This window comes from Wolffia australiana, chromosome 1 (assembly GCF_029677425.1).
Source record: "Wolffia australiana isolate 7733 chromosome 1, ASM2967742v1".
In the NCBI taxonomy this organism is placed as follows: Eukaryota; Viridiplantae; Streptophyta; class Magnoliopsida; order Alismatales; family Araceae; genus Wolffia; species Wolffia australiana.
The window spans coordinates 28,404,509-28,476,597 of record NC_135835.1 but is presented as its reverse complement, the minus strand read 5'-3'; the positions used below and the strand labels follow the sequence as shown (position 1 = coordinate 28,476,597).

Sequence of the window (72,089 nt, the reverse complement as noted above, 5' to 3'; positions counted from 1 at the left end):
GTATCTGTGACCATTGGTGATGCATAGTCTCCATATCTTTAGAAGCCTGCTCAAGTTCATGCTTCTTGCAAGATTGAGCTTAGACCAGAGCCATTGGAACCGAGCTTTGGCTTGGGATTTCGTTGCCTTATTTTGTATCTAATCCTCAGATGGATCAAATTTGATTTACTAATAGAGTGAAACCTTGGGTAACAGGACAAGCTTAACAATAGTCAAAGACACATCTGAATGAATTTTGTTCTAGTAAATGCGTCGACAACAGATTGGTTTTAGGATGTTGTCGTCAAACCTCATATCAGAAGTTTGCCTTCTTCATGTCAGCTCAGGCTCCGCGACGCGATTGTGGATTTGCTTGAGGTTTATCTTCTGGATGGTCATCCATCATGTCCCCTTCATCACAACTAGAGCTCCCTTACAAGATTTCAAAACTTTGTCAGCGGCGTTAAAAGTGCAGCCATGCACCTCTAAAACGCAGAGGAAATCAAATTCTAACATGCCTTTGGCACATGTTGCAAATTTCCAAATACTATAATTTATCCATCAAACATCTGAATCTTCACTATTCCAATGCCGACCACCCCACAAGGAGCACTATTCTCCATAGAAGTCACTCCTGAAGTACTCGAATACGAGTCAAACTAGTCAGCGTGAGGACATAAATTATAAGAGCAAATAGAATCTTGAATCGACGAGTCTACTAATTCATCAGCCACGACCAAGCTATAGTAGACTTCTCCATCACTACCCTCATCAATCCTGGTGATATTAGCAGTACTCATCTCACCAACATTCATTTTCCCATTCTTTAACTATGTAATCTCTCCTCAAATGTCCTTTCTTACAACATTTATGACATGTTATATTATTCAACCAATTAGTCCGAGACTTGGACTGATGGTTCTTCTGTGTCAACTTCCCCTTCTCCTTCTGCCTTCCATGTTTCTCTCGTTCTTCATGTAGAGTGCCTCGCCATGAGTATCTTCAGCTCCTTTCTTCCACTGATAATACTCCATCAAGGTTGTAATAACCTCCTCAATACCTGGTGCTTTGCTTCCATGCAACAAGATTGTCACAAGGTGATCGTGCGACTCGGGAAGAGAAACAAGCAGAAATATCACTTTGTTCTCATTAGAGAACACCTCTCCTATCTTCATCAAAGGTGTAGTCAACTAATTAAAACAACCAATATTAACAGATAAATCAACACTTTCAACTAAACATAGACAAAACAATCTTCTCTTCAATGCCAACTTGCTCATCATTGACTTTGATGCAAAGCACTTCACCAACTTATTCCGAATCCCTATGGGATCCTCATCACTAAGAACATGATAAAGAGCACTATTAGACAAACATGAACAAAAGGTGCTCGCGGCCTTTAAGTCATACTTGTGCCAATAATATGCCGTAACATCATCATGCTTCAGCTTGTCCAAGGTCAATGTCAAATCTTGTTGGATTAACAGATCATACACCCGCTGCTAGCACAAGTTAAAGTTCAATGAGCTATCTAGCATCCCAACATCAAAACAAGATAAAGACGACGCTGTATCAAATACGAGTAAAGTAGCCAAGTAGCTTTGATGTTGAAAGAAAACCCAAAATGCTATGGTAGAAATGCAGAAAATAACAACTCGAACAAGATCAATATGACAGTGTATAGAGATAGATAAAAGAATCTTCTTACGTCACCAACGTGACATCAACATCCAAGGCTCTTGGTGCAGGGCACTAGCTTGTCGAATGGTGGAGAGAAACTCCTCGAACTCCTGAGCCAAGTGAGTAATCACTAGGAGTGATGAAGACAAAAAACAAGGGAGAGATAGAGGAGAAGAGAGCAAGAGAAAAGAAGAACAAACAAGGAAAAACACCCTTGACGGCTGTAGTTCGGATCGGGGTTTAACATTAAGTGAAACCCATTTAAATAAGAGAGAAATGGGCGGCAAAAATGGGGCATTTCCTCACAAAACGACAAGAAGAGAGGGGGTGCACCTGAATTCCTGCGCGCCCCTCTCTGTGAGGGAGTTTGACTTGTCAAGCCCTTCCCTCTCCTGCATTCCCACCGTGGGAGGCTGACAAATTCCAAATATAAAGCACTTGGCTCACCATGTCGGCGACGCGTACCTTGGCCTCCGCCACCTGGCTAGGTCTTTGGCCGTCGTCACCTCTGCCACCAAATCAGTGCACCAGGCCGGTGTGCTTCTTGTCAAAAAGAATATACTCACCATCTTGATCCACCAACTTCAGTTTCTTCATCAAAGAATTATGAGTGGAAAATGACAATCTCACATTCAGCCTTGCATGATAATATTTACCATATAGGGAAGGATGATGATAATGTTAGGACTGATTTAAGTGAAAATAAAAGGGTTCCTCATGTCATGTTGATGTTGACTCCTGACTTTAACATTCTCACAGGACTCATGAAACTTTGATGATGGTGCCAACACCAGGGGCATTAGGATCAATATATCATCATGTGCACCTGAGAAAAGAGAAAACTTTCAAGTCATGACTGATGGAATATGTTTGAGTTGTTTAATTTCATGAAATTTTAATTTATTTTATTTTTATCAAATAATATTTATAATTTTGTGAGTCACTCAGAGAGCTATAGTGATGAGTGATGTTGTCTCCATTGAGGTCTACACTTTAGAGTATATATAGGGTTGGATTTCAGTAAAGTGTTAGAATATGTTGATAATACGATAATAGGGATAAAGGAAGTGTTATTTATGTGCTAAATTGGAATAAGAAAGAAAGTAATAATGAAAGCTACAGTGATTCAATATCTTTTTTGTATTGTAATTTGGGAAAATGTATAGATTAATATGTTATTTCTATGTAGAAAATAACTTCATTAAATGTAGAAGGGAAATAGTAGAAATAATATTCTGAAGAAAAAACTATTTATGATTTTTGAGATAGGGGAAGATGATAAGGTTTGAAAGAAGAATTAGTTGTAAATATTATAAGAAAGATATATATTTAGGTATATGGTAGATTGTTTTTTTAATAAGATGGAAGACACATTAAATCTAGAGTAATAAGTTTAATCAGAGGAATAAGTTTAGTAAATTTGTTGATAAAATTAAAAATTTAGGTTTTATTATGTGGTTGGTATTTTTGCTTTTAACAAATAATATTATCTAAAACTGATGTTGAAGCAATTAAATCTACCAAGTAAGTGATGAATAAGGGTCCTCTTTGTAAGAAACAGTTATTAGTGATTCAACCGTTAAAATATGAGACAGTGAAATGAGGGAATAAAAAAGGTGGGAATGTGATAATAGTTATTTAATGAGATTACCACAAATATTAGTATGATTGCTAAATATTTGAATGTAAACAAAGTGAGTGAAAATGAAATAGAGTGAGAAGGCAATCACAGTTTGTGATGATGGAGTGGAAGTGATGATGTTAATTAAATGGAATAACGAACTAGTGATATGGATCTAACACAATAGATGTGTTGGAGAGAAATCAATGCAACGCAAGAGTGCTTACCATAGGACCCCATGTTTGGCCAGGAACATTGAAACCTTTTCATGCAGGCCAGCCTTTCCTCTTCTTTGTTGATTTTCTCAACTCGTTGATGTCACCAAGGAGGACCTGATGGAAGAACTGAAGCCAGAAGAAATTTTTACAATGATAGGGATATATGTTATTGTTCCAGAGTGTATGGATAAATAAAGGAGATAAATGCAGAGTTGCATTTGAAATTTTAGCTTGATCAGCCTTCTGAATCATCAGATATCAAGCCCTGAACTTGGAAAAATCCTTACTTAAGATTTTACAAAAATATTAATATCTCCTCATTCTCATCGCGACCATCACATCTTATGTAAGGTTTATCCCTCAATTGTCACAAAGATTTTTCAATCATTGGATAAGATTTTATGCCATCATTTATTATCCTCGTTTTCCAGAGTGCCACCTATACTTGCATACCAATGATCAGAAACAGATAAAAAATAGGGCATGACTGATCATCTCAGAAATCACTGATTAGTTTCCATTCAATCAAAGAGGATAAAAAAGTGTGGCAAGATGAACAATAAATCCCAAAAACCTTCATCAAATTAAATATAGAACAAAATATCGAATTAAATTTAAATTAAGTTTCAGTCCAAAATAATATAAAAACATGTATTTTGACTTAGAAAATTATAAATTCTTGAAATTAATGTCAAGAAAATCATAAAAGTTATATTCTAGCTCAAGAAAATCCCAAAAAATACCTTTAAGTCCAGGAAATTTTACATCATTAAAAACAATTAATCATGTTTAAATTGATAACAAACATATAGAATCAATTTAATGAAAGTTAACGTGTAGATATGGACATATTAACCTACATAATATGGGCTTTATCATTGGCCATTCATGCTATTAAAATTGGTCATGGCGCGTACACAAAGCATTAATGATTATCTTGTTTAGGGTTTATGTATGCATGTTGTTTAGATGTCAATTAAGTATGGACATGCTGTTTACATGTCTCGTGGACATAGACAAAACTTTTGACTTTTTTCATCAGAAAAATCTAGTACTGCAATAATTTTCTCAGTTATCACACTCATAAAACTTGTTTCTAATAGGTTAATATGATGATATTTACATATTTATTTGCATTAAGTTAGTAATGTATGTGTATTATCAAGTTAAAAATAATAAGATTCCATGCTAGAAGGACGTTATAAATTATGTGAATGTTTAAGTATTTGGCTGATTTCTTATTCTGTGAGAAAAAATAATTTTGATTCAGAATATGATTTTCATGTATTTATCATCATTATATTCATAAATTTATAACTTTTATAAGTAAAATTTTATATAAGATTTTATGCAATGTATTATTGCTTTAATTTCCGTTGCACAATGTGTCGCCATTTAATTTGTCAAATTTAAACCAATAAATTGTTCATGATAATGATTGACATCAAGCAATGATTTGACCTCTTTAATGATTGATGTAATCCAACCAGTGAAATGATACCATTATGGCATCACGATTAGTGATGCGTTAATGCCATTAATTACATGTGCTTTTTCATCTGATTTTAAACCCAGTGATGACATGGCCCAATAAAAATGTAATATTACAATGCTGGGACTGAGAAAAATCAGAAAATTTTAGTATACTACTACGTCTTTTGACCAGTAAAAAATGTGGTGTCTACCTGACATGTTAGGAGACACATGGTGCCACGTGTGTATGTATCCCAATTATGTACATGTGACACCAATGTGCCCTTCACTAGTCGCAGGTTTTCAATGCATATGAACGTGGCGCGCGATGATGTTCCACCACCTCACACTCACCCTTGGTTAATATTATTATTGTGTCAAGATATAAAAATATTTTTTTGTCTTTTCTTAAAATGACACATGGCACAATGCTAGCTGTTGATTCAGAATTTAATTAATGCATTTAATGCCAAAAAACAAAATTCCTAAAAGCAACGTGGCAGCACGGGCAAGGATGGGAGAGACAAAAAAGTTTGGATTAACTCAACAGATGAATTTTCCATCTTCAGGCCTTCATATCCAATGGTCCAGAAGGTAGATCAAGATGAAATTTGGAGGTTCATTTTAAATAATAGTAGCCTAAAATAACCATATCAATTAGTTCTCTCCCATTAGCCTTGGCCAAAAAATGAACCCCATCGACATCAAATAAGATTGATGTACACCCATCCCACCATGGCAAACATCATGGCGTCCTTCTTCCACACATGAAATGCTTCATGAACCTCTTTGGTTCGGCACGCTTTGCATAGCATCTAAAGGTTGTGCTTCACACAAGACCAACATCACCTCTACACAAGATTGGTGTAAGACTAGATCGGGCGTCATAGCCCAACCTTGTATGTAGGCTATACTTAACATAGGTACATTCTGATGCCAGTGTGGTACATTTTCCACACACAACGCCACAAGAGCAAGTGTGCGGGTTGGGCTTGCATGCAACTCAAGGTTGGCCACTCCCCTGTTTTAAAGTGCGCTGAAGTTGGTTCTTAGTAACACAAACTATTAATAGGTTGATGTGATCATATTTACATGTTTATTCACATTAAATTCATTATATGTGAATATTTTTAAGCCTAAAATGATTTAATCCATTTGTAGAATGATGTTTTGAACTTTGTAAAATTTGAGGTATTTTAGGGATTTTTATGGCGTCATATTATGAAAGAAAATATTTTTTAAATAAGATTATTTCAGCATTTACTTATAAAGATATGATTTTTCTAAGTCAAAAAATATATTTGTTTATATTTTATGTGTTTATATTTAATGTTGTATGAACTATAATCGATTTTGGGGGTTTTATTTCCCCTGCACCATGTTTCATCGTTCAATTCATTAAATAGTGACCAACCAATAATTGGCATTAAGAATTGGTGTCAATCAATCACTAAAGGCAAAAAAGTTATGGCATCATGGTTAGCTATGCCATAATTATATTTACTACCAACAAATTTTCTCTTTTATTCTTTTAATTCCAGGACAAAAAGTGGACGAGCCAAAAAAAGGGAATCTTTTTTGTAATAAATGCCTTTAAGCTTTATCTTTGTCTTTTTTAGGAGGTGACACATGGCTCAAGGGGACTTGTTGATTATGGATGACGTGGGCCAATGTCAACCATGATGAAAATATATTTGCTCAGAAAGCCAATCACACATTCCATGTTCATTAATACAACTTATTCATTAGTGCACATGTGATGCTTATAATGAATTCCATGAATACACGATCTGACTTAGTGAATTATGATGAGATCGTAATATGGAGATCATTAGTCTTTAAGCATGTGTTCGAAATATTCCTATTCAAAGGATATATGAGGAAGACATCAAAATATCCGTATAGAATAGCACTATCTAACCTCATTCATATTATGACTATGGTCGTTCCCATAGCCATTACTGTGTGGACACTACGGATAGATAGTGGGTACTCTTTAGTAGAAAGAGTTCACTGAATTGATCCGTACGAGTCCCTGAATGGTATTATTCTGAACTTTCAATCAGGTTGATTCACGCCATGGTTGTGTAAGTGGTCCTTTGACCTGAGACACCAAAGATACCTTGTGGGCGGATGTGTCCTTAATCATGGGATTCTAAATAGTCTTAGTTCAGGTGCATCAAGAAGTTTGCGAAGATGATTGCTGGTCATGATGGAATAGTCAACCCTCGGTATAAGAGTTGTAAGCTCAAGGAAGACTATGCGATGAAGTCCTTGGCCGAGGCAGTGAAATATCGAGAGAAGATTTCTCACATGATTTCAAACGTATCAATACTAACTCAGATGTCTGATTCAGGTTTGACAATTGACCATACCCTAAGTTGTCCTAAGAGCATCAAGTGGATGAGGGACTATACATACGCGGCAACTGATGATGAACAGGTTCCATGAGTGAGTGGATACATACTTCTTTGTATATTCTATAGCACAAGGTTTAGCTTGGAAACCCACATGTTGGAGACTCAACCTATTTAAAGATTAAGCTTTAAGGGCATTTTCAGCACAATGCTTCCATGTGTGTTTGATGAATTTTCAAAGTGATGCATGCCTCAATATAGGTTGTGATCAAAGCATAATAGACCCTCAGTCAAGTACTTGACTAATTGTATGTGAAGATAAAATAGGAGCCTTATATATATTAAAAGGCTACTAAGTTTGACCATACGCTAAACAAGTCAAATCATGTATTTAGGACTTGTAGTTTTTATGACCTGAAGATAAACATAGTTTTTAACATCATTCGGATATTTGTATGAATTTTTCTACATTTGATTTGTTGAATAACTTATCCAAAATCCTATTTACTACCTTCCAGTATTTAAGGCTGAATTTCCTGATGATTTAATGAAAATGAATTACATGAATATATTATTATCCAATGGTGATATCTTTATTGAAATGATGTGGTAAACATACATAAAAGTTATAGATTATTTTTAAAACTCAAATCATTGTCATGACGGCTAGTTTTTCCTCTTAACTCTTGAAAGGTGTTTTGAACTGATGGCAAAATTGTTAATACAAAAAAAATCAAAATTAAAATGATTATTATTTTACATTGCTTAATTATAACCAACTCATATGAATGTTAGAGTTTTGAAATATTACCATTATGCCTTTTCATATTTTTAAGTCCAAATATACTGATTTGGGCCCTAATTTCAAACCCCCTTCTCCTTGCACTTCAAAAATTATAGTCCAAAACCATGTAAGATCTCTCAATTCCTGGAGCAATTTTCAAGCTGTTTTTGAGCATTCTTTGAGGAGATGATTTTTTTCTAACATCAATCCAAGTCCATATAAATTAGAATCCTGGTTTTGGTGCACGGTATTTCAAGATTCAAAGAAAAGAAGGCTGGGATCCAAACTTCACACATCCTCAATTTTGTGATAAGTTTATAATTTCTAGCATATTTTTTATACTTATTTTAAGATTTTGTATAACATCTGAATTGTTTCTAACATCCATAAGAAACAAAAAAAAATTGAATCACATCATTTTATTGAAGATGGAAAGAGTTACAGGGGTTCAACGTTGGACACAGAGGAATCGAGTTGTAGACTAATGATGTTGAGAGATTGATCGGTTAGGCACATCATCCCCTCCAGACACATACTCCCGAATATCATTAAGGATTAGCCTAAGCTATCTAAGACATTAAATGTGCACCCATTTCTCCTACCTCATTTAATAGGTAGAAAAATCCTAGGATAATTACAAATAGAAATATGATATAAATAGAGACCTAATTCCCCCCCCCCCCTTAGGTTATTCATTGGCTACCTCAACTAACACTATCGATTGGGTCAAATTGATCTGATGTTAACTAATCTATATGAAGATATAGTTAATTAAGTTAGAAGGCCAATAGAGATTATTTGGATGCTTGAGTTTTTAACTAGAGTGAAACATGGGCCTAGAGGGGCACACACAAATGGTCTTTTGGACGTTAGAAGATATACTTAAGTTTTGGGGGTTTTTGTGAAAAATACCCACTTAGATTGATAGGGCAATGCCCTGAACATAATTCACTTAGGGTAGAATTTTTCATGGGACTTCCTCGTCTTCTCCCTTCCCCCCCCACCTCCTCTCCACTCCTGCTGCTATCGGGAGGACATAATAATGACGACGGAGTGTGAACAAGGCTAGTCAACGAGGAGGAGATCCAAGGTGCGAAGGACCGCGTGGATACATCTAGAGGCTGCACACTTGAGCAGCTCAACTTGTCTCATTCTGGGATCCATGAAGTCACAGATGTGCTCCATGCACAAGTTCTTCGTTTAATGATTTTGTCAATGTCGTTAGTTTCTGTCATGAGGTTTTTGCTGTGTGGAATCCTTGTCTTCATCTAAATCTAGGCCTCTATAAACCAACAAACCAATAATTTCATTTAATGCCATGACGAATGAAAAACCATAAAATGACATGACAGCATTGACGAGGACAAAGAGACAGAAATCTTTGGATTAAATCAACAATTAGGAATCGTCCAACTGAAGGGCTTGATACCTCATCATCCAAAAGGCTGATTGAGCTAAAACTTTTTGGATTGGTTTTTATGTCCGTTATCCATCCGTGTGGTGTGTATCTATAAATTGCGCGCTCTATCTTTGAAAAAAAATCTTTAAACTCAGTTCTTCATAGAGAGGAAGATGGAAAGAGACTAAGGTTTTGAAGGTCCAGCAAGGGTGTTCTTGGTGTCTTGTAGAAGGTCAACTGAGAAGTAGGAAGGCTGATTTGTATCAAGAAAATCTCTTGATATTGACAAAATTTAAGGATGTAAGGTTAGTGTCTTGCCAGACAATGATCCATCTTCAATACATTCACTTAGGCAGACCATATCCACTTTATCATCACTACCCACCATCATTCATCACAACCTAGTGTCATTTACCACTTGTGTCAAATATCATCTATGACCTACATTATGTATCATATATGCCGTCATGATCGCGTCACATGCTTCCCTCTCTATTCACTTAATAAACCCTAAATCACTCTCTTCCTCCATCTCATTCTTCACTCATCCTCTATGATGGCGCACGCCATCAAGGATCGTCGACGATATCGTCTGCGCCGCCCGCCACCGTCGTCGAAGATCAGGTGATGATGCTCGATTATCCTATCTTCATTTTCATCATTTTGTCTATCATGTTTTGTGTTTTGTCATCTCGTCATTGTGGTTTCGGCGCGTCCATGACACATCCCTACCTCCTTCGTCATTGTCACGGGGAGGGGTCCTAAGCCATTTTTGGACCTCCTCCCTTGTGCCCTTGTTTCTTGTTTTCTTTTCTTCTTTTTATTTATAATTTCCTCTTTAATCTTGTAATGAGGGGGCCCATTATGTAAGGGCCCTTAATGGACCCTCTCTTTCCCCCCCTTGTTGACCCAATTGGGGGCCCATTGACCTCTCCCCTTTATAAGGGAAGAGGGGGCGCCCTAAACGTTCAGACCAGGAACAAGTGGAAATTTCATCGTTGAATTCTCTCTTCGTCTCCCTCCCTCTTTAGAGAAGAAGACAGAGGTGGGAGGATCTGAGGAGGTTGAAGAAGTTAGGAGAGGGGTTTTGCCTGGCCGCAGGTCACCCTTATCTCTTAATCGTTTAGGGTGTATTCTGATCGGACCGCTGAAGAATGTTGGTTCCTTGAGCAAGCAACAATCGTACACAACTGTCGATGAGCCAAGCATCGAATTGGGAAACTCTCCAACCTGCAGATGGATTTTCCCCTTAAATTTCGTGGAAGGGGCATCCAATCGTCCTATTGGGACAAGTAAATTGACATCAAGCAGGCCACGGTGATTTGCGATATCGGACATTCATTCTGTTGGATCGAGTGGACCTGCTGGTGTGTAAAAGGTGCCCGATTAGTCCTTTTCGGTTTTCCTTCTTGCAACCTTGATGGAAACCCAGTTGATCAAACGGTGACCTGCGCACGGGAACGCTGAACAGGCTGAAGATTCAACCGTTTTCTCATTCTGATATTCACCCTCCCGTGGTCCAGAGTCCTCACTTGAGGCAGGTCAATTGCTGTTCGAGAGGAACAGGATGGATATCGACATCGAGGATCTCTGAATTGCCTCATCCCAGCGTCCATACCCACGGCTGTGGCTGACACTGGACACAGTGGTTGTGGTTGCCCTCTCTGGGACGACAGTCTAGGTGACGTGGATCTCGTGCGAGGCTCTCCACCCACCGGGTGTTCGACCCTACCTCCTTGGAACTAATACAATACCAGCCAACTCATCTAATCGCGCAGGGGAATTACTATCTACATGAATGTTGTTCCTCAGAGCCATGTGAACTCGACCGATCACCCGCCCCACGACACCCGCCATCTCAGCAACTGGGATTTCTACCTCGAAGGGAATTCCCCATTGCTCCCGCTCGTCACAGCCACCCATTCCTTTGTTGATAGTGCGTCACCCCAGGAACCGTCGACCAGAGTTGGTGGAAGGCTTGAGCCAAGGTCGCCGCGTCTAACTCCTCCTCTCTCCTCCGACCTTTTTACGTATAGGTCCAGCACTATCGTTGCTCGTCAAGCCGCCGTTTGCTCTCCGGCGTCTCTCCGCTCCACCCTCTCTGAATCGCCTCCGATGTCGACGAAATTCTGCACCACGAGTCACACAGACGAGGTAAGCCATCCTCTCCAGACGCTCATTTATTTACCTTTTGCAGTATACTTTTGTCTCGACTCCATCGCTCTCGGGCTAGGTAGGTGAGAGAGACAAATTGAGAGAAAACTATGACTCTGTGAGTGTCTTATCTGTACAGACGAGTACGTCCATTATGTGCAAGCCCTACCGATAGAATCCGTTTGGCCGTAAATGCCTTTGTCGCTCCGACGAGATACGAGAGGCCACCGTCGCTGCCACCCAGCGACCCCGTCCTAGCTTGGAGCTCGGTGCCTCCCTCGAGTCGGGGCCTGCACGTACGACACGTAGGGCATTCACTCATCTTCGCATCGTAGTTACATCGACCCGTTAGGGTTATCCGTCGGACGATGACACTGTCGACGTTCGATACTACCATCCTTTATCGGCGCTGAACCATCATATTAGGTGTCAACCGGACGATGTCCTAGACAACGTCCGACATCACTCTAATTCCATAACCTTCCTCACTACGTCTCGTCCCTTCATCTTCGTCATGTACCATCTTCAAACCCTCTTATCCTTTAATAAAACCTAGTTTAAATACTAACCCTAATTTAGATATTTCGTCTTATAATTCCCGCTTCTTCATCCTCTTTTCTTATCATCACTTTTTCAATCTTCCTCAATCCCACTCTCTCATTTTCACTAGCTTTGTTCACGTTCCACTGTCTACCATTCGTGGTATTATACATCTTATTATCATTAATTAGTTATAATCCCCATCTCATCTTACGTTCTTGATCTTCTCACTACCTCTTACCCTACAAGTGATCTTTCTCGTTGTCCTAAAATCACCACACTAAGAGAGTTCTTTCCTCAAGATCTGTTCCCTGTGGAGACGACCCATACGCGTCCACTCTCTAGTACATTCATGTGACATTGGTTTTAAATTTTATTAATTAAACTCAAATCAACAATGACATAATTTACCCTGATTTTGTGTTTATCACTAATACACCCACGCAGATACCGGAATATTTTACCATGTGGGATGTCGCACTAGAGCACACTAAGAGGGATGGTCTGATCATGGGCATTGGGCAGTTGTGTAATCAGTGCACAATGGAGTTATAATGTTTTAACCACCCTTTGTACAATTCACTTAGCATATCTCCTCCCACCTCTACGGCCAGGAGGTGGAGAAATGTGTAGTTTTGATAAGGTATTCATAAAAATCTGGATATTAAATAAATAACTCACGTGAATGATTGAGCTAGAGGCTTACTTAGGGGTCAAGGTTGGGTTTCGAAACCCATAAATGTACAAATGTTCTTTGAGTTTTTCCGACACCAGCTGGCCCTCCTGTGCCGGACACCCGCACCGAACAGTGCTCCTCGGGGGAACAGGTTTGGTAGTGGGTGGTTTGGACTTTCGCCCCCCACCGCACTACTCACCGCCCAAGGGCTTCGGGGTGGTCGAGAATTGGCCACATCGGCCAGCCGATCATCAACGTTGATGCCACACAATGGAGGTGCCAATCCCTAATTGCAAAGAGTTAAATACATAAAAAAATGGAGACATACACAGGCAGAAGAATAATTAAATGTCAACAAGAGGAGGATCCATAGTCTATTGTGGGGTCAGAAGAGAAGAAAAGCAGCGCCACGTGTGAGGTGAGGGACCTACCACGGTGTCAAATTGTTTATTTGTGGTTGATACAGTCTTCTCCCTACCGGCGCTGGCGGTGAAGTCGCAGAGACTTCTCTCTTCCTCCGAACCATGGCGACGCGGCGAGATCTCCGCCGGCTGGCCGATGGGCTCGGTCTCGTTCTACGCGAGGCCGCGCGTGGCTCGCGCCCGGCCGCCGCCGCTCGAACCGGCGAGAGCGGCGTCGGGTCCGCCGTCGCAGAAGTCGTAAAGATTGCATTTTTGAGCGCCACGGACGTCGCCGGGCTCACCAAAGGCCGAATTAGGGCAATTCCCGACGTGGGTCAGCCTCGTTCTTCCGTGGTTTTCTTCTCCTCCGACGAACATTCATCCCTCGGCTCGGCGGAATCCGTCTCAATTTCCGAGCCGGCGCCTTCGCCGTCCGGTCAGGAAGCCGAGCAGTCCACCGCCGGCTCGCCGTCGGATTTCCCTGAAATTATTGCTGCTGTTGAAAGCGACGGCGGAGATGAACCGGCGCCGGCGGTTGTGGAGGTCGGCAGACGTGATCCGGTGGAGGCTGCGGCTGGGCCGGTTGCTCAGCCGAGAGCGCGGCGTCGCCCTCGCGAGAAGAGAGTTCCGTCCACTCCTTTTGGAAGAGCAATTGGGTATGTTTAAATCTATTCTAATTTGATGCTATTCGTGTGTTTGTAGAAATTTTCGTTAATGGTCAGTTTTAGAACTTGATCGAGTGAATTCCGGATAGAACTTCTGCAAGATTGAGGTGCTTTTATGTAGAGTGATTTCAAATTCTTCCATTGAAGAAAGATGACGGTTATGAGGACGTACTCTTCTAGACTATCTGGGTTGGTTGATTTCTTCTGGTTCTTGGTGGGAAAAAGACACTTGGATGAATCAGTTTTCTTCTTGTGTTCTATGAATGTCAGATGACCGCGTTTGAGCGTCTTGTAAACATGAAACCTGCTTGGTGATGCATCTTTGATTCTCTCTTCTTTTGTCTTTGATTCTCTCTTCTTATTGGCGATCAACCGCTGGATTCGGTGTCAATCATGATGATGGGGATGAATGGTGATGACTTGTCATTATTACTGTGATCCGATTTCCAAGAGCCATCATCATCATCGTCATCATCACCATCCTCCATCAGTTGATGACTAATCGTCATCATGGTTATCATCCGGTCCCCAAGAGCTATTATTGTCATCATCATCCGTCAGTTTTTGGACATTCAATGATGCCCAGTCCTCGTCTTTGTGATCCAGTTTTCAAGGGACTTCATCAGCAACGTCATTTTCATCCATTTATTTCCTAGGTAAGATAGAGCAATTAAACACGTCGATGGCATTATCATTGTCATATATTTGTTGATAATGAGTTTTGTCATCGCCAATGTCATTCATCCAAGTACACATGGACGATGAAAGTTATGAGAATTCTTACTAATTGAATGAGAAGTCTTCTGCACAATCTACTGGTTTCTGAGTGTCTATTTAATCTGACCTGAAAAGCTTCATGGCAAAGTCCTTGCTTGTTGCTGGAATTAATTTCGCCGTTCCCTTCTCTCAAAAACTACCAAACAAAATAAAACATTTGTTTTTAAGTGTCCTTATTTGTTTTGTTTCTTCTTCGAATTCCTATTTAATTGGCATTGTTTCCTATGTTTTCTATGTTTCTATGTTGAAAGGTTTGCTGGTTTGGGAGCCGGTCTTGCCTGGGGAACACTACAAGAATCTGCAAAGAGGCTTATGTATGGTACTGATCAGAATGGCACTAATCAGTCAGCAGTCTCGCCATTTCTGTCCGAACAGAATGCAGAGCGTTTGGCTCTGGCACTTTGCAGGATGCGTGGCGCGGCATTGAAGCTGGGGCAGATGCTCAGCATCCAAGATGAGTCTCTTGTTCCTGCACCGGTAATATAAATCTCTGCATTTTTTTCTCTGTTTAAGTTTTTTCTCAGTTTTTGTGCCATTGAACCTATATTTTGGTTTTTAAGAATGCCCAGGAGGATCTCCCTGCCAATTTAACAACGTATCGTATGGCCTCCTTCGAGGAGGGCCACATCTATGTTAAGATCTCGTTGCGGTATGATCGTGTATGAGTAAAGAGAGAGGGATATAGAGAGAAAACTAGAAGAACAATGGTAATGGGCCTGGATTGGCACCTGAATGCACTCTGGGAGGATCTCCAAGTCCATTTAACAACTTCTAGTCCGTCCTCCTTAGGGGTGGGCTTCATCTATTTAAATGGATACTGCACTGAATAAAGGATGACTAAAATACCTTTAATAAGGTTGGGTATCTTAACGACTTCCCTGTTATTTATTCCTTCTTGCCAATTCTGATTTCCAATAGCACTTTAGATTTTTATCAATCGATAATAGATACTATGACCCAAAAACTGACCTGGTTGAAAACTATCTGCCTTTTGAACTGTTTTCGGTATATCAATGTGGTAGAACCTCTAGACCCCAAGATCCAAAATTTTCCGACTCCAATAAACAGCCCGCAATCCAAAAGATAAGTTCTGACAGAAGATAGGGGACAAGTGGGATACAGAAAGAGAGCGAGAAACAGAGCATCATCAGGCCTAAGAGTTGTCCTACTCCAGTTCTCCATGTATCTGATAACTGTGAGGTCAGGAAGGGATAGGATTAGGGTTAGAGTTGGAGGAAAGGGTCCAGGGAAGAAAAAGATAAGAGAAGAGTTAACTATGTTTTGGCATCTGCTCAAAAACCATCCCCCAAACCCCATTGGTTCCTGCACAGTCAACCTCAGGACCTGTCACTAAATGGGCCTGAGTCTGAGTCTTGACTTGGGCCCTTCTTCTTCGTTTACGTTTTAATCTTGGTGTTAACACAATGGAGGCAGGGAAACTTATGTTTTTTCAACGAAATACTGCAGATTTTGGCTGCTTTGGATATTGTCCGGCAGGGTGCCGACGTGATGCCAAGACGCCAGCTTGACAGTGTTCTAAAAGCCGAGTTGGGCCCCGACTGGTCTTCAAAGCTGATAAGTTTTGACTACCAACCATTAGCTGCAGCAAGTATTGGCCAGGTTCATTTTTGTTCTTGTGTCTTTTGTGCCAAAAGTGCTTCTTAAAGAAAGACATATTTCACATTCATTTTATAATGTTTTTTTGAAGAACATTCATTTTTTGCATAACTTCACTGTTTTCCTTTCAAATTCATTTTACCAATTTGAAAGCAAAACAGTGAAATTTATTCTAATATTTCGTTAGCAAGGTTTTTTTCTTTATAGCATCATGATTTCTGTTGGAAGGCAGCATTGACTTAACTTCTTTTTTTTGGTCATCAAAAGGCGTCTGTCCATTCATGTCAACATTTTAACTTTTTTTGAAGAAACTTATGAATATTTAATCTTGAAAAGATATCAAGTGATTTATCTGACCATCAAATTTAAAAAGGCTTTTTTTCGGTTTTACCTTCAGGATCTCTGTTTGGAGGCACCTTTGACTTATCTCATTGTGCGTTTAGTCATAAGAGCGCATCTTAAATCTGAATAGATTCCCGATTAATGCTTAATTTTTCTTAGGAAAAAACTAATCCTATTTGGGGAAGAAGTTTTTTTCTTTTTGTTAAACAATGAAGATTTTATGCTCGGGGGTGCCTTTGGCTTATGATAGAAAATGGCATCCATCTGACTAGTGACGGCTGTTTCTTCTGTGTTTTGGAAATGTATTTGAAAGATTTATTCCACACACGGTGATTAAATATGAAGTCACTTATGGTAAATGAATTTGCACAATTTGGTCTTCAGGTTCATCCAGCGGTCATGAAGGATGGTTTAAAAGTAGCTGTGAAAATTCAATACCCGGGTGTTGCAAACAGCATTGAGAGCGATATCGAAAATGTGAGACTACTTTTGGAGTACACCAACTTAATTCCCGAAGGTCTTTTCCTTGACAGAGCCATCAAGGTATGCCAAAACTTAAACTTGTCTTTCTTGTTGTGAAATAATTGTACCTTTTTCATCTGTACTCTACTTTTCTGAGCTAAACCTAGGTATGATCATCCCATTACATGAAATCCTAGCTACGTTATTCAGGAGTGATTTTTTTTATAGGTTGCCAAAGAGGAGTTAGCAAGGGAATGCGATTACGAGTTAGAAGCGGAGAATCAGCGGCGATTTCGAGAACTGCTGTCTGGGGACGAGGGTTTTTATGTTCCCCGCGTGGTGGATGCTTTCTCTAGTGGGAAAGTACTGACGACTGAACTCGTCTCTGGTAATTGTTGGATTGTCCTTGCATACGGCTTAGCCTAGGTTGGACAGATAGATGATTATGATGATGATAATGAAGATGATTATGGCGATAGCGGATCTTCAAAGCTGGATGATGATGATGAAGACTCTAGGAAATTTGTTATCATCCTGTTGTTACCATGTGTCAATGAACTCATCTCTGAAAAAGCTAGCCTCTACTGTTGATGGATGACAATATTGGTGCAATGGGTTTCTATGTTTTGTCATCATCATCATCATCCCAGGGTGGTGGACGCTTTCTCCAGCAATATGTCATAGCGTAGGGTTAGAAGAAAATGATGAATTGGTCTAGATCATCATCGTTCTGAAATTTCATTTGTGTCATCTGTGTTTTGCTTCAATGAATAACGTTGACTCCAATAAATGATGGATGATGATGACGATGACCCTTGGATCAGTGAATTGTGAGCGAAAATTTCGTCAATGTCATGGTCACCATCCAGTCATCATCCACTTGCCATCCTGGCAAATCTTCTCTGTCAGATCATCCAGCATATGGATCGTCATCTGTGCCTAGATTGAACAAATGGGACAAATGATTCATCAACTGATGGATGATGACGGCCATGACCGTGATGACCTGTGGAAACCAGATGATGATGATGATGATGATCATGTCCATGACCATGATGACTCTCAGAAACCAGATGATGATCATCATGATCATGACCATGACCATGACGACTCTTGGATACGAAGCCCCATCACTGTAGCTCTGTAGTTGTTGATATTCAGAGTTAGGATCATGACTAATCTCTCTGGATCTATGGTGGATCATCTCTCCAGGGGTGCCCATCGATCAGGTGGCACTGCTGGATCAGCATGTTCGCAACCATGTTGGCACAAAATTGCTCGAGCTTACTCTCAAAGAACTTTTTGTCTTCCGGTTCATGCAGGCATGTTCATCAAGAAACTTCAGTAATTTAGTCACAATACTTTCTTGCTCTCTCTCTCTCTCTCTCCACATATCAGCTGTTCATCATAGAGAGCATGATAGAAATTTTACTATAATCAGACGGACCCCAACTGGAGCAATTTCTTGTACGATGAGGGTGCCGGTATGATCAACCTCATCGACTTTGGGGCTGCCCGCGACTATCCAAAACCCTTTGTTGACGACTATCTCCGAATGGTAAGTATCCTGATTATGTTTTTCATAAAAATCATTTTTCAAGGCTGATTATATATTTGCATGATATCATCTTTAAGATATGATTTTCATGATAGAAAAAAAAGATTCAGGTGATTTTACTTTTATATGATATCATAAAAAAATCTGATCTGAAAGAGGGGATCATCTTCATTGTTTGGTAACACCAAGTCATTTTTATTCTTAAAAAGAATTCATCAAAAGAAAGTCCTGACTTATCTTCTAATAGAAAAACGTTCATGTTTTTAGGATCTTTGTGGATTTACCCTTAACATTATGAAGTATTGATTATTATGAAAAATTGAAGGAATGGAATGGCCATATTTTTTAGCATCTTTTTTAACACTGTCAAACGCTGACAATATATCTCATTATGATAAAAACTTCAAGTCCTCATTATCTTCCAAAGGGAAAAAAATGTTTGACTCCATATTTTTATGTATATTTAAGGATCTATTCATATTATCATCAAGTCCCGATAATCTACATAATGAGACAAAGAACTTCAAAACCAGAATTAAGGATTTGTTTTCAAAACATCACGTGCTATGATTATTTTACTATGAGAAAATTTAAACTCCTGATTTTAATCCTCATCTATAGAAAATGATTTTGAAGTCTTGACTGTAATCCTCATTTATGGAAAATAAGCATGTCTTGATTTAATCCTGATGCCTGGAATATTTCTTCATAATAACCAAGTGCTCGTTATCTTTAAAAAATGATACAATATGGATGTTATGAATACATTCCTATTTTTATGGATGTATTCATAACATCATCAAGTCCAGATGCTCTTGAGAACGAGAAAAAAGAAGTTAAAATTCGGATACTATGGGTCGTCACGAAATTTCTCGTAACACCATCAAGTATTGATTATCTTTCCAAAAGAAAAAAAGAATCAAACTTCAGAACCGGGGTTTGAGCGAAGGTTTTCCAACTGCACAGGTGATGGCGTGCGCGGAAAGAGACGAGAAGGCGGTGATAGAGATGTCGCGGCGGCTAGGGTTCTTGACGGGGATGGAGTCGGAGGTGATGCTGGAAGCGCACACTCAGGCGGCGTTCATCGTGGGGCTGCCGTTCGCGGCCAGCGGAGGGTACGATTTCCGCAATTCGAAGATCACGCAGAATATAACCGCGTTGGGAACGACGATGCTGAAGCACCGGCTGACGCCGCCGCCGGACGAGGCTTACAGCCTTCACCGCAAGCTCTCCGGCGCCTTCCTCGCTTGCATCAAGATCGGCGCCGTCGTCCCTTGCCGGGATTTGCTCTTGCAAGTCTACCGCGCTTACTCCTTCTCCGACGACAACGAGGAGATGGTTTCTTCCGCAGCTGGTCTCTCCTGACCGTTATATTCATATTCTTATTTTAACCGTTTGGGTTAATAAGATGTGCCTTAATTTTCTTTAGCTTATTACTTGTTTTTAATCATAAAATGACATTGAATAACTTGGGTTGTTGAAAGAAAGAAAGAAAGATGACATTTCCAATCATTGCAAAAATAGTCAACCTTTCAGTGTATAACAGGCCAAGTAGACATCTGAATGATAATTACAACGTGAGTATCTTTTTCTGGCAGTGGTTTTTTTTTTCCGCAAAAAAATATGGTGCCCGGGTACGGCCAACCCCTCGGGTTATGCCCGTAGACGGATGCAGGCTTGCCGTGCACATCACCCAGAGAGATTTTATTTATTAAATGTGGTGTTCAACAATGTTTATAGGCATCGAGCCGGCATACATGTCCTAATTTGTCCAATCATTGCAAAAATAGTCAACCATTCATTGTATAACAGGCCCAATAATTTATTTCTTGGACTAAAACGGATGACGTTTTTGATTGGACGGGACTGATTACTAAACGGACTTCCATTTCCTTATCCATCCACGGAATTTTGTTTTGTCTATTTCACCATTGGCCATTGTTTTCACAAGTCTGTCATTGTTATCGGTTCCGTTATTTGTCCGTTACAGAAAACAGAATAAATAACAGACAAATGGATGACGAAGTAGATAGAGAGAGAGAGAGAGGGGGAGGGGAGCAATAGAGAGAGAGAGGAGAGGGAACAGTCGAGAGAGAGGGGAAGAGGGAGTGATCGAGAGAGAGAGAGAGAGAAAGAGCGAGGGAGAAAGAGAGCGAACGATAGAGAGAGAGGGAGAGTGAGAAGGAGAGGGAGAGGAAGAGGGAGTGATCGAGAGAGAGAGAGAGAGGAAGAGGGAGTGATAAAGAGAGAAAGAGAGAGGAAGAGGGAGTGATAAAGAGAGAAAGAGAGAGGGAGGGATCGAGATCGAGATCGAGAGAGGGAGAGAGAGAGAGAGAGAGAGAGAGAGAGAGAGAGAGAGAGAGAGAGAGAGAGAGAGAGAGAGAGAGAGGAAGGGGAGTGATCGATCGAGAGTGAGAGAGGAAGAGGGAGCGATCAAGAGAGAGAGAGACAAGGAGATGAAGAAATGTTTCTGTCACCAAAACGTCATCTGTCCGTTTTTTGTCATCTGTTCATCATTTTCTTCATCCATCATCAGTCACCGACTAAAAGCTCTCCGTTCAGTCATCTGTCTGTCGGTCTGGGCGATGACGGATGACGTTTTCTTAAGGATGGACGACGAAACCTCATCCATCATACAGCTCAATAAATAAACCTCATTGAAGTGATACTTACCAAAGTGTAGGATGCATATTCAGCTCCACTCAAGGTGAATTTCATTTTCTAGCAATGGTTATCCATAAACATATAAACCTATGCTTTTACTAGTTTTTGCATTTGATTTTGTTGTGCCATTTATTCATAAATAACCTGCATTTTCAATCATTTGTTATAGTTTGTCAGGAGGATCGTTCCAGCCAATTAAACAACAATGGCTGTTGTGGCTGCTGACAAGGAGGGCTGATGTGGCTTGGTGGATACATCAATTAAGAGTAGACCACAGCTACAATTTAATCGCACTTGTTGATCCTACGCTTTATATGATCGGATGACCAGGGGAAGATCTGTCCATTTCCATGCTACAGTGTCGACCCTATTGACTGGGCAGAAGATTCGGGTGATGAGGAGAGACCACAGGTCATCTAGCTGTCCTTGAATGATCCCTATGATAGGACCACAAGATTGACGGCTAGGGGAGATACTTTCTACGCCTCAAAATTGTCTATCCTCCCCACCAATTTCATAGTCTTCTGACCTACATCAAAGGGGACGATGGGATACCTGCCCAAAGGTTGTCCGACCCAATTGGAGAGGCCGACAGCTCCCAGGAGGCTGATTTGGCTCACGACGGTGCCGTTATCATTCCAGATCATATGAGAGCTATGCCAACATAGTTGCGGATGGTTGAGGCGCACTCCAAAGCCAAGGTGAGGGGAACAGTGTCCCCAACCTCATCCAACCAAATCAGGGCATTTTTGGTTCCATTCTGCCATTTTTGAGTAGAACCTTTACATCCTATTATAGTCTGTAGTTGTGATTTTACCTAAATCTTTTTGTGAATCTCATTTTTCTAGATTGGCCTATTTGAACTCCTTATGGGCAGTGACAAAGTCACCCTATTACTCCCTTATTTTGCTTATAAAAGTTGCAATAAATTATTTATTAATAATATAGATCATATAACCACATTATCTTACTACATTATATTCCATAAGTGTATATTAATAGATATAATTACATATAATTAGTTTTATTAATCCTACTATCTCCCTCTCCCTAACTACCTAATTAATCAGAGCTCTCTAAAACCAAGTAAAATATATTCAGCCCCCTATTTCTATTAGTCTAAAGCTCTTATCATATATATTACTATACATTTCTATCTAATCAATATACCTAAAATTAAAAAATGAATTTTCTTATCCATGTCTATAATCACTTCTCATAACTTGTACATTTATGACTGAAAACTTTTCTTATTGTTAGTACTATTGTGTTTCCTTTTCTTCTTCATTATTTTAAATAACAAATACCATATTCATTGCCTACCTAAGTTCTTATTCACTGACTATGTAGTATATTGGTTACCTATTTTACATAACACAGAGTATTAATCAAATGAAATAACTTTATTATCTGTCTCTTTTCCATTTTTCCATTCTTCCTTTCCCCTCTTAGCGCAACTCCAATCTAGATGCGACCGTGCCGGCATAGCGATGACAATGGATTGTGAACAAAGCGCGTTAATGCAAATGAGAACATTCAAGGTGCAACAATTACGTGTAAACGTCAAGGCTACACATGTGATCAGCTTAACACATCTTAAGAGTATCCAAGAAAACATGAATGTGATTTGATCAAGGCTTTTGTTGGTGTAGTTTTGATTGTGATCCATGTATTCTCCTGCAAGAATTTCATTATTACGTCCCGATAAAGACCATCAAATCCACAAGAGCTCTTCATCAAAACTCAAGAACGATATATTTAAAAAAGTCACAAGCACTCATATGTGTTGTGATGAAAAGATAAAGTAATTTCAATTATTCAAATAAAATTATAAATGGACAGGTCTAAGAACAGGAGGTTCTATAATTGAAGAATGTAAAAAACTAAAACCTAAACTAGATCTCTGTTTTACTAATATCATAAGATATAATTAAAAATGTAAAAGTATATTGCAACTATATGAAAATGGGCGAAGGTTGTACAGTAATATTCCAATTGTTTCTCTAGTTGTAAAAAAAATGTCATCAAATAGAGATTACCTTCCTGAATTATAAATGACACGCGAAATATGGTGATGACACATCTAATTCCAGTCGACAGGCATAGATCCATTTTTACTGGTGGTCCTGATATGATGTATGCTTCAATCGAGGTAGATAAAAGGTATTCAATTTTATATTTTTATGGTATACATATATGAATCTTACGCACCAAACTTTATCCAATATATATATATGTATAAAGAAGGGTTATTACTATGAAACAGCATGAACTTTCAAATTTGTCAGCCAGGCAGCATAAACTTTCTGACATGTTCAAAAAATAGCACGCACCAATAAGAAGACGCCAAGTGGCGTCTTCTTATTTTTTGCCAGCGATGGTCAACTGCTGACGTGGCTTCCACCGTGGTAGCCAGGTGGACTCCACGGTGGCATCCACATCTCCGGCTGCCGCCGCCACCGCCCGTCTCCGGCCGCCGCCGCCGCCGCCCGTCTCCCGCCGCCGCCGCCGCGCGTCTCCGGCTGCCTTCGCCGCGTGTCTCCGGCCGCCGCCGCCGTCCGTCTCTGGCCGCCGCCGCCACCCGTCTCCGGCCGCCGCTGCCGCCTGTCTCCGGCCGCCGCCGTCGCCGCGCGTCTCTATCTCTCTCTCTATCTCTCTCTCTCTCTCTATCTCTCTATCTCTCTATCTCTCTCTCTATCTATCTATCTATCTATCTCACTCTCTCTATCTATCTATCTATCTATCCATCTCTCTTTCTATCTCTCTCTCTCTCTGTATCTTTCTCTCCATGCTACATATTACATGTACCATCCATCTCTCTCTCTTACCCTCTATCGTTATCGATATCGATATTCCCCACTATCAATATTTGATATCGATATCAATATCCAAAAATCGATTTCCGGGAATATCGATATCGATATTGAATATTGATAGTGGGGAATATCGATAACAATAACGGTAGAGGGTAAGAGAGAGAGATGGATGGTACATGTAACATGTAACATGGAGAGAGAGATACAGAGAGAGAGAGAGGAGTGAGCAAACAGAGTGTGTGAGAGAGGAGCGAGAGTGAGAGAGGAGAGAGAGTGTGTGAGAGAGAAGAGAGAGTGTGTAAGAGAGGAGAGAGAGTTGAAAGTGAGTGAGAGAGAAGTGAGAATAGAGAGTGTATGTGAAAGAGAGAGTGGGAGAGAGAGAAATCCGTCGATATCAAGTAATATCGATATCCATATCCAAAAATCGATTTCAGGGAATATCGATAACGATATCGAATACTGATAGTGGGGAATATCGATATCGATAACGGTAGAGGGTAAGAGAGAGAGAGATGGATGGTACATGTAACACGTCATATGGAGAGAGAGATACAGAGAGAGAGATAGAGAGAGAGATAGAAAGAGAGATGGATAGATAGATAGATAGAGAGAGTGAGATAGATAGATAGAGAGATAGAGAGAGAGAGAGATAGAGAGAGAGATAGAGACGGGCGGCGGCGGCGGCGGTCGGAGATGGGTGGCGACGGCGGCTGGAGATGGGTGGCGACGGCGGCTGGAGATGGGCGGCGGCGGCGGCTGGAGACGCGCGGTGGCGGCGGCCAGAGACGCGCGGCGGACGGAGACGGACGGCGGCGGCGGCCGGAGATGTGGATGCCACCGTGGAGTCCACCTGGCTACCACGGTGGAAGCCACGTCAGCAGTTGACCATCGCTGACAAAAAAAAAAAAGAACCCACTTGGCGTCTTCAACTTGGTGTCTTCTTATTTGTGCGTGCTATTTTTTGAACATGTCAGAAGGTTTATGCTGCCTGGCTGACAAATTTGAAAGTTCATGCTGTTTCATAGTAATAACCCTATATAGAAATCAACACAAGCAAAAGAAGCATATGTTTTAAATGGGAAAATCTCTGTATTGCAGCTCAAGAACAGTACAAGCATTTTACATACGAAACTCCCAAATATTCACAACGATTCAGATGATGCAGTTGAAGCATGAATAATGATTTCCTCCTGGAAACAGTCACGAGTGTTTAATCAGTTTAATTCTTCTGTGACGCATGCATAAATCAAAATAAAATGTTTTCAACTCTCTTGTTCGTGCATTGAAGGTAAAATAATACAGGATACTAAGCGATGGTTGTCAACGAATAAATCATAATGAAAGGTCATTATTTTTTACTAAATTAATGTATTTACAAATCCCATGTAATCACGGACTTTTAAGATAATGTTTGACTCTATTCTCTTCCATTACTTGTCGAGGCCTTCCCTAAAGCCTCTACAAAAGGGATTTCCCGTCTTGTGCCTGGAGGACAAGCTCAAAAATGATCATATGCTCAGCTTAAAACGGTGGACTGGAAGTAATCCAGATGTCGAACCGCTCCTGCTAAAGAAACACACCGTTGAACCGTTATAAACAAAACTAACGACCGTTTTTAACCGCCTCAAAATTAGTTTAGAAATCTTGAAGATCCGAGGGTCAGGATCAATACAAGGCCACGGCTCTATCGGAACGTTACAATCCCAAGCCCTACATATACCCATGTAACCCATCTTTGGAATCTCTCTTCAGGGATCCAAAATTATCTCCTACCTTCTTTCTTTCCCTTATTCTTCCTCAATCTCGAATTCATGGTGGTTAACACAGAAGTTGATTGACAAGGTCCGCTGCAGAAGAAGGAGAAGCCCAGCCGGATGATCCTCAACCAATCTTCGTACCCTATACGACGGTCAGGAGCATTCCATGAATGGCAAACGCAAGCGAACCAGCCCATGGTACACGAAGAAGTCGGTCCTTTTTCTTGTCAAGTGTCCTGTAATGATCATCAAGGAGGCGCAAAATGTTGATGATACTAGAACAACGCTCTTGGACCCAGAGCGGATTCGGACGCGAGCCGGAGAAGAGGCAGAAGAAGGGCACGCAGATGGGAGGAGAGTAGAGCCGAGTCTACTCCGTCTCTCCTCATCCTCTCGAAGTCGACGCCCTCGCGCCTGAACATCTCCACCTATTCCTCCCTTCGGTCGTCCGAGGGAGACGCCTCGTTTGCCGGTAAACTCTCTCTCGCTCTCTCTTTCCGGCTCGAGAACTTGCCGTGGCTATCTGGCAGAGAACAACTTGCTGTAGCGATCTCCGGCTGTACGTCCAGCGACTGAAGATCGTTCGATTGGCCTTCTCCTTCTTCAGGCAGATCAACTTCCGCGACTTCAACGCAGTTGACTGGCCCTCTCGAGGTCGCCCTCTGACGAGCGATGGGAGGAATCGGTGGAGATGCTCCGGCGCGAGGGCGTCGACTTCGAGAGGACGAGGAGAGACGGAGTTGACTCCGCGCTGCTCTCCTCCCATCTGCAACCCTTCTTCCTCCTCTTCTCCGGCTGGCGTCCGAAGCCGCTCTGGGTCACCTTCCACGGCGCATACGACGTAGCCGACCTCGCAAAGCTTCTGCGTGCGCGTAAGCCGCTGCCGGAGCGACTTCTAGCGTAGCACCTTGGGTTTGGAATTATTCCATTCGGTCATATTTTCTTCAACACAAGGGCTCATCGTTCTTTAGATGGACCCTTCCTAGTCCTATAATAGGTGAGACGGGTGGCCTATCGTTAGTTGGATCCCAGGAATTCGGTGTCTATCGCCACGTACGGTGCGCGGCGGAGCGCCGCCATTAGCTGCGGCATCTCGGCGTTGAAGTTGGAGGCCCACACCTAACGCACGTCGACCTCTGCCGCCATCGCCGTCAACTCTCTCACGCGCTCTCTTTCCGGCCTTAGAATTGCCGTAGCTATCTCGCAGAGAAGAAGCGCTGTTTATTTGTATTAGAAAGAGTGCTGACGGGGCCTATCAGATCTTTACGGTTCGGAAAATTTCTTCGACATGTCCGCGACTGCCGCGGCTCGGACAAGGGCGTTATTATCGCGCATTTCGGTTCACGGCGATGGGTTTTGCGGGTCACGACTTCTTCAGAAATCAAGGCGCCACGTGACATTAGAATAAAGGCGTAAAGTATATGTCTCCGAGACATTTCCTAGCGCTGTTTCACACATCCGTTATTTGTTTTCTTTGATACATTAATGGTTATTTTATGTGGTATCAATATTTTATATGCGAAGTGCGATGTGATGCGTCTAGTCGAAGCGGCAAAGTTTTCGGTCTGCGTTTGTTAAACCGCCTGCGTTATCACGTCGCCGGCAGATCTTTGTCAAAAATTTGTTATGCTGTCTGTTCTGCATTTGTCATCTCTACGGCCAATTTACTCCATCTTCCTTTTTGTTGCTTCATTTTGAAAGATTACGCTATGCGTGTCGATCCAATGCTGTCGGAAAAACGAAGGCTTTAAATGGTTTTTTTCTCTTTTGCGCTAAAGATAAGTCTCTTATTCCCGCGGATCACCTGCCTAAATAAATAAATATACGTCCCATATATGAGGTTGCTTTCTAGTTTGTTTTGAAGAACGCTATACAAGTTCAATACCGTCCCAAGGTTCTCTTTTGTTTTCCACTTTCGATGGAACAACGGAAGTCAAGGAATTTGGACGACTCAGAAAGAAATGGATGAATGCTCTTGCCATCTTCTACAATATGGCTGAAGGCTGTACGAAATGTGAGAAGTTTACGCTAGAAACAACGACGTAAGTTATAAAATACACTTTAAAATCTAGAAACAGAAAAATACATCTCAACATTGTAAGAAAGGATTGGTGCAGAAACGGAATCGATATTGAAGTCAGTTTTGTGAAGGTCAGAGTTAGTTGACTACCTTAGGATGTTTGAGATTCACAATTATAGCACGAAAATCATTAGGCGACGGCCAAAGATTTATTGATAACAGATTACAACAAACAGAACTATGCAGTTTTAAACGCACCCTTTCTCTCCCCTACGGAAACAACATAGCAATGAACACTGACAAGTGCGTTGACCTTAGTCCAAGAACTAAAAATCTAAAATAAATTGGAACTAAAATTTTTTGACTCACTAATTCTACTGATTCAGTTGACAAGGAAGATTGGAATATGTTTTCAGAATCACTTACCTTAAGCTATCTAATACCGGGAAGTATTATCTTAATGTAAAACTATATGGACTCCCATCCTCGTTTTGAGATAGCAGATATTTGGAACTAGGTATTATGGCGTTACTGTCTTAGTAAATTTGTAGGTACGAAAAGACGAGAAAGGATAAATTTTGCACGTGCATCAGATTAAATCATACAAACATTTACACAGTTTGATTACGAAAATGCTTGAGTTTTTTGGATCAGTTATACAATTCAATTAGGAAAACCATGTGTCATTACTCGCTCTTTCTGGTTCAATGTACCAGCAGGGAACTGCTGCTTTTGATAGATTATAACAAAATTTAAACTCACAGAGAACAAATCAAATATATCAAGACCTTGAAAGAGTTTATTAATTACATTATATGTGTGAGTAAGCGCCCTCGGTACGCATGGAACATTGTTTTCAGTATAGGGTAGGAAGAGAAAAAACATTGAACGCGACGCCGTAAACTCCTCCAGAAGGCTTGTCACAGGCGATCCAATTATCCAAATCCATACCCATCCATTATTTTCAAAAAGTAGACGAACTCTTTCATTTAGGTAGACTCATAGGCGATGGCGATTCCCGAATCCCTCAGAAGGTTCGCTCCTAGAGTTGCCTCAAAGATAAAACTCACTCTAAAGTCTCCTTTTTCTGATTATCATCGCCCAACGATGCTGCAACGGAGCCCAAAGTTGTCCCCGGCGTTGGTAGATCACACTGTGTGGCGACTTCTCATGCGAATTCCGCCTCCGTGATTGGTCTTGATCTAGAATGGGAAGAAGAAGGCGATCACCGCCCATAATTCAGAATGAAGAGATGGATTAGAACAAGGGGAATATCAAGGAGCCATCGGGGCGGGGCAAGCGAAAAAGACAAAGAGTTGGTTTTCAACCAGAACTTCTTCTTTAACAATTCGTGGAATGCACAGAGTTTTATTTAATGATTATGATCTCTCAACTCCATCTTTGTTTCCTTCTGTGTTTGGATCGCCAGTTGACAGTGTCTCTTGAATCAACCTCACGGCTCCTTTTTTTGGTGCTGCTTCATTTCGCTATTATTCTTTCATGTCTTTTTAAGCCCATGCCGTTCCCCATCACTCCCTCTGGCTAGCGAAAGGGCAGTTGATCTGTCACGTCAGCCGTAGCTCATATCCGCAGCCAAACAGAGAGAAGCCCAGCCGGATGATCTTCAGCCAGTCCACTTAGGCGCCAAGCTCTTCGTAATAGTCAAAGTTGCAGACATTTCTTGATGGTTACAAGATAAAGCCCACGAAACCTACGTCGATCTTGACCGAGAATAGTCTTGGCTTCAATAAAGACAATCCAGATGTCGAACCGCTCCTGCTAAAGAAACACACCATTGAACCGTTATAATCAAAACTAACGACTGTTTTTAACCGCCTCATAATTAGTTTAGAAATCTTGAAGATCCTACGGTCAGGATCAATACAAGGCAACGGCTCTACCGCAACGTTACAACCCCAAGCCCTACATATACCCATGTAACCCATCTTTGGAATCATCTCTTCAGGGATTCAAGATGATCTCCTACCTTCTTTTTTTCCCTTCTTCTCCCGCAATCTCGAATTCATGCCAGTTAACTCAGAAGTTGATTGACATGGCCCCTGCAAAAGAAGGAGAAGCCCAGCTGGACCGATCCTCAACCGGTCTTCGTACCCGATACGACGGGAAGGAGAATTCCATGAATGGCAAACGCAAGCCAACCAACCCATGATACAAGAAGAAGTTGGTCTTTTTTCATGTCAAGCGTCCTGTAATGATCATCAAGGAGGCGCAAAACATCAATGATACCAGAACAGGAGGACGAAGAGGAGGAAGAGGGGCTGCAGATGGGAGGAGATTAGCGCCGAGCCAACTCCGTCTCTCCTCGTCCTCTCGAAGTCGACGCCCTCAGGCCTGAGCATCTCCACCGCTTCCTCCCATCGCTCGTCCGACGGCGACGCCGCGTCGAAATCGCTGAAGTTTATCTGCCTCGTTTGCCCGAAGAACAAGAAGGCCAGTTGAGAGCCGGAGATCCGGAGGCCAGTTGCCCGAAGAACAAGAAGTTTATCTGTCTCTGGACGTAGAGCCGGAGATCGCTACGGCAAGTTCTTCTCTGCCACATAGCTACGGTAAGTTCTTAAGCCGGAAAGTGAGAACGAGAGAGAGTTTAGCGGCAAACGAGGCAGATCAACTTCCGCGACTCCGACGAGGCGCCGCCCTCGGACGAGCGATGGGAGGGCTCCGTGGAGATGCTCAGGGCTCATCGCTTGTTATCACCGGGACGAAGTAGACCCTGGCAGAAACGAGCTCGTCCGTCATCCTTCCACCATCTCAACAGTTTTCTACTGAACTTAATGGAGCAAATGCCCCACTGTATGGATTTTACCTTTGCATAAATCATGAGAATAGAATTCTACCCGTTTTCTCTCTCACGAAATCGTCCTTGTCAACGTCCCATGACTTCGGTCCTTGCCGGTATGAGTGACAGCTCTTGCAAAAGAAACCCACCTACGAGTCGTTACAAACAGCAAAATGAACGTTTTTAACGGCCTTCGAGTAGCTTTAAAATCTTGAACCCTGCGGTAACCGCACTAATACAACGTTACAATCTTGACCCCCTACATAAACCGACCAGGGACTCAAGATCATCTTCTTTCACCTTCTTCTTCTTCTTGTTCTCCTTCCTCAGTCTAAAATTCATGCAGGTTTATCCAGGATTTGGTTTGCCATGCCCCTGCAGGAGGAGGAGAAGCCCGGCTGGATGATCCTCCACGATGGGAAAGAGACTTCCATAGCTTCATCGTCCACACCCCAAGAGACGCCAGCGCTTACCAGCGCTACAATGATCTGAGAATGAAAATCTTGATGATGATTACACGACACTTGACAAGAAAAAGCCAACTTCTTCGAGTATCAGGGGTTGGGTAGCATGCATTTACCATTCAAGAACACTCTAGTGGGTTAGAGCGGTGTTACCCAAATACAAGTGAAAATTTTCACGAGAGATACACTTGAAGAAATCTGCTCTAAAAGTTTGCATATTAGTTGTACTGTTGTTTAAATACCCCAATTTTGCATGGCAGATGTATAATTTGTCTATAAAATACTTGGGGTACTGTCTTATCTCGACTAATGAATACGATGTATATTACTCTTTTGTGGGCCTTTCTTAATTTTAAATTCTGTTCATTTCACCGAATATTAAGCAAGACGTTTTATAAATTTTTTTCATAAATTAGAAACTCAAAAAAAATATCATTTTAACGTCAAGTTGTGATGTATCACGCACACCCAAGGATGATAGAATTTTTTTTGTTTCATTAGCTGGAAAGATCCTTCTGACAAGCTATAACGAAAAAAAATTGTAAAGGCTATATATTCACGGATCACCACAGCCAGAAGAAGCCACCCACGTTAAGTGGAGCTGAGTATCTTCCTCGACTTTTTTAGAAAGAGAAAAGTTCTGTTCTTTTTGTTTTAGATGGTCACTTAAAGTAAAAGTACTTTGGTGCGGTGCCATGCATTTTGCAAAGCACAATATCATTTCCGTGATGATTTAACATTTCTTTTACATGGAATGGTTGTGTATTTCCGCAATATTTGGAAATATCGTTTTTCTGAAGATTTACAAATCGATTGTATTATGGTTCCTTAAAAGGTCGACATGCTGATATTATACTTTAACTAGTTACTTTGTTTAAGTTTATCTGCCATCACAGAACACTTTTTTTTCTTTTGCAGGAAAAACATTTTGATGGAAGTAAATTATTTTAAGGTAAACTACTTTCTCTGCTCTCTGAATTTGTTTACGTAAATTTCTCTTGTATATATTCCGTAGGAAAGTTATTTTATTGGTATCTGACGCTGAAGGTGCACTTGATGCGATTCCGCTGGTGGCTGTCTTATATATCGTCGCACTTTAACTTGTTTGCTGATGTCTAAGCAACGCTATGTTATTAGATATGATCAAACCATCAAACAGAGCACATGCAAACAAGGAAGCAACATCTAATGTCTTTTTTTCTTTTTCAAAATTGATTTTATATATTATTTTCACTACATTATTTCATGTAGGGAACATCCAATCCAATTGTTTTATTGGAATTCTCTTTGTTAACCAGTTAACATGACTGGATGGGGACCAGACAAGACCAGGTGCGAAGCTGACCGAACATTATGTAATTATTAGGTCTTTAATAAAAACCGAGTCAGGACCGGACAGTTTAAACCTAACATGGCAGTGCTGGGGAGAACTGTGGGTATTCTTCCCTATGTTAGTAAACTTAAATAAAAATGTGGTTTTCATGTATCAACCCATTAATGGTATCTATTTTGAGATTAAAGATAGATATTTTTAGTCTTTTCAGACCGAATCCAAATGAATTTTTGTACTTATGATTAGATAAAGGAAATATGCACTCAGTGAACGAATACGAACTGTATGATGGTCAAGATGGGCTAATTTTTTATCCAAATGAATCTTAAATAGATAAAAACCACTTAGGGTATATGTTGTGTCAAATAATGAATAAATGATGACTGTTGTAGACCTTATTAAAGTTTATAAGTTTGCCTTTTTCAAATACTTACAAATAGGGTTCATAAAGTTGTTTCCGAAATGAGATTCCAAGTATCATTCCCAACCATATTATCTATTTTATCGCTTGAACCAGGGGATGGTACACAGTATGTGTTGGGTTCTACAGGCCTTGACTTGGATGAACAGAACAAAAATGATGCACAGCGGAAGTCTTTTGTGAATCGAATGGCATCGACAAACACATTAAAACGAAGTACCTTTGCACGAATCTCATTCATGATTTCTTTGATCCGAGAGCGAGATCAGTCGAGCTGCTCAAGTGTGCCGCCTCTAGACGTATCCATGCGGTCCTCGGCGCGTCAGATCTCCTCCTTCTCGTTGATGAGCCCCGTTCTTTCTCCGTCGGCGGCGTTACGTCATCCTGATCACATTAGGGATGGAGAGGGGGTGTGGGGAGAGTGGAGAAGAAGGGGAAAGGCCCCGGAACAGTTCTGCCCTAGGTGAATTTCGTTCAAGGCCATCCCCTATTTATACTAAGTGGGTATTTTTCATAAAACCCCCCAAAACTTAAGTATATCTTCCAACGTCCAAAGACCATTTGCGTGTGACCCTCTAGGCCCATGTATTAGTCTAGTTAACGACTACTGCGGCCTAATAACCTTTATTGGCCTTCCAAATTAATTAACTATATCATCATATAGATTAATTAACGTCGGATCAATTTAACCCAATTGATAGGTCGAGACTTTGACACGTGGGGTGCCAAGCTACACCTTGTGTCCTAGAAGATACAACAGAGTGTGTATCGACTCACTCATGGAACTTGTTCGTCATCAGTTACCGTGTATATATAATCCCTCATCCACTTGACGCTCCTTGGACGACTTGGGGCATGGTCAACTGTCAAACCCTAATCGATCATCCGAGTTAGTACTGATGCATTCAGAAATCATTGGAGAACTCTTCTCCGATATTTCACTGCCTTGGCCAAGGACTTCGTTGCATCATCTTCCTTGAGCTGTCACCTCTTATAACAAGGGTGGACGATCAAATCTTGACCACCCTATCGCCTTCTTGTATTTCTTGATGCACCCGAACTAAGACCGTTTAGAATCTCATGATTAGAGACTTGTTGGCCATACCAAAGTACAACCGTCTGTCCACAAGACGTCTTTGGTGTCTAAGGTCTAAGGATCACTTACACAACCGTGACGTGAATCAACCTGATTGATAGTTTGGTATAATACCATTTAGGGATTCGTACGGATCAATTCAGTGAACTCTTTCCACTAAAGATCACCCACTATCTATCCTTAGTGTCGCCACACTAATGGCTACGGGACCGGCCATACTCATCATATGAGTGAGGCTAGATAGTGCTATTCTATCCGGATACTTCGATGTCCTTCTCGCATATCCTTTGAATAAGAATGTTTAGAACACACGCTTAAAGACTAGTGATCTCCGTATACGACCTCATCATAATTCACTAAGTCTGATCATGCATTCATGGACTTCATTATACGCATCGCACGTTCACTATAATGAATATGTTCTATTAATGAATATGGAACGAGATATGGAACGTGTGATTGGCTTGCCGGCCACATATATCTCCATCACTCTCCCACTTGGACAAAAGCCAATCACTCTAGTGAACAAGCCCTTTGTTTACAAGTGATACTCAAGATACATTGAACTAATGGCTTCGTCTATGGATCTGCTATAATGTCGGTTAATGGAACACTTCCATTATGTAATCTCCTACTAAAGATGATCTTCCTAATCAAGTGAAGTGTCTTAAGAAGTTCTCCAACTTCAGATGAGACCTAGACTATTTCACTTGTGCATTAGCACCATTGGTGTCCCACAACAATGGAATAGGGTTTATGATCAAATATAAATGCATGGTTAGTGATGAACATTTCAATCACTATTTCTCCTTGTGTAAACATCAACTACAATGATGTACTCCACTCTTGTCGTCAAGTTTTAAGTTGACCTACTTGGAAACCTTCCAATAGGTTATACTTTCATACAACATAACTTCAAATGTAGACTTTATGTCATTTGAATCTCATTGAAAACTCAATTTTATGTAGCCCTTGAGTTTCAACGCATCCTCTCCATGAACGCAATATTTCCTTTTGTCTTCTCAAGACATCCAAAACACATATCATGTTGTTTTAGTGCTCATAACTATTCGATCTTGAGCTGCTTCAGGTATTGCACATAGAATGATATGCATGACTAATCTCATTATCATGACACTATGAACCTCTCTCAGAGTTCCCCATCCCAAAACTCCTTTTGGAGATGATATCTATGTTTATGGATTTGGAGAGTAGTCACCTTATTGACCTATCTCTATAGATCGGTAGTCTCAATAAATAGGTTATTTCTCCAAAATCCTTTCATGGAGAACATATTTCACAGTCATTCTTTTATAGAGTATAACATTCCTACATCATTCTCAATGATTAGAATGTACTCTACACAAAGAATATGATAATTATGATCGTATTTGTGCTCCCACTGGTCATCATGTATACTTGCATGGCTGCTTTTTCATTCTCAATGAAGGCATGATATTCGTTCACTCGATCAAAACTCATATTCTAACTTCAGAACGTCTGCTTCAATCCATAATTGGATTCTGGCAGCTTGCACACTTGGATGTATAATTTTTAGATTGTATCATATACACCTTCATCCATTTCTTGATTCGTAATCATAGTGTGCATCTATGGTGAGAACGATTCTGGTGGACTGTATCATGGCAGCTAGTGTGAACCCTTGCTCCATGAACTTTTCCTTTGAACAATTTCAATCTTTCCATCAGCTCCTAATCTTTATCAAAAGATTACTTACTCATAATGGGTACCATACCCTTTAGAGTGTCAACCAAGTTCACAACTTGGTTGAGATGTGTGGACCAAATTCAAGAATCCATATGTTCTCGCTCATTCCAAACATTAGAATAGCCTCTTCATATGTTAGAGATCACCATCTCTTAGATAGAGTATTAACTAAAAATCACGATGTCCAACATTATGATTGAGTTATTTCTCCACTTCTACCAAACATATGAACCTTTTCGGTATACTTTTGAACAAGTGTAGGACTAACTCCTCATCCAATGAGATTATGATATTTATGGATCAAGAATTCCTTCCGAGACTACTTTGGCTCCCACTATCTTCTTGTAGAAGATATGTGTCTTCCAACAAGACAATCCTTAGTCAACAAAACACTTTTGTTTCTTAGGATGGTAAAAGTAGTATCTAAAATTTCCAATTTGGATATCCATAAAATCCATATTTTATAGTCCTCAACTCCATATTATCTGAGTCAAGCCTCATCTTATGGGCTAGACTTCCCATTTGTAAAATTGGGTTTCATTCTCTTTCCACAACTCATGAAATAGAATTCACAGATTAAATGGGCAACAAGTTCAGCATTTATGCAATTGAAATGTGCATATACACGTGGGTTCACTAGAAGTATTAAGTTGCTCGTCGTGGACTCCACCATGTCCAACACAGTGTAAATCTGTGTCTTTGATGAACCATTCATCTCACAAGTGGATGACTGAGTTGAGATAGGTTACATCTTCATGCATGAACTAAGTGAACTCCATACTCTAGTATTATTCTCTTTGATCATATCAAAAAGTTGTTATACTCTTTCAGGTATGTAGAAATGTACATCCACATGTATCAATTTCAACAAATCATTGGCATGTTCTTCATTTTAGAAGTTTGAAGACATGGGTACTTTACCCAAAAGGTACAATTAGCATCTAGCACATGATTCAAAATCAAATGCTCTAATTGTGCATCCTACGCATCTTAGACTCTGTACCTTTTGACAATATTACATATGCCCATAAAGATGAGCTTCCTTCACATAGTTCTTTCTCTTGTTAGGAGCAACATCACTTTGAGATAATGGTAAGAATCATCCACTATGATTATTCCCTTTCTATCCTTGCTAAAGCAATCAAATAAATGGAACAACTATTGTTCTCAATAGTTAGGGAATATCTTAATCTGTTCATAACAGGTGTGATGTTCTTATTCATGATAGGAACATGATTATCTTCTAGAGACACCATATCTCCAAAGTGAAAATTGAGGTTCACTATCCAAATAGTGATCAGCATAACCTTTATGATACTTCGTAACCTCAACTTCATGTTTCATTTTTCTCCACTTTCTTCCACATGTTAAGCAATTAAAACATCCATATGTTTCGACTTGCTCTGAGCAATCTTAACGAGTTACTAAGTATAGTCCTCGTCTAGTGACCTTTCAGACCGTGGTATAAATATTTGTTGTTGCTTATATCCTTGTGTGATTGGGACACCTTAACATGCTTTGTTCCTTTGTCCTTCTCAAGAACACGTAACACCTTCCAATTGGTCATACCAAATAAGGTGTCTCGGGATGTTACCTTATAAAGGTTCACCTTTGACATTCTTAAGCAAGTTAAGTTCGAGTCATGAAGGAATTGAATGACGAGATCAACAATAAACTGAACAGAGAACCGTTCTCCTAATAGATCAGTGTCTTGTCATTTCAATCATCTTCAGCATATCCTCATATGCAGAAGATCCCTCAACCATACGAGCCTTGAATTGACTCTTGGGTTGCATATCCAAATAACTATCTTATAGTGTTACATGGCCTTAGGTTCTTCGTTCACTAAGTCTGATCATGTATTCATGGACTTCATTATACGCATCACACGTGCACTATAATGAATATGTTCTATTAATGAATATGGAACGAGATGTGGAATGTGTGATTGGCTTGCCGGCCACATATATTTCCATCAGTATGTTGCTTAATTAGTAGTAAGATCATTTACGCAAATTTTAACAGATTCTTTGAAATCGAAAATACATGATATGTTCATTATTTGATATAATCCAACAATAAATAGTTTACCAATGACATGACAGACAACAAAAAATATGTTAGTGATTGTAGGTTTGTAATGTTATCCAAAACAAGTGCAGGAAGAAGAAACTTGTGTTGGATTTTTTTATACTTGTTCTCAGTTTCTTAAATCACAAGCTATTTAAGTAGGGGGAAAATCAGTATCGGTAACAATGAAGGTAAGAGCTTACCTATAGAATGTTTCTCAGGGATACATAAAAACGATACACATGATGATGACTTGTTTAACGTTTACAGACTTTGAAATTATATCGGCGTTGTTTATGTCTCTCTCTAATGACTGATGTGAAGGATTATTAGCTTCTCATAAGTATAAGGATTATGAATTCATCATTATATTGTAAACCATCTGGCGAGTTTTATTCATCATCATACTCTGGAATTTACTTTACAAGATAATTATGATGATAACAACCAGGAATCTTGAAATTATATGCTTCACCATCATTGATAGTAAACTATATGATTCATACATTAATGTAAGACTATGGTGATGACTATGATGGATCTCAAAACCCACAGTATGACGATGCCAGAAAAGCCGACTATTTATTCTTAAGAAACATCTCTGTAAATGAGAATAGATAAAAATTCAGTCATAGACTAGACATAGCATGGTGGGATAGTTCTAAGTTTCAAACTAATCAAAACCTTAGATCAGAGGGTGGGAAACCAATTGGATTCTTGGTCAGATCACCTTAACGACCTGATCTCTGTAGATCGATCTCAATAATGAACTTAATGTCCCTCAATCCGACTTGATCGACTAATCAATATTATAATCTATCACTAGCAATGTATCACCGTCGACATATATGATCATTGGCTCTGGACAGACCGTGATCTTGCTTCGTTAGTTTCATCAAACACACCATTCCAACCCTTCGACCTCGATCGATCATTATGGTTCATTCATCTTGCTCGATCATGACGATCTAGAACATTGATGGGTCCTTCCCGATAGAACGGGCTAAACTTAACCTCTATGATCAATCCCCTGAAGATGAATTAAAATTGTGTTTGGTCTAAGGATCGAAAGAAAAGTTTTATTGTGTCTATCTCTCTCACACAATTGTTCATGATACATAACTAACTTTTCAGGGATCGTCTTTGGCCTGAAACATTTTCTACTTTTTGCATTATAAAAACTGGGAAATCTTGGTGTCAGAGATAATGATGACACCTCGAAGACAGGTGTATGCGTCAGAGATAATGATGACACCTCGAGGACAGGTGTACGCCCACCTTACTGCTCCACCAACGACATGATAGCGACACTTCCAGAAGCCTGTACGGGCGCCGTCGCAAGCCTCGAGCCACACCCTTGTCAAGGTTGAACACATCGCTCTATGACTGCGCTCGAACTGTCCCAAGGTGCCAGACGGCTGCCGTTGTGCTCTGACACGACCACTTGCTCCAGCCATCATTCCTGACAGCATGGCGACGGGCGCTGTGGCTAATACAGTTATTAAATGCATTGCCGCTTGCTCCCCTATAAATAACTGAACACTTCGTTGGTTTATTCTTATGGGCTTTCCCTCTATCGTCCCAGTTTCTTCATCTTCTCAATCTCTCTCTTTTGCTACTACTCCTTCCGATCCTTCTATCACTTGGTTTATTGGGGAACCGTATTCGACCCATTTTGCCAATCACCCAATGAGATGCTCAGATAAAGTCAAATGGGAAAGTTGATCCAATCAGCCAATCAGTCGTCCATCAGACCTTGTGGTTCACTTGGTCGAGTCAGGAAAATCTGATTGAGTGGATTGGGTCATTTAATGATAGTAAGGGATGTTCTTCGATCGACTCTTTTGATCGTCAATCTCCAACTAAACGTTGCTTGACTTTTATATCTTGCTTCCACTATAAGAAAAAGGAAAAATACCAGGAAAACATTAAACAACATAGTTTATACGCTTTTAGAGAATTCCCAGCTTCACACATTGAATTGTTATTCATTGATGCAGAGCTAGTAGTACGATGAGTTTGGTCAAATTTGATGTTGTAGGATAATATTTAGATTTAATCATGGATATGAAAATTTTGATATTTTCAAAATCCATGATCCAGTCTTATATGATTTCGAAAGAAGGTTATTTTCATAAAAAATGCTCGAGAATTGCAATGTCGCCTAGTATTCAATGGATAGTCATACACCTTTAGAGAAAATAGAAGTATGAGGTATAAAAAGTATGACTTTAAATACCTAGTTCTGAGGATTTGAGAACTTAAAAAAGAAAAAAAATCAAAGAATAAATATAAAATGTCTGTAATGCTCATATCTATTCTGCTGCATAATTTAATTTTCTCCGGTATTTAATTAAAGTTCAATATAGCAGACATGAACTTTTTATTATTTTTTCCATCTTTAAGTGATTACACCTGAAATATATCAGTAACAGTTCTTAGTATCTTGGTGAAAGAAGGCCATCAAATCTATATAACAGAAAAGTATTTACTTTTTCATTATGAGGGGGGGGTCTACCATGAACGCTTTCAGTGATGCAGACTGGTCAAGGGATAATAATATTAGAAGATACATGGTATGTATTTTGATATATCTTGAAAACAAATAATATTAATTTCATAAAAAGTGATGGGAAGCTGGCTTCTGTGTTACTGCAGCCATTTTACAGTTATGCTTCACTGAGCTAAGCAAAAGCTCAACATTGCTGACGAGTTTTAAGTGGGGTGATATGGAACGCGATTTCAAATGAACAACCATGTCAGAATGCTCCTGGGCCAATTGGGACCAGCCAAAATTTAGGTAGGATGGGAATGGAGGCACTTGGATTCAATATGGAGGGAGATTTTATGAAGGTGAAGATTATAATGCATAAATGGTTGTAGTACATGGCAGTAAATTGTCACTAACTATTGATATTTTTTAGGAATGAATCAAGAAGAATGTAATTGTAGAAAGAATCGGTGAATGAGAAGGAAGAATAAAGTGAGAAAGATGAAATGTTGGACAAGGAAGATGTTACACTAAATTATACCCCATCGAATGAGCCAAAACAAATAAATATCGAGTTCCGAAGAATAGCGTCACACGATTCTGATAAAGAAGGTATCTCTTTTTTTCCCACTTTTGATGGAGCAACGAAAGTCGCGGAATTTGTACGAACGAGAAAGAAATGAGTGGACGCCCTTTACATCTTTTAGAATATGGCTGAAGGTTGGAGGAAATGTGAAAAATGTAGGCAAAAAATAACACCGAAAGATGTAATAGATACCCATAAAATCAAGACACAAACTTCAGGCCAAGAGAGCATCACAACGTTACAAGAAGTGATGGGTGCAGAGACAGAATTCATTGCCGGAAGTCAGTTTTGCGTAGCTTCAGAATTAGAATAAGCGAACGAAAATCAGCCAATTCCAAGAAGTAAACTTTTAAAATTAGAAGAAGAGGTCATAGCGACAGGCCTTTGCGTCGGGATGGGCGAGAAAGAGAGATCATTAAATAGAAATTCTTCTTGACCAATTCGTGTTATGCAAATATTCTTGAACTGCGATAACGATCCCTCAGCGTCTCTTTCAATTATGCAGGAAGTCCATATTTATTTGTTTCTTTTTGTGTCTTTGATTGTCGATTGACACCGCCTTTTGAGATTAATTCCCAGCTCCTTTTTCTTGTGCTCCTTCTTTTCCCTGATATTCTTCCATGCCCTTTTAAGCTCATGCCATTCCCCATCACCCTAACTAGCCAGCGTAAGAAAATTTGATCTGCCACGTCAACCATCGCTGATATCCGCAGATCAAGAGGGAAAAACCCAGGAGGATGATCTTCAGCCAGTCCACTTTGGCAACAAGTTCTTTGTAATGCTGAGAGTTGCACACATTTCTTGACGGTTGCGATATGAAGCCCGCGAAATCTACGATCGGCGCAACAATTTGCATGTTAGCAACCTCATCTCAAGGTTCAGCTTCAGCCTACAGAAGACGCACAAGAAAGATATGTATTCAACGATTACATGTTAAGGAGTCAGCACCAAGTGTGCCAACTCGCTCAAATCAGAAGCCTGCTCAATAGGGACTAATCAAGATTAGTTAGTAATTAAATAACTAAATAAATATACTCGTTAGAGAATTAGTGACTAGGATCTAATATAGGGTCAAAGATAGTTTAGGATTCAATATAGAAGGCCAGGATTAAATATAGAGAGTTAATCGTAGATAAAGGTAGCTCGAGATCGACTCAATGGTCCAGATCAGTGCGCCCGCTCTTATTATAACGGTCAGGATATAATCCCCGTTATAACAGGAAAGACTGGTGCACCGATCAACGGTTATATTTGGTGTACCCACATCGGTTATAACGGTCGAGATTAAATCGACCTATTCAAATATATAACCGTTGTATCTGTTACAACGGTCATATGATTAAACGGAAACTTACTTTTTTACGATTATGGTATTACAATATAAGTATCAACCCATGTTATCCAAAAGGATTCGAGGAATACAATGATCTAATGTCCATCTCCTTTTTTGGTGTATTCGTCTTCTTCTTCTTCTTGTCTCTCTCTCTCCATCTCTTCTCCTTCCCTCCAATCTCTATTCAAGATTCTTTTCATTACATAGGAAAAAAAGAGAGAATTGAGGGTCTCTTACGATACTTAAACCTTCGGCTCTATTTGGGTTTGACATATTCATGCCAAGAATTGTACCGCAAAAACCTGCACGCCAACAAGGACAACGTGAAAATCATTCAAATGCAATTCTCCTTCTCCGACCACGGACGTGCCGGATCAACTTCTGCAAGAATCTTGAAAATGATATTTTAACTATGAGTAGGTGTAGAGGTTAGGATTATAACATTGGATCGGTCCCGTTGGCTCGGGGTCATGCTTATTGTAGTATCATCATGATTTAAACAGTCTGTTGATGCCGTTTATACCAGTCATTACTCATGTTCATAATGGTTGGGCGATGGGTTGTTTGGTGGAAGTGATTGTGGATCTACCGAGTGGGTCTGATCAGACCACTAAAAGGAATAGGCGAATAGAACCAGCCGTTAGTTGTGACGTGGCATGTCCAGTAAACCAATACTGCCAATGCATGGATTTCAGAGCAGTAAACATAGTTATCAGAATGATAAATTACTTATTATGAGAGTTCATGTTTCATCGAGGAGCTCATGGGGAATGGGCCGAGCTAGATGATCTGGGCCATCTACTCAGTTTTTATTTTCATTTTAGTTTTTAGTTTGTTTATTTAGGAAAACAAAGACGTCACTCAAAGGCTATATCAAGGTCGCTCGAGGTTCACACAATGAGGAGAAAGGTTTTAGAAAAATATAGTTCAAGAAAGAGGTCTCCTCACCACTGTCGTGGCTTGTAGCCACTGTCCCCATGCCAAAAAACCTTCTCGTGATGCTATCTTCCCTCAGCTGTGCTAGCCTATAGCTATTCGTGGATCTAGTCATCATCATCCAATCTTGATTATCTACATAATGAAATAAATAACTTCAAAAACAGACATTAAGGATTTTATTTTGAAAACATCACGTGCTATGGTTATTTAACCACGAGAAAATTTAAACACCAGAGATAAATCCTCATTTATGGTAAATGATCAAGTCTTGACTGTAATCATCATAAATGATTTATCGAAACTAAGCATGTCTTGATTTAATCCTCACGTGTGGAATATGTCTTCATAATTATCAAGTCCTCATTATATTCAATGAGGATAAAAAGCCAAATAAATATTTTTATGGATGTATTCATAACATCATATCCATTCCTTCATCATAGTTACCAAACCCGGATGCTCTTGAAAATGAGAAAAAACACATTAAAATTCTGATAATATGGGTCGTTACGAAGTTTCTCGTAACACCATCAAGTATTGATTATCTTTACAAAATAAAAATGATTATCAAACTTCAGAAAGCGGTTTGAACCAACGTTTTTCAACTGCAAAGGTGATGGCATGCGCGGAAAGAGATGTGAGGGAGGTGATATAGATGTCGCGGTGACTGGGGTTCTTGATAGGGATGGAGTCAGAGGTGATGCTAGAAGCGCACACCCAGGCGGCGCTCATCGTTGGGCTGCCGTTTGCGGCCAGCAGAGGGTACAATTTCTGCAATTCGAAGATCATACAGAATATAACCACGTTGAGAACGACAATACTGAAGCCATGGCAGACCTCGCCGCCAAACGAGGCGTACAGCCTTCACCACCGCTCTCCGGTGCCTTACTCGCTTTGACACTTATACTCTTTGATTGTAAAATATGTTTGAATTTTCGGGATCATTTATACAATTTAATTTGGAAAACCACGTGTTATTAATCGCTCATTATGGTTGAATGTATCAGCAGTGACCTTGTTGTATTGATAGATTAAAACCCGAGATATACTTAAGGAAAACTAATCAAATATCTTAAGCCCTCGAAAAAGATTAATAGCTACATTATATGTATCACCAAGTGCCCTTGGTACGCATAAAAATTTCTTTTCTCTATTTAGTAAGAGAAGGAAACACACTGAATGCAAAATCGTAAGTACCTCAAGATGGCTTTCCATAGCCGATGGAATTATCAAAATGGATACCCATTCAGTATTTCCCAAAACAACTCCTGTGCTCTTTCTTTCATCTTAACCTCCTGCCCAAATACTATCCACATATCCTGTGAACTGAAGGTTAGATGACATCTCATATAATAATCCATACTCTGTGGTTCCACATATATATCTCATAGTTCTATTCACTGCTCCAAAATGATGAGTAGAAGGATTACTCAAAAATCTTGACACCAAACTCACAGAGGGCATAATATCAGCTATTGTACATGTCAAATACATTAATCTCCCCACTATTATTCTATAAAATGGCTCATCCAACAAAGTCATATGATCATTCAAAGTTACCTTTTACTTTGAGTTCATATCAGAAGTGCATTGCGTTCATGATACTATATTTTCTTGAACATTTCTGTTTCCTAACTTTCTTGAGAAATAAGTATTCTTTTTCATCTTCAAATATTTGAATAGAAAGATAATTGTGAAGTAAACCAAGGGCAGTCATCTATATTTTGGACATCATTAAGTTCTTGAATTCTTTAACAAGAGAGCCAGAATATCCCAAATTATTCATATCATCAACATAGATACTCAGAATCATAACATCACCTTTGCTTCTCTTGATGTATAAGCTACGTTCATTTTAACTTCTCTCCCGACCATAACTTGTCAAAAAAGAATCTAATGTTTGATAACATCCTATTGGTGCGTATTCTAAAACTATATCTAGATTTCTTCAACTTGTAGATGTTGTCATTTTTTTCTTTTAACCATAAATCCTTCAGGTTGCATAACATAAACTTATTCATTCAAGATACCATTGAAGAAGCCATATTTTAAATCAAACTGATATACCTTCCATGCTTTTTTAGTGCAATTCCTAACAAAATTCTTACTCTTTCAAGTTTTTAGTGCAATTCCTAACAAAACTCTTACTCTTTCAAGTTTTTAGTGGAATTCCTAACAAAATTCTTACTCTTTCAAGTTTTTAGTGCAATTCCTAACAAAATTCTTACTCTTTCAAGTTTTGCAAAAGCTGAAAATGTTTCAAAACAGTCAATTCCATAAATTTTTGTTTAGCCTTTGGCTATTAAATATGCCTTATACCTTTCTAGACCCCCATCTGCTGCATGCTTGCTTTTCTTCACCCATTTTACTCCAATGGGTTTGATTGAATTTGTTAGATCCTCAATCTCTCATATGTCATTTTTCTCCAGACGCTCGATTTTACCTTTCTTTGCATGCGTCCAGTCTTGATGGTTTTTAGGTCCTTTAAAACATAATGGTTCATCCTGTCACATAAGTGAAAAAACAATGGTTACATATAACTTGATTACTATCCTTGTCTTTGTCTGTGGTGATGAGGATTTATCTTCAACCACTCTTGTTCCAGATTCTCTATCATGAACAGAACCATAATCTCTCCCTTTCACTCCTATTTTTGCATCCTTTCTCCTCGGCTTATACGATATTCACTCCCATCCCAGAAGCCTTCCTCATAAAAAATAACATAAAATGAAAATAAAGTATTATATAACTGGTTACCGTCGCTTTCATTAATATACCCATCAAAAATGCATTTTGTGGTTTTCTTGTCTAACTTGCAAGATTCACTTGGATCGATAAAGGCGTAGCAGAGCATCCAAATACTCTAAAATCACCAACAGTTTGTTATTCTTATACCACGCTTCATAAGATGTTATATCACTTTCTGCTTATGTCGATGAAATATTATGAACATAAGCTGCAACAACTACTGATTCAGCCTAAAATTGGGTAAACATGTTTTTTTGCATCATGCTCAAAAAAGCTTCAACAACTGTCATGTTCTTCTTGTCAGGAACTTTATTCTGCAAAGGAATCCTCCTCACTGTAATCCTCATTTATGGAAAGTAAGCATGTCTGATCTCTTCATTATCCTCATTCATGTAAAATCCTCATCTAATCCTCATTTATGGAATATCTCTTCATAATTATCAAGTCCTCGTTATCGTGAGTAAGGATAAAATATGGATGTTCTGAATACATTCATATTTTGATGGATATATTCATAAGGTCATCAAGTGCGGATGCTCTTGAAAACAAGACAAAAGAAGGTCAAATTCGGAAAGTATGGGTTGTTCAGAAGTTTCTCGTAACACCATCAAGTATTGATTATCTTTCCAAAATAAAAAATGATAATCAAACTTCAGAAAGGGGGTTTTAACCAACCTTTTTCAAATGCACATGTGATGGCGTGCGCGGAATGAAACGAGAAGGCGGTGATAGAGATGTTGCAACGGCTAGGGTTCATGACGGGTATGGAGTTGGTGGTGATGCTATTAGCACACGCTTGCGCGGCGTTCATCGTCGGGATGACTCTCGCGGCCAGCGCAGGGTACGATTTCCGCAATTCTAAGATCACACAGAATATAACAGCGATGCTGAAGCACCGGCTGACGCCGCCGCTGGATGAGGCTTACAGCCTTCACCGCAAGCCCTCCGGTGCCTCGCTCGCTTGTATCAAGATCGACGTCGTTGTCCCGTGCCGGGATTTGCGCTTGCAAGTCCACCGCGGGTATTCATTCTCCGACCACAATGAAGATATGGCTCGCTTGTATCAAGACCGCTTTATTAGAAATTTATTTGTGAATCGCACTTTTCTAGATTGGCCTCTTTGAGGCATTTCCACAAACTCCATCTAGGCGGTGACAAAGTTACCCTACTACACCCATATTTTGCTTATAAAAGTACTTGAAATTACCCTTTAATAATATAGATTGTATTACCAAATTATCTTACAATATTATATTCCATAAAAATATATATATATTCTTATGCATATAATTAATTTTATTGTTCCTATTATCTCCTATTTCCCTATTTACCTAATTGACGAAAGCTCTCTAAAACTAAATAAAATCTATTCACCCACTATTTATGTTAGTTTATAGCTCTTATCATATATACATGACTATATAAATGTACAAAAAGTCACAAGCAATTATATGTGTGTGATGAAAAGGTAATTTATGAATGGTAATTGAAAAGATCCCAAGGACTCATATTTAATTTAGCTTATTCAAGTAAACTGATAAATGGACGGGTCTAAGAACAGGTGGTTCTGTAACTAAAGACATTATAAAAAGGAAAACGTGAACTAGATATCTGGTTTACTAATTTCATATGATATAATTAAAATGTAAAAGTATATTTCAAATATATTAAAATGGAAGAAGGTTGTACAGTAATATTCCAAATTTTTTTTTTAGCCTTGAAAAAATGTCATCAAATAGAAATTACCTTCCTGAATCAGAAATGACACGTGATATATGGTGACCACACATATATTCCAATTGACAGGCGTAGATCCATTTCTACTAGTGGGTGCAGATATGGAGTATGATTCAATTGAGGTAGATAAAAGATATTCAATTTTATATTTCTATGATATAAAGATATGAATCTTATGCACCAACCAATATATAATACATATGTATAGAAATCAACACAAGAAAAGGATGCGTAGGTTATAAATGGAAAATATCTGGATCGCAGCACAAGAACCGTACAAGAATTGTGCATACTCAGGAAACTTTTAAATATTCACCATGATTCAGATGATGCAGTTAAAGCATATATAATAACTTTTTCTTGAAAAAAGTCGTGAATGTTAAATTAGTTTAATTCTGATGGAACACATGCATAAAACAAAAGAATATGTTTTAAACCCTCTCACTTGTGCATGGAAAGTAAAATGATACAAGATATTAAACGATGCTTGTCAACTAATAAATCAAAATTAAAGGTCCACTTTTTTACTAAATTAATGCATTTACATAGGCCATGTAATCACGGACTTTAGGATAATATTTGGCGCTACTCTCTTCCGTTACATGTTGAGGACTTCCCTAAGGCTTCGACAAGAGGGATTTACTGTCTCTTTGCCTGCCGGAAAAGCTCAAGAAATACCCTATGCCTAGCTTAAAATAGTGAATGGAATGAAGACAATCCAGATGTCGAAGCGCTTCTGCAAAAGAAACACACCATTGAACAGTTGGAAAAAAACTAAAGACCATTTTAACCACCTCAAAATTAGTTTACAAGTTTTCAAGATCCTACGGTCAGAATCAATACAAGGTACCATCTCTACCACAACGCTACAATACCAAGCCCTACATGTACCCATGTAAACAATCTTTGGAAATCAGAATAATCTTTTAGGGATCCAAGAAGAAGGGCCGCGGATGGGAAGTGAATACCGACGAGTCAATTGCTTGTCTCCTTGGCCTCTCGAAGCCAATACCTTTGCGCCCGAGCATCTCCACTGATTCCTCCCATCGCTCGTTCGAAGGCGATGGTGCGTTGATGTTGCGGATGTTGATCTTCCACCTTTGATCTGCAGAAGTCACAGAAGTTGATCAGCGTGAAGAATAAGAAGGCCAGTTGAACGATCCTCAGTCGCTGCATGTTGAGCCGGAGATCAGCATGGCAGATAAACTCCCACGACTTTGACGTTGTGTCGCCCTTGAATGAGCAAACGGAGGAAACGGTTGAGATGCTCAAGTGGCGACGACATCAACACATCATCATCAGACGCGTCACCACCGTCACCTAAGACGTCTCGCATCTTGACGCGTCATCAACGTCAACTAGAGAACCACCATGATGGCGACCACATCAACGCACCCGCGATAGATGTGCCTCCGCTAACACGTGAAATATCCCACGTCATGACACGTCGGGAACAAAAACTACAGAACCACCCGTAACGTGACAACTCGACACATCACTTGGTCTTTGACGGTCATTTTATTTCTCATTTTTTCTTTCCTCCAAGGCCTATATGTAAGCCAATGTTACAAGAACACTTTTCAAGAATTGAAGTTTTCCTTACTCTTAAAGAATTTTCCCTAATTCTCCTCCGTTCTGATTTGTCGCCGCCGCCCCTTGTCGTTGCCGCCACCCACGCACGCCACCAACACCCGTGCGGTCTTCGCTCGCGGCCTTGGTTGCCACCCTGCGCCCGGCCACTCCCACTCTAAGCCCTCGGCCACCCGCGCCTGCTACGCGCTCGGCCACCTGCCCTTGCCGCGTGCCCGGCCGCATACGGCCGTCACGCCCCGGTCGCCTATATACACGTGGACCCAAATGAAAGACAAATTGCGTGAGAAATATGTCCCTATTTCCTATTAAGATAATCTTCTAGATCAAAGACATAAGTTAGAACAGGGTAGGTGCCCCGTATCCGACTACATTACTCAATTTGAGGAATTTTATATGAGATGAGGAGTTGAGGAGAATCCCCAAGTTGTCATATCTCAATTTAGAACTGGAATTAATCCATACTTGGAGACGGAGTTACTTGCTCGAAAGGCTGCTACACTTGAGCAGGCCTATCAGATTGTAGAATACCTTGAACTATGACAGACCTTATACAACAATCCTTTCGTTAGTGGCCGTCCTGTCCTTACTGATCGTGTTCATTCCTCCTACTCTAATAGATTAGCTCTGCATAACCCACCTCTTGCTCTCCCAGCAAAGATGCTCACTCTGAATCGCACATCCACTAAACACCGTGCTCTTGCCCCCACACCACAGTCATCGATGCTCACTCTGAATCTGCTCAGATAACCCCTAATTCCCATACCTTTTCTTCCCTCGACTCCACCGCGAGAGACCCGACTCAACCCAGTCCAGCACAAATCGGTCTGTTTGGCATAACATGTTTTAAGTGTCATGGACGTGGTCATAGCGCCTCCCCATGCGCTTCCCGAGCCCTACATATAGGTCAAGAATCTATTAATGTTGAACCTACCGTAGAAGAGCAACCCATTGACGAAGAAGAATATAGGGTAGATAATTACATTACACATGAATTCATGCACGAAGATGATTTAGTGAGCTTCATAGGCATCACTGATTGCCCACCATCCCTTCCTCGACCTGATCCATCTACATCAGTTAGAGGAATTGTTTGATGCAACCTTATCCAACCATCCACTGTTGATTCTGCATTGAGGACATCCATATTCTACACTTATTTTAAGATTGGTGATAAGATGTGCAAGACGATCGTAGATAGTGGTAGTTGTATCAATGCTGTCTCTAATGACATTACTTCACGTTTGGGATTACCGTTGATTGATCATCCTTGTTCCTATTATGTATTATGGATCGATGCTACATTGATCCCTGTGAAGAATCGATGCCTCCTTCATCTCAAAGTCTAATCATATGTGGAAGACGTATTGTATGATATCTTACCCATGAAAGTCTGAAGTATTATCCTTGGTCGCCCTTGGCTATACGATAATGCTGTAAAATTTTTTGGTAGGAGTAACATTTGCTCATTCATCTATCAGGGTAAGAAAATTACGTGGCACCCATATACACACAACCCTGAGAAACTTTCACCAAAATCTACGTCATTAGGTCTATGCATTCTCAACGGGCGCTAATTTCAGAAGGAATTAGATAGTCAGATGTCTATATGCTTATCCATGATTCCTGATCACTCCCCTAAAAAATCTACACCACCACCACGGGAGGTTTCCTAATTACTAGCTGAATTGAGAGCGTCTTCTCCGAGTATTTACCCAACGATCTATGACCTATGCGTGATATTCAACATGCCATTGATTTTATTCCTAGATCATCCTTGCCAAATCTTCCCACTATCGCATGGATCCCACGCAATATGAAGAACTTCAATGTCAAGTCCAAGAGCTCTTGGACAATGTATTTATTCAGGAGAGGTGATAACACCCTAATTTCAGTCTTTATTTCATGTTATTAGCATGATTTTATGCATTTAAAAGGCTTAAAATTGGGTTGTTATCATATATTTACACGAAAATAATGTTTTCAAGTAATTTCTGATTTTCCCCTAATTTTCTGTTACATATATGAATTCGTAAGGATTTATTGAAGCTTGAAATAATTATTTTTGGATGAAAATGGCACATTAAAAATTTTATTTCGACATTTATCAACATGGGAATGAATCAGGGAATTTTCTAGAATTTTCTACAATTTTTTTATGAATTTTTAGGAATTTTCTGGGATTTATTTCAAGAAGAAATGCATTTATTTTATTAAAAAAGGGCATATTTATAAGAGAAAAAAATGTATTTATGCAATTTCTAGACTTTCCGGACCCTTTTTGCAACGTTTCGTGTAAAAATGTATTTATGCAACAAGCCTTGATTAGGATTGAGAGGAGAAATTGAGGGATTCACCTGGGCATTCAATTGCAATCCAAAAGAAAACTCTAAAAAATTTAGTTTTAACTTTTAGGATACTCAATTACCCCATTTTAGTTCTGAATTATAAACTTGCAAAAATCAACCAAACCCAAATTAGAAATTCCTACCAACCTCTCTAATTGAATTCTTTGATCCATCCAATTGAATTAATTAATTCAATCTAGAGCCCACATTTCTTCCATTCTTCTCACCTCTTCTACCCCCCTTTCTCAATTCTCATCTAATTAGGGTGACTTGATCCTTGTTGAAGATCAAATTCACTCTAATTAGGATTAAAACACCAAAAAGATAATCACATTGAACTTCCTACTTGCTTCCCTTGGAGGACACTCATACTTATCACTATACTGTATTCTCGATCCACCTTCTCCTCTTCTTCTTCTTCTTTTCCAAGAATGGGACCTGCTTCTTTGCAACACGAAATTTCACCAAGATAACAAGCCCATCCTTCTTGGGTGCCCATTCGTTCCCTTTCTTAGGGGAAAAAGGATGTGAATGGGCTCCCCTTAGTAGAGTCATAAGAGGGGGAATAAGGGTGGGGGACTAAAGCCCATTAAGAGGGGGGGGGGTGTCCTTATAGAGTGGACCCCCTGGCTTACTACAACGCAAGAAAGAGGAAGAAGAACAAATAAAGAAAACAAAGGATGGGAAAACATGACTTCAAAAAGATATGGATGAATCCGATCATTTGAGAGGTCGCTTTGGCTTGCCGGGCAGGCTTACCACAAGCTGGTGGTGTCATTGGCAACGGTGACGTCTCTGAAGATGTTCCTTGGGGCTCGGGCTGCGTCGCGCCATTAATCCTCCCAGAGATGGAAGAACTCGACTCTGGCGAGTTAGGTAGGATAAATGGCAGCGGTTGGAATAGATCTAGTGGAAGGCGATGGAGCTCTGCTTCGGGTATCCATGCGTCGCCCGTGCTGGTCCATCCTTGCCACCGCACCACGAACCTCAACGATACGTCATCCACAACATAATCAATTATCTCCAACAGTACATAGTCGATTGCCTCTTGCCGATCCGGTGAAACAATGGGGGGAGTGGTTGCGGCAAACTCACTCACACTGATTGGGTCTAGGGAGGCTGGGTCGAGGGGGTGAGAAGGGGTTCGGCACGTAGCCAAGTCTGCCACGTTGAATGTGGAGTTTATTCCCCACGTAGGAGGGATCTCGAGGACGTATGCATTATCCCCCACTATTCGGAGGATCGAAAATGGGCCAGCGCTACAAGCGTGTAGCTTGGTTGCTGTCCCATGAGAGCATCTCTCCGGCATAAGCCTAACCATCACTAGGTCTCCCACATCGAAGACTCAAGGTCGGCGGTGCAATGAGGGGATTGGCCATAGGCGATCTCAAAAGGGTTCAACCCCGCGGTTCGGTTCATCGAGGAGTTATATGCGAACTCGGTGCGAGGGATTATCAAATCCCACGTCGCGAGGTGTTCCCCAACTAGTGACCTGAGCAGGTTGCCCAAACTTTGATAAACTACCTCCGTCTCACCCAAAAAAGAATTTGAGCATCGTGGCGAGGAGGCTTCACAAGGTCTTACAAAAGTAGCTCGTGAAGCGCACGTCTTGGTCGGACCCAATCAAAGCTGGCAGGCCGTGGAGGTGCACAATTTTTTGAAAGAACAATTGCACAACCTGTGTGGCGTCAGACATCTTCAAAAACCTATCGACGACGACCATGATGGAATCGTGTCGTCATGCGGTCCGAGGTAATCCTAGGGCAAAGCCCATACTGATGTCATCCCAGGGACACTTGGCTGTCGATAGCGGGGTGTATAACATGGCACTATTCTTGACCTGTTTGGTCAAGGCACAGACGCAGCATTGGGCAACAATGTTGCCAATGTCGCATTTTAGCGAGGGCCAGTAGAATTGATATTCGACAGCCGCTGTAATCTTATCGCGATCGAAGTGGCCGCTAAGACCGCCGGCATGACATTCCCATGTGAGAAAGTAACGGAGAGACGTGTGGGGCACGCATAACCTGTTTCAGTAAAACTGGTAGTCATTGGTGATAACGTAATCCCGTAACCCATGGTACGATCCTTGCTGAACTTCTTTGATAATTGGCTCGAAGTCTGGGCAGTTGGCATAACCTTCGCGGATGGTCTCGAATCCAAGGAATTTCACCTTCATGATGTCGAGCACGTAGGCTCTGCGGCTAAGTGCATCAGCGACGACGTTATCCTTGTGCTTCGTGTGCTTGATGACAAATGAATAATCGTGTAGAAACGCGACCCATGTCGGTTGCTCAACTTTTGCTGCGAGTGCAGGTACTTGAGCACCTCGTGGTCCGAGAAGAGCACGAACTCCTTCGAGAGGAGATAGTGCCGTGAGTTCTTCATTTCCTCGAGAACTGCATAGAACTCCTTATCGTATGTAGAGTAGCGGAGCCTTGCATCGTTCAGCTTTTCGCTGAAAAATTTGAGGGGGTGGCCCTCCTAGCTTAGAACACCACTGATCCTGATGCCTGGAGCGTTATAGGTAACCTCGAACACCTTCCCGGGGTCGGGTAGGCGGGACATAGGCGATTGGGTCATCATGCGCTTTACATGATGGAAAGCTTGTTCTGCGGCCTACGTCCAAGTAAACGGCTCCACCTTAGGCAATCGCTGATGGGAGCCATGACAGAACTGAAGTTCTGTACAAATCCCCGGTAGATGGTAGCGAGGCCTATGAAGCTTCGTACGTCGTGGATGCTAGCTTGTGATGGCCATGACGTAATGGCTGGGATCTTTTCCAGATTCGTGGCAATGCCCTAGGCGGATACGATGAAGCTGAGGAAGGTAACTTCCGAAGTGAGGAAGGTAGACTTCTTAGGGTGTGCGTACAATTGCTCATGGCAAAAGACGGTGCAAACCTGCCGAAGGTGGTCGAAATGCTCCTCTCATGTGTGAGTGTATATGAGAATGTCGTCAAAGTAGACGACATTAAACCTCCCGATAAACATGCAAAGTACCTCATTCATTAGTTGCTAAAAGGTACTCGGCGCGTTGGAGAGATAGAATGGCACGACTCTCCGCTCATATACATGTCCTTTATCTTAAAGGTGGTCTTCCATTCGTTCTTGGGATGAATCCAGACCTGATGGTAGCTACTCTGAAAATCCATCTTCGAGAAGGCAGTGGATCCAGATATCATGTCAAAAAAGTCATGTACTTGACTGTTATCTTGTTGATGGCACGACTGTCGCAGCACATGCGCCATGTGCCACCCTTGCTTGGAGCCAGGAGAATGGGTACGGCACAAGGACTGAGGCTCTCCTGGATGAGACCCTTTGCGAGAAGTTCTCTGACCTATCATGGCAGCTCCTTATATTTCTGCTGCTCCATTTGGTAATGCGGCTGATTCAATATGGTCGCGCCAAGCACGAGATCGATCGCGTGCTCGATGTTACACATCGGTGGTAACCCGCTGCGTAACTCCTCTAGGAAGACGTCACCGAACTTTGATACGAGGGCCTCAACCTCGAGTTGTCGGGGTACTACAGGTGGGTCTACGGGGATGTTGAGAGTGATGGGGAGGCCTAGCGGCGTGTCGTCTCTCTCGTGACCTAAATCTCGCGTGAATAAGGGCCCTCTAATGATCACTAACCCTATAGGGTTGGTTGTGGTCTGGCTTGTTTGCTGGCTTCATGGTATATGTGTACCATGTAACCCGTTGTCCCTGGTAGATGAACGAACACGTGTTTGTCCTTCCGGCTGGAGTGACATCGTGGTCATATAGCCAGGGACAGCCTAGGATGATGCTCCCCACTTTCATAGGGAGTACGTCACGTAGGACGCTTTTATAATAGGTGTTCACCTTCAACAGAATGTGACACTGACCTTTCATGGGCAGCGATGAAGCGTATATCCACGATACGTGTAGGGAGTTGGATGGGGATTGGCGGTTAACCCTAGTCGGGTAACCATCGTATCAGAGATGACATTAATGCAACTCCAACTATCTATGATCAACTTACACACCTTGCCATTTATATTGAGGCAGGTGTAGAAGATCGAGCTGTGTAGTGACACGTCTACCATTGGCTCCGGTCGCTGCTCTACTGGTGCAGACCGAGCAGGTGGGGCTGTTTGGGGTGGTGGTCGTGCCCTACTAGTGCGGGGCCGTTCGACAGCTATGTTGGCCAGTGGTCAGCCAGTCGTGCATGGAGCCACGGGTGGGGTCGCAAGAGACATGGTGATCTGTATATACCCGACCTGTCCATCGGGTTCCTCGTATTCTTGTGCAAAAATTTCATCCACATGGTAGTGGTCGTCATGTGGCGGCTCCATGGCATCCAACTGGCCAGGGTTGACATCTCCTGCGTCGATCAATAGTGCCGATAAGGGGCATTGGTTGGCCTTGTGTTCCCTTCCGTGGAACTTGAAGCACGTTACGTGTGCTTGACTTACGGTGATGCTACGGGCCGGAGTGTCGCTCGTGACGGCCCCAGCCTGTGGGGTAGACCCCAGGGAGGTAGCGGGGGCGGTTCGTTGCCCCCCGATAGTCTGGGTAGCCCGTACGGTCACGGGAGGTGTGACCCGCGCAGGTGGGGGTTGAGTAGGTGGGGTCAGGGCGCGATGTGGGCGCTGGGTGCGGTGATCTCTTTGCACGGATGCTCCATGTATTCTACCAAATGGTATGCCTCGTTGACCTCTGCTAGGCTGCATTTAAGAACCTCGTTGAGCAGGATCGGCCTTAGTCCGTGGGCAAATAGTCCGATAATGACTCGCGCCTCCTCCACGAATCGATAGTGCCTCGGGCACTCCTCGAATACCTCGATGTATTCCGTAATAGTGAGCCGACCTTGCCTAAGGTCAAGCCACGAGAGAAATAGAGACATCTTGTATTGTCAGGAACGTACTTGCTTATCTGCTTCTGCGCCATATCAGCCAATGAGGTGATAGGCCATCCTCGTTGCTCTTGGTTTGCCTGCCAAGTCTTGTCTCCGCATATGCGACGCACAAGTCTTGTCTCCATGCGATACCACCCGAAGTAGTAGTTCATACTCGACTCCCAATCGATGAACTCCTTGGGTTTTCTCGATCCCTCAAAGACGGTAATGTTAGCATGCATGCTTCTCTGGATCCGAGCACAGTGCTCCTTTCATCGGCGCTCTTCGTCATCTGGTGCTGTTTAGGCAATAGGTAATCCTCGTGATGCGGGTCGACACGGCGGCAAGGCGGGGTCAGCTCACGGTCATGGTCATCCCACTACTGGCAACGACCTGCGCGAGGCGCGCAGACGTCGGGCATCACCCATGGCGGGTACCGAGGAGCCTCGTCGTCTTCCTCGTACCGGCAGTGGTATGGCCAGACGTAGTCATCACGGCGGGCATGTAGGTCTGCACCATACCTACGATCGTGAGGCTGGCAGGGTCGTCACGGCAGGTTGGTAAGTCAGCGTCATGCTCAGGACCGTGACGTCGGACATAATTGTATGGGCAAGCCAGTTGATTAGCCTGGTAACCACGGGCATTGTCCTCTCGTGGGTGTCTCCTACCCCAAGCACGGACATCCTGTGGGTCGCGACGGGTCTTGGGGCGCGTTCGCAACAACTCGTCTGGCCTTCGATTGTGCTCCTCGTATTTGTCATCATTGTAGGGGCTCCTCGGACGATCAATGTGATGAGCGACCCGAAGCAGGTCGCAGGCTCGCTCTCGAGCCGTGGGGGCCAGTGCGGCGTCAGGTACTGGAGATCGTGGGCATGTGAGCATCTGCTCCACACGCTCAACCATGGCGGCCTGGGTGCGGAGATACGCCCTTGGCTCCTCGGACGGATCCTCCTGGGGTCAGTGTTGTCGGCGTGATCCTCCTCGTCCGCGTCCTACTTCTCGGCCACGGGCGGTGACAGTCCGGGGTGTGGTTTCATCAACGGGAAATTTCTCATGCGGTTGGTGACCCATCGTCGCCCTATCCTCGATGTCACTAGGGGGTGCATCACCTAAGGATCGCGGGGAACCACATGGAGATTGCCGGCATCCACGGGAAGCATGGGTGTGCTCGCGTGGCCAGGCGATTCGGGGGCACCCGTCTCGAGGGGTGCGTCCCGCGCGGGCTCCGTAGATGGTTGTGTGGGACCAGCCACAGGTGTTGCACGATGGGATTCTGAGAGGGTCGTGGGGTTGCCTCTCTCATCCTGCGATGCTTCAAAACATCGCGGGGAGGTAGAACCTCTATGTTGGGCATTCCGGCTTGATCACGTTTCTATGGCCATCCATAGGGTACCTATATGAGTTTTTGAAATGCAATGCAATGCGGATGATGCATCGGAGACGTGCTGTGAGTGACCACAGCCGGGCTTTTATACCAAGTTGATGTCGAACGTTGTCAAGACGTCATCCGATCAACGCCGAGTGTGATGGTTCGATGCCGATGAAAGATCACGATATCGGACTATGGCGGTGGCCTCGTCCGATAGTGAATCCTAATGGTAGAGAACTATGACAAAATGCAAGATGCAACAGACTATGCTACGTGCAAGTGCCGACTAACGGTGAATTCCAACTCTCGGAAAATTGACGGAGTCACCTAGTGGTGGTAGGTGAGACCTCTCAAGCCTTGTTCGAGAGGATGAGGACGTTACGGCGCCGAACAGAGCAACTCCACGGGGTTTTGCTCTCACGAGGCGGGCAAGCCCGACTCGTAGCAAACGGGTAAGGCGCTCTTGTATTCTCGTTGCACCTTCTCCTTTTCTTCTTCCCCTTCTGCAAAAATGAGACCTGCTTCTTTGCCACACAAAGTTTCAACAAGATAACATGTCCATCCTTCTTGGGCGCCCATCTGTTGCCTTTTATAGGGGAAAAAGGATGTGAATGGACTCCCCTTAGTAGTGTCCTAAGAGAGGGAATAAGGGGGGGGGGACTAAAGCCTATTAAGGGAGGGGGGGTCCTTATAGAGTGGACTCCCCTCTTACTACAACACAAGAAAGAGGAAGAGGAACAGAGAAAGAAAACGAAGGACGGGAAAACATGATTTCAAAAGGATACTGATGAAAATGACCGATACGAGTATGATGCACCCTTAACCTAGAGTACCTGAATTCGGGGGTTTCGGGCGGTCACTTTGGCTTGCCGAGCAGGCAGAACACAAGCCAACAATGTCGTTGGCAAAGGCAACATCTCTGAAGATGTTCCTTGGGGCTCGGGTTGTGGCACGCCATCATCTGGCAAAAATAGTTGCCATAATACAATGGCTGACTCCTAAAAATGTCCACGATACTCATAGTCTCCATGGTTTAGCAACCTTTTGTCGTCCCTTCATTCCAAACTTTAGTACCATTATGGCATCCATGACTGAATGCCTAAAGGGTAACCATTTTAAGTAGACTGCATTAGCACAAAATTCCTTTGACGATATAAAGATTAAGACGACACAAGCTTCCATTCTATGCTTACCAGATTTTAGTAAAGTATTTGAGATTGCCTGTGATGCGTCTTGGTTAGGAATTGGAGTGTTGAGTCAGGAGAATCATCCCATTGCATTCTTTAGTGAAAAGGTGAATGATGCCAAGCTCAAATACTCTAGTTATGATAAATAATTTTATGCCATTCTTCAATCCCTACGTCACTGGCGTCATTATTTGCTCTCTAAAGAATTCGTTCTCTATTTCAGCCATGACGCATTGAAGTACCTGCATTCACAGCAGAAGTTAAATCCTAGGCATGTTAGATGAGTCGAATACATTCAATCATACACCTTTATCCTGAAGCATAAGAAAGGCGTCGAGAATAGGGTCCCCTATGCATTAAGTAGACAAGTCCACCTTTTAAATGTCATGAAAATTGGGTTAGTTGGCTTTAATCAAATAAAGGATCCTTGTACAGATTGCCCAGACGTTGCGCCTGGCATCCTGTCCTTGGGAAAATACCCATACCTGAAAACCCAAGACTATATTCTAGAAGAGGGATTCCTATACTACGACCGTCATCTATGCATCCCACAGACTTTGCTTAGAAACTTCCTTATCTGGGAAAGACACGCCGAAGGCTTAAGTGGTCACTTCGGGCGAGATAAGACGATCGCAACCATTGAGCATGAATTATTTTGGCCTTTGCTCAAAGGAGACATAGAAAATATTGTATCTCAATGTCGTGTATGTGCTCTTGCTAAGCAGGTAAAACAAAATACGGGTCTCTATACTCCCCTACCGATCCCTCATAAATGTTGGGATGACGTGAGCATTACCTTTGTTCTAAAACTTCCGAGAACTCTCAAGCATCATGATTCCATCATGGTTGTTGTAGATCATTTTTCAAAAATGGCCCATTTCATTCCATGTTCTTAAACCTCAGACGATTCTCATGTTGCTCAACTCTATTTTAACAAAGTTGTCCGCCTGCATGGACTTCCAAAGAGTATAATATTGGACAGAAATGTCAGATTCACTAGCTACTTTTGGAAGACCCTTTGGCACCTCAAGGGCTAAACTCAAATTTTCTACGGCTTATATCCTCAAATTGACGATCAGGCTGAGGTCGTTAATAGAAGCCTCGGCAATCTATTACGATCATTGGTTGGGGACAACCCCAAATCTTGGGATACTATCATTCCGCGCATCGAGTTTGTTTACAATGCATTTGTCAATCGTACCACCGGCAAGAGTCATTTTGAAATTGTTCATGGTCACCCACCTTGTAAACCTACCAACTTAATACCCATGTTGCCACATGCTAGAGTGATAGACGATGGTCAATCATTTGCAAATCATATTAGAAGTCTGCATGAGGACATTCATGAGTGCATCACGAATAGCAACGCATCATACAAATGGACCGCAGATTTACGCTGCCATTTTCGCGAGTTTAATGAAGGTTACATTGTTATGGTGAGGGGCCGGAGAGATTTTCTCCCAAGCTAGCTACCAAGCTTCATGCTCGTAGTGCCCACAGACTGGTTACATGGTTGCGCGATCCTCAAGCAAGTTGGGGAAAATGCCTGTGCCGTTGTTACACCCTCTACATGGGGGATAAGCACCACTTTAAGTATTTCGGATTTGGTCGAATATAAAATCCCACCTCTCTCATCTAATGACCAATCTCTACCCACGGACTTTCCGGTGAGTGAGTTTGACTTGTCCACTCCGCCTTCATTACATTTCGACTGGCAAGAGAACATCGCGGCTATACTAGACAAGGTAATCACTTTCACCAAGGGTGGGACGGTGCGGAAGTGTCTTGTTCGTTGGCATGGCAAACCGTCGACGGATGACACATGGATTGTGGAAGAGGACATCTCGTCTTCGTCCAGACCTACTAGCACCACTAGAGCTTCTTGTCAACAACTAGACAAAGTCGAGTTCTTCTGACCCTGGGGGAATTAGTGGCGACGACAACAACGCATCATCATTGTAGGCGCCGCCACCGTCATCCAAGACGTCCTGCATCCTGACGCGTGATAAGTCCAAAGTCAGTCATGTAATTACACATATTTTAACAACATTTTGAGACCATTTCATGTGTATTTTAGCCTATTTTTATGAAATATTGCATGCCATGCATTAAATGAGACAAATGTTAAAAATGATAAATTTTAATATCATTTTATGCATGTTATACGATTGAAATATTTCTTAGTAAAAATATACATGTCAGAGTTGTTTAAATTCCTAATGTGCTATTTAATATGTTTACAAAGTGCAAGGGTGAAGCTTGTATTTAATTTGCAGAAAAGACCGAGGGAAATATTATTAAAAATATATATGTATAGGGAGGTTTTATTGGGCCAGCTCTGCAAAAAGGGAGGTTTCGTTGGGCCGGCTATGGAGCAACCCCAAGGACTAGGACTCAAGCTAACAGCCAAGCCAGCGAGCAAGGGACGCGCAAGCCGGCCCAGCTGCTGGCGAGACCGATCGCACAAATTAACCAAACACCCCTCAGAAGGGGCCCATAAATGAGCCTGCATAGGCCAGCGTCTGATCGCATGAGAGAGGTAATGTTTCATTAATTTCATATCATAACAAATATTATATACAGTGCCATATTTTTAGCTTTCCCAATATGGGATGGTGAAATCTCATGCATTCTTAAATTACATCGCATCGGGCTGGGATTTTAGATAAAAACCAGATCGCGGCCTGACAGGCCGCAATTTGAAGAAAATAAGAAGTAAAAGCGAACCGGGCTTCGAGCCAATCAGGCCCGAAGCCCAGCTCATTTCGGGCTTTCTTAAGTAAATGGACGCGATCTTAGCTGTCTGATCTTCTTTAAGAAGATCGAACGGCAGGATCTGTCCCGTTTATTTTTTATACATATTTTCTATATGTTTCAGGCTGACGTAGGTGCGGGACCTGTCGGTGGATGAATCTGGAGAAGGGAAGGCGCTGACGGGGAGCTGACGGGGCGATGACGAGGCCGTGGACCTAAATGAAGGCGATCCAACGGAGGCCGCTCTCGGCCGGCGAGGGGGGGACCAACCTTGATCTAACGGCCCAGGGGGATTCCCAAGGCCATCCTTCTCAATCTGAAGGCCCAAGAGACCTCTCCTGGGCCATTCAGAGGGGCCGAGAGGCCCTAATTTCAGCATCTCTCGTCGCAGGAACAAACAAGAAGGCGGAGGTCCCTTTTGAGCTTGGAAGCAAGACGACGGCGTCGTGACAGCGCTGGTAGCGGTGGAGGGCTCTGGAAGGCTTCGGAAAAGGTCGAAGGTTGCCTGATTCTGTGCCAGCAAGGGAGAGAAGAGAGGGGGAAAACGCATACCGACACTAGGCGGCGGCGATCGGCGCCGCCATCCCCGTTCTTTGATCCAGGGCAGGATCTAGTAAATCTGATTCCTTCTCTGTTGACATTTGGATATTTTGATATTTCAAATTGATTCAAGTTTTGTTCAGATTGAATTAAGTCCACATTGCTCTGAAAATTTTTACCGTAATTTATGTTGGGCATTTCATCGAACATCTCACGTGTTCGATGAATATGTCTTGGTTAACCTAAGTTCTACGCTACTCAACCTTATAAAAACTTTAAAAAATAAAAATTAAAAATATTTGCATCTCTTTTGAGCATTCTTCCAGACACCTTGCGGTCTTTCGGCAGAATCACTTGTTTAATCTTTTCTCTCTTAACTTCGAACCTCATTCGTGCACTCTGTCGAACACCTCATGGGCGTTCGACGAAAGACCGTGTTATCTTCAATTCCTCTACAAAAACTAAACGAAAACTTATCAAAATAATATTATAACTAAGCATATTATATATATAGCTGTTCTTCTTCCTTCTATCCTCTTATTACTAAGTACTCTTTCTTATTCTTAAGTATTTTATATTTCTTCACCAGCTACCGAATATCTTAATTCTTTCTTACTCTTAGTAGCTATAAAAGATAGATCCATATATCTAATATTCCCACACCTATCTTATTGAAGTATTATCACCTCTACTTATTAATTAGTTATCTCTTCTTATTACTATTATCTTTAGTATTAGCACTAAATCTGATTAACTAGTAACTCAACTATTGAATCTACACCTAAAGGCCAGTCCCTGTGGAGACGACCTTACTCCCACGTATACACTTGAGTAAGTTTCTACATGTTATAAATTTATTTGATTGTAGGCAAATTAAAAATCACAACGACAAATTAAAAATTAACACCCCAATTTGCCTCCATCAACGCGCCATCAACGTCAACTTGAGAACCGCCATGATGGCGATCACATCAACGCACCGGCGACGAACGTGCCTCCACTAACACGAAATATCCCGCGTCATGACATGTCGCCAACAAAAACTACAGAACCACCCGTAACTTGACAAGTCACCACGTCACCTGGTCTTTAACGGTTATTTTATTTCTTATTTTCTCTTTCCTCCAAGGCCTATTTGTAGGCCAATGTTACAAGAATAGTTGGTGAATCATTTTTTAAGAATAGAAGTTTTCCTTCCCCTTGAAGAATTTTCCCTCATTCTCCTCTGTTCCGATCTGTCGCCGCCGCCCCTTGTCGTTGTCGCCACCCACGCACGCCACCGTCGCCCGCATCGGCCGTCGTTCGCACCTTTGGCTGCCACCCTACGCCTGGTCGCCCGCGCTCCGAGCCCTCAGCCGCCCGCGCCCTTAATGACCACACTACGCCCCAACCGCCTGCGTCCCTAGCTGCCCGTGCCCGCTACACGCACGGCTGCCTGCGCCCGCCATACGCTCGGCCACCTATGCCCGCCGCGTGCCTTGCGGTCTGTGCCCCCCATGTCCCGGTCGCTTGTGCCTGCTGCACCCCCCACCGCCAGTGCCCGCCTCGGCCCCGGCTGCCCGCACGCACCTGCTGCGCCTTTGGCTGCCCACCGCTTGCGTCGCGCTGCTTCGAACCTTGCAAGGGGGCAACTCCCCTCTTGATCCCCTGCCGACAGATCACGTAGTTGGATCCGTGACACCTTGGCAAAATGCACGTTAATCGCCAATGCCAACGACGCGTCAAGAATCTCTCGCATCGCTACGACGCACTACTCTAGTGCCATGGTACTCTCTGCACTCTTTGGTGATCGTGTTCGTCATCTAGTATTCTTCGAGTGTTTATCCACTGCCGTCGGATTTGATTTGGATTTTGAATCTTCAAGCGACTAGTTGAATAGGTCTTTGAATCCTCTAGCGATCACCGTCCAGACTTATTGAACTTGTTGCTTTGATTTCACCGTGGTGGTTGAAGACAATACTCCCAACCTTGACAAGGAAAGGGGCTGCACCACCATTTTTTTCATCGGATTTAAATTCTCAGACTTGATCGTGTGATTTGTGGTCTGTTTTATCTAGCCCTCTCCTAGTTGTCCTAGTACCCAGCTCCCGTCGTCATCCTGCATCCTACCTCCCCTAGTCATCCTCCATCATGCTTAGGTGCGAGAGCATTAACTACAAGAGGAGAAGGAGAGATGGAGTTGACTTGGCACTGGTCTGCTCCCATCTGCAGTCCTTGTTACTCATATCGTCCTCATGTCCAAAACCACCTTCCATTGTGCCTACAACGTAGCCTACCTCGCCAAGCTTCTACGCACGCCTAATCTGCTGCTGCCGACGCTCTCGGAGTTTACTCGACTGCTCAGTAAAGTTCTTGACAGGGTCATTGATATACTAACCTTGTCCGAGATGACTCTGCATTTTTTGTGTAGCATCTTGGGTTTGGATTTATTCCACCTAGCCATATTTCTCCAATACAAGGGTTCACCGCACATTAGATGAACCCTTCCTGGTCCTATAGTAGGTGAGACGGGTGGCCTTTTGCTTGCAGCGTCTAAAGAGATTGGCCATCCATCGGGTTGTTCACGTATCATCCTTCATCCTTCCACCGTCTCAACAGTTTTATATCGAAATTAATGAAGCAAATGCTCCTGTGTATGGATTTTACATTTGCATATATCATGAGAATATAACTCTACCCATTTTCTCTCTCTTGAAATCGTCTTTGCCTATGCCCCATGACTTTGGTCCGTGCTGATATGAGGACAGCTCCTGCGAAAGAAACCCACCTATGAGATGTTACAAACAACAAAATGAGTATTTTTAACAGCATTTGAGTAGTTTTAAAATATTGAACCCTATAGTAACGACACTAATTAAATGTACATTCTTGACCCCCTAGATAAACCGACTAGGGACTCGAGATCATCTCCAACGTTCTGTATGCCATCATTATTTCACCTTCTTCTTATTCTCCTCCTTCCTTAGACTCAAATTCATGCAGGTTTACTCAGGATTTGGATTGCGATTCCCTTTGTAGGAGGAGAAGCCCAGCTGGATCATCCCAAGTCTGTCTTGGTACCCTATACAATGGGAACGAGAGTTCCATAGCTTCATCGTTTACACCCCAAGAGATGCATGTGCTGACTAGCACTACAATGGTCTGAGAATGAACGTCAGCGTGCCAGGCCGGGGCTCAAAGTGAGCTGCCTGAAAGCTCAACTGTTTAGCTAGGGAGAAGGGTATGGCATTGGTGTTATCTTATGGGATGGACGAGGAGAGGATTTCTGTCGCGCAAAGCACTCTACGGCTACTTAAGAGTGCATTATGAGAGACCTTGCCACTGGATCTCTTTCTTTTAAGTGAGGCAGATAATCCCTCCTCACCAAGAGGCAAAGCAACTACGACGATGATCGTCGCTCCCTACGAAATGAAGGAACAAGCACACAGTGCCGGCTGGAGTGAAAGATCTACGATGTCTTGGTGCCACGTCTGCTTCTTGCTTGACTCCTGAGCAGAGAACAAGACTCTGACGTGGGTGTGCTCCATGGATTAGAGGAAGAGATCACAATGGTTGGCCATCCTCTTCCTCTGAGGTGGCATCCAACGCATCCTACTCCGACGTGGTAGCAGCTGCGGGGTTTTCTCTTGCCTGGCATCCCATCATCAACTATGCTTTTGGTGAGTGCACTACATCCCCAGATGTTGCCTTATAATGGGCACTCCCACAGAGCCTTGTTCTGATATCATCGATATTGGAGTTTGTCAGCCCCACCACTACGGGAGTGCAGAAGAGGGGGGGCTTGACCTGTCAAAGCCCCACTAAGGGAGGGGCACGCAAAAATTGAGGTGCACCCTTTCCTCTCTTGTCATTTGTGAGAAATGGCCCAATTGGGACCTATTTCTCTGTTATTTAAGGGGGTGTTCATCCACCTTGAATCCTAATCCAAATTTTCAGCCGTCAAGAGTATTTTGTGTTTATTATTCTTGTCTCTTCCTCTTTTCTCCTCTCTCTTTCTTGGGTTGTCTTCATCACTCGTTGGTGGTTACTCTCTTGGCTTGGAAGTTGAAGGAGTTGCTCTACTGCACCACACGAGAAGCCAGTGCCCTGCACCGTGAGCCTTGGACTCACGCTGGTGACGTAAGAGATTCTTATTATCTGTCTTTATACGTCAACATTTATCTTGCTTGAGTCGATTCCACAGTTCCACCATGACATCTTCCGTTTGGATTTATTCCATCTGGTCATTGTTTTCTTCAACGAGTTTCAACAATGGACTTTTCGCGCCTCCTTGTTGAATATTACTTTGCACTCAAAAGAAAGAACGCCAATGTCCTCCAGTACAACGGGTTGGCTGGGATGGATTTACTATTCAATAACACCGTAGTCCATTAGACTGCTGTTTCCCCTAAAATTGAGTGAAAACTTATACATCAGATGGACTTTATGGAAATTTACTCAACATGGTTCCATATGAAACTAATAATGGCTAAGAACATGAATTTTATGATGTAGAAGGACAAATACTGCATCGAAACACCTGGAGCACTGTGTGGAATCAGATAAGGAAGATAACATTGCCCTTTTGTGGACCTTTTTAAGTTTCTACTTGCTCTTTTTACCAAATTCTAAGAAAGGCATTATTTAAAGATGTTTCATAAATATCTATTGCACTATGTAAAATAATGAATACAGTACCTCTGGTGGACCTTTTATAATTCTGTACGCTGTTCGTTTTGAAGAATACTAATCAAGACTGTATATAAAGTTGCTTTGTAAAATAAAAACTAAAAAAGCGTCATTTCAACGTCAAGTTGTGATGTATCACACGCAATGAAGAAGGATAAAAAACTAATGTTCAAATTAGCTGGAGCGATCCTCTTTGCAAACTTTAATGATTTATGTAAAACTCCTGTGATCGATTCAATGGCACCACAAAATAAAATCCAAAAACTAGCAAATGCGTTGGTTTATATATATAGCAAATAACAAATATCCACTGCCAAAAAAAAACACTCGCGTAATAATTATCATTTTGATGTTTCGTTGACCTCAAATTAACTGAAGGGTTGAGTATTTTTGCAATGATTGGAAATGTCAACTTTATTTCTTTCAACAACCCAAGTTACTCAACGTCATTTGTGATAAAAAAACAAGTAATAAGCTGAGCGAAAATAAGGCACATCCTATTTACCCAACCGGTAAAAGGAATAGGAAAAAATGGTCAGGAGAGAGCAGTCGCGGAAAAGGAATAGCCGTAGTAGAGTTGCAAGAGCAAAGCCCGGCAGCCGACAATGAACGCCACCTGGATGTGCACTTCTAGCATCCCCTCCGACTCCATCCCGATCAAGATTCCTAGCTGCCACGACATCTCTATCACTGCCCTCTCGTCTCTCTTCACGCACACCATCACATATGCACTTGTTGAAACTGTTGGTTCAAACCCCATTTCTCAAGTTTGATTTATTTATTTATTTTGGAAAGATAATCAATACTTGATGGTGCTACGAGAAACTTCTGAGCGACCCATATTTTCTGAATTTGACCTTCTTTTTCTCATTTTCAAGAGCATCCGAACTTGGTAATTATGACGAAGGGATGGATGATGTTACGAAGACATTCATAAAAACATAGACTTGGCCTTTTATCCCTCTTGAAAATAATGAGAACAAGCTTATTTTTATTACATACGGATTAAATCAAGACAAACTTATTTTCGATAAATCATTTATCATTTACAGTCAAGACTTAATCATCTATGAGGATTTCAGCCAAGGCGTTATCATTTACCACAAATGATTATTAAAATCAGGAGTTTCAATTTTCTCGTAGTAAAATTTCATAGCACGTGATGTTTTTAAAATTTCATAGCCAACGGGACCAATCCAATGTTACACTTCTAATCTCTACATCGGTTAGAATACCATTTTCATGGATTCGAGATTCCTTCCTATGTTTCTTGGCCATCATTCTTTCGCTCTCTTCTTGATCTTCTTCCTTATTCCAGATTCTCGCAGAAGTTGATCTGGCATGTCCGCGATCGGAGAAGGAGATTCTTAGTTGAATTATTTTTAGGTTGTCCTCGTTCGCATGCAAGTTCTTGGGATAACATTTCTTGGCCTGAAGATGTTGAAGCCAAATAGAAGGTTCAAAAGCGCAAGACATACTCAATTGTCTCCTTTTCCCCCCAGTAATTCTAGAATACACTCAATCCCGCGATGAGGTTGCTTTCATTGCACTGATCGACGAAGATTTCGCGAGCTTTGTATTGCAGTCGTTAAGAAATGTCTGCAGGTTTCATCATTACGAAGAGCTTGGCCCCAAAGTGGACTGGCCGAAGATCATCCGGCTGGGCTTTAAAGAGGACTCGGAGACTCGCGACGACGACGACTGCCGGATAGGATCTTAAACAAAGATTAGAGTAGTAATAAAGCACTATTACTATACTCGTTAGAGGATAGAATATTAGGATATCATATAAGTTTAAACATAGAATAGGGTCAAATATAGAATAGGATCATACTTAGATAGGAATACAAGGCCAGGATTTAATCTCGTATAACCGTTATAATAAAGGGTACACGGCACCGATCAACGGTGCTGATCGGTGCACCCAAGTGGTTATAACGGTTGGGATTTAAAACAGAAATTCAAAATATGGTATCCGTCGTGAGACGTTACAACGGATACATATATGTTATAAGAAATTACTATATTTTAGACTAGCTATGGACGATATTAAAACAACCGATGTCGTATGGAATTTTATGCGAGAAATCACAACGATCTTAAGTACTTCTTGTGTACGCTCTCTCTCTCTCTCTCTCTCTCTCTCTCTCTCTCTCTCTCTCTTCTCCCTCTCTTCCTCCCTTCCTCTATTCTTCTTGTGGCAAGGTCGAGAGCTTTTAGGCTTCTCCCTCTTTGTCTGCGGATATCAACAATGGCTGACCTGGAAGAACAACTTTCTTTACGCAGGTTAGTTTGGGTGATGGGGAAGGGCATGATCTTAAAAGGGCATGAAAGAATTTTTGGGACAAGGAGCACCGGCAAAAGGAGGCGTGAAGTAGGCTCAAACGACATTTTCCATCCGGAGTAGAAGAAGCAAAAAGAAACAAATAGTTTCGAGTTCCTGCATAATTAAAAGAGGCATTGAGGGATAATAATCATTGTACAGAAAATATTTGTATAGCATGAATTGGTCAAGATGAAGTTCATGTTAAAATTTAATAATCTCTCTTTCTCACCCATCTCGATGCAGAGGCGGCTCGCTTTTCCCTCTTCTTCCAATCGTAAAAATTTTAATTCTTCTTGGAGTAGGCTCAACGCATTTGTCAAAGTTCTTTACTACGTTATTTTCATATGTGGAGTGGAAATGTATGTTTAAAAACTGTTTAGTTCTGTTCGTTGTAATTTATTATCATTGTGTCTTTTGCCTTTACTTACTAATTTCATTGTATGACTCTGATGCTGAAGCACTCTGAAGTAGTCCATTAACTCTGACATGCGAAAAACTGATTTACGATATAAATTCCATTTATTCACCAATTGTTTCTTACAACATTGTAATGATCTCTTGGCCTAGATTGTTTATCTTAGTTTTATTAATATCTGTAATAAGTTACATCGTTCTTTCTGGCATAAACTTTTCACTTTTCCTGCGTTCTTCGATCATATTTGTAGAAAATGGAAAGAGCGTCCATGCATTTCTTTCTTGTCCGTACAAATCCATTGACTTTTGTTGCTCTGTCGAACGGGGAAAACAAAAGAGACACCTTCTCATCAGAAACCTGGGACACTATTGAACTTGCATATAATTCTTGAAAAAACAACTAGAAGGCAACCTAATGTATGTGACATATATTTATTTAGGCATGTAATGAGCAGGAGGAAGAGGCTTATTTTTCAGGAAAAAGAGAAGAATTATCATTGAAACACCTTTTGTTCTAAAACTCAACTTGCGCTGAATGCACAATGTAATATTTTGAACTGAAGCAGCAAAAGGGAAGATGAGGAAATAGGCCACAAAGATAAGAAATATAATACAGTTGGAAGAACAAATTAACAAAGAAGGTCTACAGGGTAACAAGTGAAGACAGAAAAAGTTTGCCGCTAGGAGTCGAGGACTAGATGTAAGTAATGATACTACATTAAATAACCGAAATTACTAAAACACGAACCAATTACTGGTGTGTGAGACAAAGTGAGTGAGGTAAGCTTTATGTGTTTATTCTAATATCACATATCGCCTTGATTTTTAAAGAAGTCATGCCCCGCAAAACACTTTTCGCTTAACTGAAAAGGGTGATAATAGCACTCTTTTCCAAGCCGCGGTTGACTCGGTGCTACTTTCCTCCCATCTGCAGGCCTTCTTCCTATTCTTCCCTGGCTTGAGTTGGAAGCCGCTCTGGGTCACCTTGTTACAACGTAGCCTATCTCGGCAAGCTTCTACTCGCACCTGCGCCGCTACCGCCGACGATGCCGCTGTTTACACGACTGCTCGCTAACCACTTTGGCAGGGTCGTCGACGTGAGGTACTTCGCCCACCACGTCGGCAGCGCACAACTCGGCCTCCGCCACCTGGCCGCGTTTCTAGCCATCGCCACCTCCTCCGCCATCTTAGCACACGAGGCAGGCACACAAAGCCTACTGTAGGGCAAGATCTATGAAGCTTCGGTGCCACGTGTGCCCCCCGCTCTACTGCTGAGCAGACCAGAAGACTCTGACGTGGGCATGCTTCACGGACTAGAAGAGGAGAGGATACTGATCGCCAAACCTCTTTCTCCGATGTGGCATGCAATGCATCCTCCTCCGACGTGGCAGCATCGGCGGGGTTTTTTGTTACGTGGCATTATGTCTTCTTCCATGCTTCCAGTGGCAGGCTTGAAGAAGCTTGGAAAAGTGAAATAAAATAGAGTAAAGTTCTATGAATAAAGGCTTCAGGTTACTTACTTGATTATTAGTAAGCTATATGAGAATAGCAGTAGATTTCAAGAATAGTGAGATTAATGTTTGAATGAGAAGAGGAATAAGAAGTTATAGTATAAGAGATATGAAGAAAGTCTAGAGAAAATTAAGACACTAGTGAAAACTTAAAGGATGGATATTATTATTACGAAGTAATAGGAGTTGAGTTCGATTAATATGGGTTTAATAGTTAATATATAGCTATATGACATAGTCAATATATAGTTATATGACATATACTGGTGAAGACTTTATGACATATACGGGTGATTCTGTGGACAACCAAGAGGTGTTCGACAGAAAAGGCCAGAATAGCCCGTTCCAATACTGGTGCCGGGTGACGGTATTGGGATGGATGCTATCTTGGATACCGGGAAGAGAATTTCCAGTGTCCATTTTTTCTATATCCAGATATCGGATATCAGTATCGGATATTGGTTGCTACAGTGACAATATCCGATGTCGATATCCATCTCTATGTTGTCATCCGCCTCCGTCTCAAGGGGGAGGATGAAGACATCTGTTTTTGGTGTTTGATATTGAATTCCGATATCCAACATAGAAAACATTACTTCTCATATTTCGATTTGAAACTTGTGAATCAAAAATACACGAAATAGAGGGTCTGGCGGACAGTGGACAGTGGACGACGGATGGTGGCATAGGCGGACAGTGGCAAACGTGGAATTGACGGACAAGGGTAAGTTCTTCTTCTCATTCTTCCCCTTCACCGTGGAAACTTATTTTTCTTCTTCTTCTTCCACTATTTCTCATATCGTCTTCATCCGCCAAT

The 72,089-nt window shown here is 41.6% G+C and overlaps 1 protein-coding gene across 1 annotated transcript; it reads left to right on the top strand.

Annotated features, from left to right (window-relative positions):
- The first annotated feature begins 13,363 nt into the window (after positions 1-13,363).
- ABC1 (ABC transporter 1) lies at positions 13,364-20,215 on the top strand. Its single transcript, XM_078588298.1, has 8 exons — positions 13,364-13,938; positions 14,976-15,201; positions 16,192-16,344; positions 17,068-17,226; positions 17,374-17,533; positions 18,358-18,467; positions 18,587-18,703; positions 19,670-20,215. Exons 1-8 carry the CDS (start codon positions 13,406-13,408, stop codon positions 20,066-20,068), a joined length of 1,857 nt encoding a protein of 618 aa, XP_078444424.1. The 5' UTR covers positions 13,364-13,405; the 3' UTR covers positions 20,069-20,215.
- The last annotated feature ends 51,874 nt before the right edge of the window (positions 20,216-72,089 follow it).

Excerpts from the sequence above, each read along its gene's own strand:
- ABC1 (XM_078588298.1), top strand. The coding sequence starts at position 13,406 with ATGGCGACGCGGCGAGATCTCCGCCGGCTGGCCGATGGGCTCGGTCTC. Across the intron at positions 15,202-16,191 it reads AGTCTCTTGTTCCTGCACCG|ATTTTGGCTGCTTTGGATAT; the intron begins GTAATATAAATC and ends GAAATACTGCAG. Across the intron at positions 16,345-17,067 it reads CTGCAGCAAGTATTGGCCAG|GTTCATCCAGCGGTCATGAA; the intron begins GTTCATTTTTGT and ends TTTGGTCTTCAG.